Genomic DNA, 72,089 nt, shown 5'->3' on the forward strand with positions numbered 1-72,089 from the left:
CATGTTGGGCTATGTGCTGACAGCTCAGAGCACAGAGCCTGCTTCAGAATCTCTGTCTTCCTCATTCTCTCCTCTCTCTCACTCTGTCTCTCTGTCTCTCTCTCTCTCTGCCCCTCCCCTTCTTTCTCTCTCTCAAAAATAAAGAAACATTTAAAATAAATAAACCACACCAAGAACAAAATAAAACATAATTAAGTATGGGTCATAATATATCTTTTAGTCTTGGTAGACTTTCTATTCTGTAATAGATTTACTTGTTTGCTGTTGTACCAATACCAAACCACATACATTACTGTAGCTTTATAATTCTGGGTATATAGCAGTTTAAATCTACATAATTATACATCTTTTGCAGAAGGCAATGATATTTTATATTTTCTGCATTTCTTTGGTTTTGTTTTTAAGGGACTCCAACTATGTATACAACAACTTATTATGTTTGTTTCCTCTCATATATTTCTATAAAATCTCTCCTTAAATTTGGCTTAGTTTCTTCATTTTTCTCATTTCTATATATCTGTCTCTTCTTGTGCTTTCTCTGGTGTCTATTCTTTCTGTTTGACTTCCAGTCCACTCTTCATTTCTAAAATGGGTTTGTCCAAAAACAAAGAAACAAAAATAAAATAGACTTGTGTGTGTGTTATTTTTAATTACTCTCATCCGAAGGTCTGCTGTTTCCTGTGTGTGGCATTGTTTTTTTTTTTTTTTTTTACAAATAGTTTGTTGTCAAATTAGTTTCCACATAACACCCAGTGCTCTTCCCCACAAGTGCCCTCCTCCATGCCCATCCCCCCTCCCCCCCACATCCATCAGTTTTTGTCAGCATTCAAGAGTCTCTCATGGTTTGCCTCTCTCCCTTTCCCCCACCATTTCCCCCCTTCTTCTCCCCCTTGTTCCTCAGTTAAGTTCCTCCTAATCCTCCTATACGTGCAAACATATGATATTTGTCCTTCTCTGCCTGACTTATTTCGCTCAGCATAACACCCTCAAGGTCCATCCATGTTGCTACACATGGCCAGATTTCATTGTTTCTCATTGCCATGTAGTATTCCATGGTATAGATAAACCACATCTTCTTGATCCATTCATCTGTTGATGGACACTTAGGCTCTTTCCATGTTTTAGCTATTGTGGAGAGTGCTGCTATGAACATTGGGGTACATGTGCTCCTATGCCTCAGCATTTCTGTATCCCTTGGGTAAATTCCTAGCAGTGCTATTGCTGGGTCATAGGGGAGTTCTATTGTTAGTTTCCTGAGGAACCTCCACACTGTTTTCCAGAGGGGCTGTACCAGTTTACATTCCCACCAACAGTGTAGGAGGGTGCCCGTTTCTCCACATCCTCGCCAGCATCTAGAGTTCTCTGATTTGTTCATTTTAGCCACTCTGACTGGCGTGAGGTGGTATAGAGAGAGATAATTTTAAGCAAGCTCACGCTCAGTGAGCCATATGCAGCACTCTATCACACACTCCTGGGATCATGACTTGAGCCAAAATCAACAGTCAGACACTTAACCAACTAAGCTACCCAGGCCCCCAAACTACTGCCCTTCAACAGCAGTTATTTATGGTTTACAGTGGGTTATTACTTATCTATTTTATATTTTTATTCTTAAGTACATTAAAAATGGATTAGTAATTCCCATTCTTACACTTTATCTGATTGGATTCTAGGTGAGGTGGGGAGGATCTAATCCAAGTTAAACTGATCTTAATCTCACTGGAATTCTGAACTGGAAAGGGGCATTTCCCTCTTTTTGTAATTATTCATGTTTGCATACAAGATGATGAATATATTAACATAGCATGTATATACACACATATGATAAAAGTTACTAAAACAAGTTTTTAAAATCCGTCTATACTTTTAAAAGTCAATAGAATTAAGAACAGTTTTGAACAAATTATATAGTTTTCATTTTAAAAAAGAACCCTACCATATTTATAATGAGAATTACTCATACATGCAAAATAACATAAAGGGATTATATGCAGTTACAACTTCTTTGCTAATGTATGCAGAGTGTTGAAACAGGCAGTTTGTACATAACTGAAGAACTTATTTATTCAAATAAAAACAGATCAGTTTTTTATTTCATATGCTATTTATCTTTCTCCACTATCTTTTTTTCCCTACAACATGTATTATAGCTTGAGCATTTCCTCCTTTACCCTAATGTCTTTCTGTGAAATGTTCCCCTATTTTTTCCCTCTATTTACTGTGCATTGGTACTGTATCTTTGTCTTTCTTCCTGTCAGCCATATTGTGAATAGCTATTTATTTTCCCTCAGGAAAGTATGTTATTATGATGAGAAAGTTCTGGTTTCTGGAGAATGGTGCCATGACCCCAATGCTTCTAGAAAACCAAATGGAATAAATTGTAATTTTAAAAAAAGGTTTGTATTCTTTTTTAAATGTAACCAGATTCATCTAAGCAAAGGTTCAAAGCATCTTTTTATTAAAAGCATGTAGATGGGTGTGGAATTTTGCAATTAAAAAAAGAAGAGTGACAAAATAGATGAAGGGGTTGTCAATGTTATCATAGGTAGTAGAGAAATGAGTCAAAGGGGGGTGAGTAAGGAGATGGGAATAGATAGAGCAAAGTATCCATATCCCAGTGATTTTTATCTCCTTAACCCATTAAACTTTGTCATCTTTTGTGTTCCAGGAAACAGGTCAAGTTCCTACAGATTCACAAATTCTAAGGAAACCACATTTTCATTTATATGATTTGGAATTAAACTCAATAAATAATGGTGTGCCTAGGTGGCTCAGTTGGTTGAGCATCCATCTCTTGATTTTGGCTTAGGTCATGATCTCATGGTTTGTGAGTTTTGAGCCTTATGTCTGGCTCCTCACTGGCAGTGAAGGGCCTGCTTGGGGTTCTCTCTCTGCCTCTCTCTCTGCCCCTCCCCTGATAGTTTGCTCACTCTCTCTCTACATAAATAAACTTAAAAAAAATCAAGAAACGAGTATATATTGTAATTCAAAAATATGATGTAAAAGAGGAAAGAAGTTTGGAAGTTCAGGTTTGAGATTAGGAGTTATACTATTTTGGGGACACCTGGTTGGCTCAGTCATTTGAGTCAATCACTCTTGATTTTGGTCTAGGTCATGATCTCAGGGTCTTGAGATCTAGCTCCACACTGGGCTCCATGCTGGGCACCAGAACCTGCTTAAGATTCTCTCTCTCTTTCCCGCTCCTCCCTCCCTGACTCATGCTGTCAAAAAATAAGACAGAGAAAGAAAGAAAGAAAGAGAGAAAGAGAGAAAGAGAGAAAGAGAGAAAGAGAGAAAGAGAGAACGAGGAACTATTTTACTTTTCATGATATATAAGGCAGGGAGAAAATTATACTGCAATTTGGAATATGACCTTGATAAGTGTATTATAAGCTAGTTTTATAAACAGATGGCAATAATACCAAATTTAGCTAAACTACAACTAATTTTCCTTTGTACTCTTCAGCTTCTTATACTTATTCCACATAGCACTTTATCCAATTCATTAAATATTCTACACTTCTTACATTTTAACTTCCTACATTTTAATAAACTCCAAAGAAATAATTTTTTTCTATTTATAAACTAATACTTGAGAGTGATATGGATACTACTCCAGAGGCTATGAACAACCAAAAGCTGAGGCAAAATTTATTCAATTAATAAGTCAATCTTGTAGGAGAATGAAAATTCTCAATTATTTTAAGGCTTTATTCAACTCCAGTATATCTTTAGAAAATACATAAGGAAAATGATTTATTATTTATTACTTATAAGAAATTAAATCTTTGAAAGTCCATATATTTTGTCAAGAAAACTAAGTTCTTTCTAATTTTGTGTATATAAACTAACAAAAATTCATGTAAAAAGCTAGGAAACTTCAAGGCCATTTATTAATCAATGTTAATTCATTTACTTATTTAACAAATAAATATACATAGCTATCAAATACCAGGCATTATATTAATCACTGGACAAGAGGCAAAATTTTAAAGAGCAAAATGATCATGATTTCACTATTGTTAATATTTCAAAAGGTGTTATATACAGATATATAATTTACATGTTAACATAATGTACTCAGTCTATGTATATGGTATACTTCTAGTATACTGGTATACTTCTAATATATGATATACTCTGGTATGTATTCAGCAGGAGTGGCAATGCTGAATCGTATGATAATTCTATTTTTAATTATTTGAGGAATATTCATACTATTGTCTGTAGTGGCTGTGTCATTTTACATTCTCACCAACAGTGCATAAGAATTGCAACTTCTCCAAATTCTAACAAACACTTAACTATTTTGTTTTATTTATTTATTTACTTAATAATAGCCATCTGTTTGGATGTGAGATGGCATCACATTGTTGCTTTAATTTGCATTTCCCTAATGATTATTGATTTTGGGTATCTTTTAATGTACTTATTGGCCATTTGTATATACTCTTTGGAGAAATGTCTATTCAAGTCCTTTGCCCATTTTTCAATAAAGTTTTTTGTTTCTTATTCTCTAATTTTAAAGTGGTGGTGGCTACGTGCCTCTATATATAAGAATTCATTAACTTTCCACTTAAATGTGGTGAAATCTACAGTATGAAAACTATAGCTCACTAAACTATATTATATAAGAATTATATAAAATATATTTAAAAGCAATATAAAATTAATTAATTAGAAGATTGAGATACTCATTTTACTACCGAAGAGATATGGCTGGCAAATTAGCATGTGAATACATCCTCAAATTATTTATCATTAGTGAAAGGAAAATTCAAACCACAGTGAAATACAGATGCACACCCCAGTGGATAAAATTTAAATTGTTATAGAAGCTGTGAAACAACTACAACTGCTATACATGTGGATGCAAAATGATACAGCCACCTTGAAACATAGTTTGGATGTTTCCTACAAAGTTAAACCTATATTTCCTATTAGCTCCAGCCATCCCACTCATAGATATTTACCAAGAAATAATAAAAATACAGGGTCACACAAAGACCTATATAAGAACTTATAGCAGCTTTATAAGAAATGAATACTGGATTAACCCAAATATCCATCAACTGGTGAATAAATAAATATATTGTGATACATCTACATAATGAGAATTTATTCAGCAATAAAATCAAGTGAACTACAGATATGTGCAAAAGCATTCATGAAACTCAAAAAATATAATAAATGAAACAAGAACACTAAATGCTGCATAATTCCTTTTAAATTATATTCATTTAATCCAAAATTACACAGACACTTCTGATAAGTGACCATCAGATCCTTAGTGTAACAGATTCAAAGGGGAAATTGTGAAATAATTATCATATTCTATATATTGATAATGGTGGTGGTGATTATCCTATTGTGTCCTTTATAAAGAATTAGTGAATAGTATAGACACAGACTATTCAAAAGATATCTCCATAAACCTGACTCTAAAAATATATAACACACAACACATAAACAAATGATATGCCAGGCAGTTGTAAGTGTTTCACAGAAAAATGACTTAGACAGGTTCTGTGGGTATGTCTGTATTGTCATTTCTCATAGAAGGTATGTTTGCAAGTTAAGAATCTATGAGTCAGAAATTCATTGGAGAATATAATTTATAAACATTAGATACTGCAGATATTGGATATTATTCCTATTAGAGAAATAGGTAGAAGTCTCAGTAGAAGTCTACTGAGGCAGAAGGATCAGCAAATATGCCATGTGGTTGGTGCAGAGTAAGAAAGGTGAGAAAATGACAATCTATAGTGTGAATGGCTAGATAGGAAGATAGGTAGATAGAAAGATATAGTATATATATCTATATATAGATATATATACACATAAGGAGGTAGGTTACACAGGATTCCAAGGTTATTGTAAGATTTTGGCTTTTCTCTGAATGAAGCAGAGAAGCTATTGATAGATGGAATGAGTACATCTATGAAAAGATTACTGCTTTAAGAAGAATATTCTGGGGCCACTTCGGTGGCTCAGTCAAGCATCTGATTCTTGATTTCAGCTTAGGTAATGATCTCAATGTTCATGACATGGAGCCCCGCATCATGCTCTATACTGACAGTGCATAGCTTGGTTGGAATTCTTTCTCTCTGCTCCTCCCCTGCTTGTGTGTGATCCCTTTCACGCGCTCTCTCTCTCTCTAATAAACTTTTAAAAAAAGGAAAGAAAGAATATTCTGGCTACAGTTTAAGGAATAGGCAGGAGGTAGGAAAGGGCAGAAGAAGGAAAATCCTTTAGAAAAATATTGCCACTTAAAAGTAAGTGGAACTTAATTATTAGGGCATGGATCTGGATGATTTTATGTTAAAATTGTAGGATTCTTGATTTTTTTTTTTTAAGTAACACTGAGAATTTGCTGTGTAGTTGATTGTGAGGCATGTGAAAATAAAGACTGGTGGTAATTTCAATTTTCTTGATCTAAGGAACATGAAAAGGGGCAGGGAAAATTATTCAAGAAGTAGACTGGGATTTTATCAAAGGATAGAAGGTGGGGTGCGTGGGTGGCTCAGGTGGTTAAGCCTCTGACTCTTGATTTCAGTTCAAGTCATGATCTCATGGTTTGTGAGTTTGAGCCCCATATCAGGCTCTGTGTTGACAGCATGGAGCCTCCTTGGGATTCTCTTTCCTCCTCTCTTTCTGCCCCTCCAACTCTTTCTCTCTCTCTCAAAATAAATAAATAAACATTTAAAACAGCAACAACAATAAAAAGCAAACAAACAAACAGAAAATGATAGAAGGTGATTTTGACAGTTTAAATTCAAAACACTGTATCAGGCTTCCAAAAAGAGATTTTTAAGTAGGTGGTTGGATATTTTGATCTGGGTTCAATACAGAACTGGAGACTAGAGAAATAAATTTGTGAGTGTCCAATGTCAGTGATTAGTGAACAAGTTTGGTTATGTAAGAGATGAATATAATTGAAAAATTCAAGGATTGAACCCGGGAGTTACTAACAATTCAACTCAATGTGAAAATATGCCTGTTAAGATTCAACAAGATTATACAAAAAATTAATATAGTATAAAACAAACCACACGAAAACAAAGAGAAATACTGATTGTTGCTTATAGGAGGGGAATACGAGGTGATGGTTAAATTTCACAGCACTATCAATTTAAACACTCACATGAAGAAAATAATGTTACCCAAAATTAAAGAACGATGTAATTCTCTATTTATAAAAATAATAAAGTCAGAGGGCAAAACACTCAATAAATAAAGTGCAATATGTTAAATGTAGAAATTCTTACCCAAGGAAAAAATTAATCTGTCATATTATTGATGTTTGATTTTTCCCTTGTGGTAAAACATAAGCCAATTTTCGAAATATAATTCTTGGAAAGAATGAGAAAATATGAAAGCAATGACCTTATAAACTGGAACTTTTTAAATTTTAGAGATGATAAGAGGTAAATCCCTATGGAAAGGAATCTTAAGCCAAAGTTATGAAAAAGATTTGAGATAGGAATAAATCTAAGACTCAATTTAGCCTGCAGGAAAACACAGAAGGTACAATTACTTTTTCCATAATAGAACCTTGAGGAAATGTATTTTTGTAGTTTTAAATGTATCCTTTTAAGTTTTAAGAGTATTTGTACTTCATTTATATGTAAGTGGAAATATTTAATTTTCTTCTTTTTTATAATTTTTAAAAAATGTTTATTTATTTTTGAGAGGGACTGAGTGCAAACATGAGAAGGGCAGAGAGTGAGGGAGAGACAGTATCTGAAGCAGGATCCAAGCTCTGAGCCGTCAGCACAGAGCCCGATGCGGGGCTTGAAGTCATAAGCTGTGAGATCATGACCTGAGCTGAAGTCAGATGCTCTACCAACTGATCCACCCAGACTCCCCTATTTTCTTCTTAATAAAGAGAAAACATCAAAACTACAAGTATTTAAATGAATTTTACTTATTAAATAAGGATGACCAGAATTTTTTTTCTTAAATATGAATTGGATTTCTACTCTGGTATTGACTTAATAAGACCTTAATGGATGATTACCTTAGATAAAATTATTACCAACATTAAACACAATAAATAAAACCAACTTCTTGGAGTCACTGGGGAGTGAACAGAGTGGAAACGGACACTCTGTGGCTGGAATTAAATATCTGAGGAAGGGAGGGTAGGAACATAGAATGTAAATTCTTATTTTCATGTCTTTTAGCCTCAAAATAAGGACGATCTGGTATAGTATGTGCATGAGGCAACTGGGACAGCAATAAAAAAGACACAGTCTTTCAGGTCTAGGGAAAAAAAGAAAAAGAATCTGAGGAAGCAGAGGCTGCTGAAGCCAGGGGGAGGATCCTGGTATTCAGAAAGAGCGTATCCCTAACTGACCCATAAACACTGCATTCCTGGAATATATTCACATTTAGAATGTGCAAAAACAAATTACCTAACACAAAGAATAAAGAAAATGGAACACATTTTCTAGATTAAAGACAATCATGTAGGGCTTATTTGAAATAAACTCAATGTTAGAAGTAGTGCATAAATATTTTAAAGTTATCATTTTAATAATTCTAATTAAATAAATCAAAAGAGCTGCAATATGAATAAAGGAAATGGAAATTTCATTAAGGAGTAGAAAAGATTAAAAGGAAACAAATGGAAATTCTAGAGCTGAAAAATACAATATCTGAAAATAAAATATAAAGAAAATTTTCCTCATTTACAGCTAAATGAAGAAGACAGATTGAAGAGTAAGTGAACTTAAAGACTCATCATTAGAAATTGAACACAGTGAAGAATAGGGTGAAAGGACTGAGAAAGATGAGCAGAGGCTCAGAGAACTGTTAGATAATATGTGGCCAAAATATGTGTAATTGGAATCTCAGATATATAGAGGAAAATAATGAAATAGATTTTAAAATAAAGGCCCATATTTCCCAGATTTACTATGAAAACATTAATAATATAAAATACTAAACAAACACCAATCAAAATAAATCCAGAGGCCCCAGTGAAACAAATAATTACTTAAAAATTTAACTATATTTAAAAAAATGAGAGACTTGAAATGAACTTCTAAAATAATCTAAATAATCTAATAAGACATAAAAAGAATAATAAAAGAAAATAAAATCAGAGAAGCAAAAAAAAATTAGAAATGGTAGGCCCAAATTTATCCATGTAAAATTACATTAAACCTTAATGTATGTAGCCCTCAATTTAAAAGGTAAATTTGTCAAAACAGATTGAAATTAAAACAAAACAAAACAAACTATATGCTGCCTATGAAAGCAATACCTAAATAAGGCATATGCTGAAAACTAATGGATGAAATGATACCCCTTGCAAAGAATAAGCATAGATGCCAAGAGAGGATTTGATAATATTAGCTAATAGCTTTCAAGATAAAAAGTGTTATCAGAGATGTTATTATTTAAAAGTGAGGAAATGGTCAATTTATCTTAAAGATGTTACAGTTGGAAGTGTGTGTTTGCCTAAAAACAGAACTTCATAGTAAATAAAGCAAAAATTGGCAGAATGATAGGTAGAAATCAATGCAACCTAGTTACAGAGTTGAACATCACTCATTCATACACACAACTGGAGAAAAACTCAATGATGTTTTAGAAGATCTAAGTTATACTCGCAGCACTTTGCATTAAGCTATAATGACAGTTTATATCAAACAACTGTAGAATACACATTATTTTCAAATGTACAATGTATAATTTCTCATACTATGAAATAAGTCTCAAATTTAAATGACACATCAATAATGTTAGGCAGTTAGTTAGACACGAGTGAGGAGGGATAAAGCAGATGCTGGCCACACTGTCGAAGCTCAGAGGGCTAACAGCCACAGCTTCATAACCACCTCTATAGACTAATAGAACAGGAAAGGTCTAGACACAGAGCTGACTCAAAGGCCACAAGTGGACTTCCAAGAGCTGAGCATGCGCACAAAGGGTGCAAGTTGTCTTTATCTTCCTTTATGTTCACAACAAAAGCTCATTAGACACTCATAAATATACAATACATAAATAATACAATTATAACAATGCATCGAGGGTAGGCTCATGCACACAGGCCAAAATGTTATATAACCACAAGCTGTCAATCAAAAATATCAATCAAAGTCAAACTTAATGTACCTTGATGCATTAAACCATTTTAATGAAAATGGCAGCATTTTTAATAAAACACTGGAATCATGTAATCAAACAATGTTTCTTTTAATGTTTATTTTTGAGAAAGAGAGACAGAGTATAAGCGAGATTGAGGCAAAAAGAGAGAGAGAAAGAGAGAGAGAGAGAATCTGAAACAGGCTCCAGGCGCTTCGAGCTGTCAGCATAGAGTCTGACACATGGCTTGAACTCATGAACTGTGAGATCATGACTAGAGCTGAAGTCAGACGCTTAACAGACTGAACTACCCAGGTTCCCCTCAAACAATGGCTTAATGCATTATGGTATGTTAAATGAACAAAAATGTAAGAAATGAATTAACTATTTTATCTCTTAAGTCTAGTCACTATGATCTACTCTGACTGTATTGAAGAGATTATCCCAGATGGTAAAGAGTAATCAATCATTTATTATACAAAAACAGTATCAGCCACACAACAGAATTTCTGTAAATAAGAAAGAAAAGAATCCCTTGCTATTATCATTGATGTTCAGAAGATTCATGTCTATAATCGTGGTCAGAGTTAAAAAAAAATGTAAACCTCTTTTAAGGGTGGCTATGACCATAATTAAATTATAGCATATACCACATGGATATCTTTTGTTCAGTATTTATAATAACACTCTTCTTGACAACTTTGGAAGAGCATTATCATATCCTAATACCAAGGGCCATCTGCTACTACAGATGCTAGGTTATGGTCTATTGGCAGTTTTGATGGTAGCAGAACTGAGTTATTTCTTTGTTAGGGGCAATGAAAAATGCATACATTTGGTTCCTCCAAATATAATTCAAGTAACATGGCTTGTGTCATAAGAGTTTATAATACAGATGGGCCAGGGTGGCAAGGCCACATTCATCAGATGTGAGGCTATGTAAGAATAGAGAACTCCTACCTGTAGGGCTAGAGCTAAGAGTCATCTGAGGAGAACAAGGTGCAAAAGAACAAATGTGTCCCACGCTCCCTGGTCCAATCTTTTGTCAGTCTCATAAGCCCTGATCTCAGACTATCTTTCTCACTCCCACTCCTATCCCTTCTTTTAGTTTTATGTAATAATATCTCCTATTAATTTGGTTGTTGATTTGGCCTATGATCAGCTCTGCTCTTCACCTGTGGTAGCTTGGGGCCTTATTAATTCCCTGTCCATTGTGTAATTAAAAGTAAAAAAAAAAAAAAAAAAGGAGGTACCTAGGTGGCTCAGGCGGTAAAGTATCCAACTTCAGCTCACAACAAAATCTCACAGTTCATGAGTTGGAGCCCTGTCTAGGGCTCTGTGCTGACAGCTCAGAGCCTGGAACTTGTTTCGGATTCTATGTCTCTCTCTTATTCTGCCCCTCCTCTGCTCATGCTTTGTCTGTCTCTGTCTCTCAAAGATAAATAAATGTTTAAAAGAGTTTAAAAAAATATTGCAGGCTGTGGAGCCATACTGTATGTTTTAATTTATCAACTCCATCACAAGAAATACAAACAATCTTAAGGTGAATTCATTTTCCTCCATTTCTTAACCTGAAAAGTATGATTATGACAGTGCCTTCATACAGAGTTGTTATAATGTTGAAATTAAATAATCAATTTTAAAATGCTTAATACAGAAGCAATTGTCACATGAATATTAATATTCATTATTAATCACAAGTCCTTCCAAGGTAATTCAAATATGGTATATCATATGCTCTACACTTAGCATAGACATTGTTTCACTTACATACACTCAATCTTCATTATTAATGGACTCTGTATTTATGAATTTGTCATTTATTTGTAACTCCAAAATGAATACCCCTGACATTTCATCGTTACTTGCAAACATGCACAGAACCCCAAAAACTGAGTTGCTCAATGCCTAAGTTCCCAGCTAAAGTCTAACAAGACAATGTTTTGTTTCAGTTCTCAGGCTGTTAACTGGTGTCCTTTTTGCGATTCAGTCAATGTGCCACATTTTTTGCTTTTTGTTGGTAATTTGGCTGTTTATAATGGCCTCCAAGCATAGTGCTGAAGTGTTATCTAATGTTCCTAAACAGAAGTGTGCCTTATGGATAAATACATGTGTTAGACAAGTTCCGTTTGGGCATGAGTTATAGTGCTTTTGGCAGGGAGTTTAATGTTAATGAACCAATAATATATACATTCAGAAAAGGGAAGAGGAAATTCTCCAAACTGCATGTTAAGTCAACTCTACAACATGCTAAAGTAATGTCTATAGTACACGATAAAGCTATACAAAACATAGAAAACCTGCTACATTTATGGATTCAAGAGATGACAACCATGAAAAAAGTGTAGTGGACAGCATTGTTGTAAGGTTGAAAGCCAAAAATGTACAGTGACATTACCCAAGATTAGGAAACTCCTAAACTCTTTTTATTTAATGCTGTCTGGCTTAAATATTTCAAAAGGCAACCTGTTGCCTAAAATAAAACCACAGGCCAAACAGCTTTTGTAGATTAGGAGGCTACAAAATAATTTTTAAAGGCCTGCCAAATGTTATAGAAGAGAAAAGTTACATGGAAGAATACATTTTCCCCCAATACCGTGAGACCAGTTTTGTTTTATAAGGATGTTGGTAAACGGACCTGTATAGTGCGTGGGGATTTTTGGCTGAAGAAAATGTGACCCCAGGCGTATAAAAACTTCACTCTGCCTCTTCTCTAGGAGCAGTAGTTAAGTATTTGCTAATTTAGTGTTTATACCAACTTTACAGAACAAAGCTATCTTAATAAAAATCAACCAGACTACTGAGAAAAGGAAGCACAAATTCTTCTTCTGTCACTGTGATACACTGCAGGATGGTAGACTTTTTGTACTTTCTCACAAACTGGTATAACAAGATTTTTATTTATTATTTTTATATACAATGTTAACTTGATACTGTTTTAAAGAAAATTATTGCTAAATTAAAGGTTTATTTTTATGTTTAAAATAAACATTTACCATTCTTTACCAGTCTTGAAATACTAACAAATGCATTATGAAGGCCTGATGTCAAACATAAATACCAAGGGATTCAACCACTTCATTGAGCTTAAACTCACACAGCTCGCAATATTTTGCTGGGAAGAAACTGGGCACACCTTTTGCTGGGGGTAGTTTTATAAAGAACTATGATATTTACTACCTTTGCATTTCTCTATGTGTCAGTTTATCTTTAATCAAATAGTAATCAGATAAATCTATTTCAGAGAAGAAACAATAAGCAGCTATTTTACCTTAATAAGAAGCTTGTATTTGTTGGTATTATGCTTTTAGGGAGTAACTGTGTTTATGCCAAGTCAAGCACCTCCAGCTTCTGTACAGTAACTCCATTACAATTTGCTATAGTCTTACCAGTTGATAGTGATTATGTCTATGCGAGGGGAGTAGTTCAACCAAATCTGCCTTAAAATAAATAAATAAATGTTGGATTTATGATTTTATTTTATTTAAATTTATGATTTTAAATGACATTATTAGGTTTGGTTCCCACTGTATTTTTTTTCATGATTGATTTTATCTGGATTATGTTTCATTTCTTTTCAACAGGTCATCTGTAAAATCTCTTCTTTTATAATGATTATGTTTTGTTTAAAAAATATGTCAATCAACAAGCCATTATAATACTGCCCCTTTCCTACATTTATATTTCTTGCTTTTTAATTTATTTATTATTCATCATAAAAACTTAGCATCAAGGAAATCTTTATCATATATGTGCTCTGTAGATTATGGTGTATAATGTTACAGTTATTTTTAAAGTAAGTATCAGAATGTTTGTTTGACAGTGAAGGCCAAAAATAGAATGCTATAAACACCAGTAACAGAAACACTTACATAGACTTAACAACACTTACCAAGTCCCAGGTGCTACTAAACACTTTACACATACTGACTAACTTAATCAACAAATAACCCTATGAACACCCAACCAGAAAGCGGCAAAGTCAAGATTTAAACTCAGGGGAGACTGATTGTAAAATCTGTGCCCTAAACCATTAAACTATTTTGCCCAGTGTAAAACTGGAGAGAGCTCTTTTATCTTCATTATTTCAATGACTTCACAATAATCCTGCAAAATAAACTTCAGAAATTCTCTGGCATTCTTCCTTTTGCTTCACCTTAATTTGCTCTTCCTGAATCTTAGCCTCAGGTATGCCCATGCTCCTACCATTTAATGGTTTGAGCAACCTACCATTTAATTGAAATGGTAAATTTCAACCAGACTGAAATTTCTGGTTGATTCATTTTCTAGAACTATATAATACATTACCATCCCAGGAGCAATGATATGTGCTGGCATCCATGTGGGTAAGAGCCTGGGGTTTTTAATCAGGGCTTTTTGGGTTACAAAGTTTATAGAAACAAACAAACAAAAATACTGCCCAATTACTTAAGCAGGAAACACTGGAAAGGTGGAATTTATCAACATGAGACATGGAAACTCCATGGAATCCAAAGAAAGGAAATAAAATCAAAAGAGATTAAAATCTGGGAACAGAAACCTGTAAAAAATAACAAGCCCTGAACTTCCTCTATCTCTCCTTCCCTCTATATGCTCCAACCCATGTTTTGTTTACATGTCTCCCTTATTCTATTGTTTCTACAAACTGGTTTTCTCCTTTTTTCCTGGGTGTATGGCAGAAGATGGCCATCCTATACCTCCAAAGTTCTCATGCCTTTCGTATGACCAGTATCATCTAACACCTTTGAGTCCTAATTCTAAATCCTGAATTGTGAGAATATGATTGACCCATTTGGAGACATGAATGCACTTTTGATTCTATGGAAAGGCAGTTTCTAGTTTTACATTTCTATGCAGATTAATACTTTCCTCACATGGCTCCTTTAACATTTGGGGTGCCACTAAAATGTATAATCAAATTCCCAATCTGAATCTAATATAAAATTAAAACACTGCATTGTGTGTCTTTCTATTATGCTATAGTGAGACAGCCTTCTGTGGGGGCTGTTGCTCTGTATGCTTAATGTCTTTAGCATTAAGCATAATTATCCCAGTGTATAAGAAAAGCTATATTCAAATCTTTTCCTTTTTGTGTGTGATTTGAAAGAAACTGCTATATTCAGAATGTAAAAAATAAAATTCAGCAATTATAGAGTCAAGACATAAGTGGTCTTGACTTTTCAAAAATAAGTCTCCAGAGCCTGGGGGAGATTTTAAAGTAAAGAAATATGAGCTATAAGCAACTCTGAAATGTAATAGCAAGAAAATTAGGAAGATCCTAAACAAATAGAATGATTCATGAAAACTATGACTAGAGAAAATTATGGAGAAGCAGTATATTTTCACATGCAAATACTGAAAGTGAAGTTAAAATTAAGATGCTATCAATTTATTCCTGGATTTGTGTGATAAGAGCATATCTTGTCTCTTTATTCCCCTTGTCTCTTTTAACATCCATTTATCTTGCTCTGCAAATTGTTACAATATGAATCTTCCTGAAATATCAATTTTATTAGTTTTACTTGATCTTCCTGTAGCTCTAAGCTGCCCTGATGTGCCCTTATTATGATTAAATTGTGCATAAAGGAGAACAAAATTTAATGCAATGATTCAGAATTTATAGATACTGAGAGTTATAGTTACAGTTATAGCAAACTCTAAGTCAAACACCACAGTTGTTTCATTAAATATATATCTGTATAAATTTTATAAAACCATTGCCTTATATTGGCTCTACTCTACTGTCAGAAATTTTCAAAAAAATCTAATAATTTTAAATCATTTTATTTTACTAAAACTATGAAAAACAGTTTCAAAATGAAAAAAATATTCTGTTATGTTTTAGTTTATTCGTCAACAGTTAATTAAAATATCTGTGCATAAACACAGCTCAGAAAATGCTTTAAGGTAACATTTTGAATATGATATTAATAATGTCATATACATCTGAATAGAGACCTTCTGGAATGTAGGTTTATCATAATTATTTTTAATCCATTTCTTTAAAGAATAACATATACTCAACAGATCAGAATGCAAAAATCTATGTTATTATTGTTTCATGTACATAAACCTCTGTAAATCAACTGCAATTGATTTTTATTGTTTGTTTTACCTAACATTAGGAGAACTGACCTGAATTAAGTAGAATCCCAAATATAAATCAATTCAGTTCCATTTATCCTTGCCATAGCCTTCTTCTGACATTGCCATCTGTTGTCACAAGAGACTTATGAAAAAAGTTGACCCAGAAGAAACCTTACCAGTCCAGGAGAGAGCTGAACAAGCAGCTAAGCTGTCTTAACTAGTTATTATATAGTTAGGTACCATGTCCAAGAAAAATCAGTGAAGAGTGGGTGTTATGGACTATAACTCCAGAATTCGGGAGAATGTAAGTTAGGAAACATAGTGCTTAAGTAGACGCTGGATTTGAGACATGGATAGAGAAATGAGGATTATCATTGGGGTACACAGTCTGAGATAACCATCAGCACATATGGTTATATGGAGGTCCATTTGCTCCAGTGTTTTAGGGATGCAATTTTAAGGGGTAAATGCAACTGACAGTTGATCTTGCCTGTTAATTAAAACTCTGTTTTTCAATGCTTGTATTTGAAAAAGACTTTAGCTCTTGCTTAGACATGGATATAGCTACCTCATTCTTCAAATGGCAAAAATCTGTTATTGAGTACAGTACTGAAGTTAAATATATATATTTAAAACAAGTAAAAGAAAATATGTGTTTATAGTTTTGTTCTGTACTTTGTTAATATTTAAATATTTAAATTATAATATTAATTAATTAATATAATTATAAATATTAAATATTTAAATTATAATGAAAATAGATGTTGAGCATGTAAAACTTGCTAATTATGGTAAAACTGAAATAATGTCCTCCTCCCTACACTTTAAGGTTTAGGATTAGGCATAGTTTCATGTGCAGTCTAACCAGATTATTCTACATCCTAATTGGTCACATACCAAGAGATAAGACTAATAAGGGTCACATGAAACTTCACTCTGAATTATAACTTTCTGCTTAGAATTTTATCTTCAAATAGTCTCTTTTCTTAATTAGAAGAAATTGAAAACAGCTTTTATTGGAAGTGATTTCTCTTTTGATAAATATTCCAGGAATATGAGACTTAGAGCTTCATGGTATTCTATAGAATTTAAAAAGGATATTTAAAGCAGCTTTTACACTGTTAGTGATGTTTAGGACTATTCTGTTTACAATCTGCATTTCAATTGTCAGTATTGTGGAAGAAATGAAAGTGTCATACCCACCACTCTAGACTTTTGGGGGGAGGGGTCCTTCTGCAGAGCTATTTTGCTTACTAGAGTCCTCTGGATATTACAAGAAGCAGCTCCTTTACTGTTCGATTCTTGCCCCTCTCCTGACAGTGGCAAAGCTTGATCTTTGTCAAGCTGTAGAAAATAACCTCATCAATGGAAAAAAGAAAGATCCTGGCTCCTTAAATCACTTCTTACAGTTATTAAAAAACTGGTAAATAGTTCAAGGGGAAGGAAATTTTTTAAAAATCTGAAATCAAATTAAATATTTTTTGGAGTGCTCTAAACCCCTGAAATAGTTTTCCTTCCTATTAATAAAATTGGGTTTTTTAATCATCTAGTCTTTTATATCACTCTGAAAAGAGTGCAAAGCTTTTTCTGAAGAAATATGAAAGCCACTTTTACTCTGCCATATTCTACCTTCTTCCTTTTCCCAAAGTCAAAAATATATTACAGTTCATATTATTTTCTTCCATCATAAAATGTGAGCCAAAAGAAATCTAATAGAATTTGAAGTTTTATAACAGAGGTAATATTTCTGAACTGTCTTTCATCAGAGTGGAAGTCTTAGCTATATGATACTATTATCCCATTGCTTTCCTAGCTCAATGACTCAATATGATACTATTCATGGATAGCTATTTGTTGTCTGATAGTGTATAGTATAATTATGACTACATTTTTTAATATATTTTTTTTTTACTTTTTGTCCTATTTATTATCTTATAATTACTTTCTTATTCAAAATATCTAATAAAGAGGGAAATGCAAACTAAATGGGATTCACCTACATATATAATTATCAATATTAATAGAAGGTGATGTTTATACACACATATACATATTGATATTTTGTTTGTTATATGTAAAATTTTATGCATAAGGCTGAAAACTGCCTGTGAATAATTCTTGGCAATGATCTTCGAGAGTGACGGTCTGGGGATACTTTCATCAACATATGTGTCCTATTTCACTCTGTAGTTATTAATTACTTCATTAAAATTGCAGAAAGATAATTTTGTTCTTTTTATTCCATTTGGTTCACCATTTGACAAATATTCAACTGTCTCTGACTTTCTTTCAAAAAATATTTGAGTCAAAGAAATGGATGAATTTATTGTGACTTTTCAATTTTGAGCCTATTATCTTACGTAGCATGTGAGTAATCTATTGAAAAATTTCTCAGAATTTTCACATACCAAGACAATGCAAAGGGAGAATGAAACATGTACTCCCCTGTTTTCTCCCAAACTTCTATCATAATCATTAAAGCTTATGTTCACCCAATTACACATACATTGTGTAAAGCCTAAATCTTTACATTGTCAAGCCTAAATCTTTAACTGGCAAATGGGTGAAAATAGTTTTTCCCAAACAATGGAATATCATGGGTTAAACAGGTGATGGGGATTAAGGAGTGTACTTCTGATGAGCATCGGGTGATTCTTGGAAGTGTTGGGTCACTAAATTGTACACCTGAAACTAAAATACACTGTATGTTAACTAACTGGAACTTAAATAAAAACTAAAAAAAATCAAAACTATAGAGACAGGGTTTTAGGAGTTTCAACTGGATGGGGAAATATTGATTACAAAGGAACACAAGGAACTTCTGGAAATGATGCCGCTCTTCTATATTTTGATTGTGGTAATAATTATGCAAATATAAGAATTTGTTAAAACCCAGCATTACACAATAAAAGCGTGATTTGGAAGTATATATCTCAATAAAAATAATAATTTGTGTGAACATTAAATCAAAGTTACAGTGTGGCCTCCTATGGACTTTCACTCTGGGATAAATATCAATACATACAGAGTAAGAGGTTTGGATCTAATGGTAAATTAAGTATAAAAGACAGATCATAGATACTGAAGTCTGTGCTCTATGCCAAACTCTGTCCTCAATGCTTTATATCCAGTGTATCTTTTAAAACTTATAGCCATTTTTCAGATAAGGAGCATCTTATTAAATAGTTTAAATTAACTTCACATAATCAACAAGTAGAATGTGGGAAGGCAGGGACGGATGCCAATCTTGTTTTTCTCTCCTTACCATCTTTAGAACAATCTTGCATTTAGCTAATAAGTGAATGAGAGAATGGAATAATCTTTTACTTTGAGGAGATTTTCCTGAAATCATTTTCAGAAAGAAATTGTTAGAACTAGTTTTTAAATAAATTTTAAAAATTTTCTTAAATGATATGAAAAACAGTAGAGGGAACAAATAGAAACATGGGCTAAGATGCACTTAAATTTTGTAGAAAAAGCTAAAATTTTAACAATGAAAACATTTGTTTTTTTAATGCAAATCACCCAATACTTGAAAGTGTTCACTAAATACAAAAGCACTGTGCAAAGATTTTGCACTTATCAGATAGATTAGTAATAATTATATGTCAAGTTGACAAGCTCTTGAATAATGTGGTTGAAGAAGAGGATACTAGATCAAATCAAATTGCAAGAATAACAGAATGGCATACATTCAAATGGCATACACTCGAACAGGGACTGCAATAAGTAAATCAAGATTTCAATTTTCCAAATTTCATTTTAACATATCAATAGCTTTTCTCAATGTTCTGAAAGACTAGTTTTTTTTTTTTATCAATTGTTTATAAACACATGCTTAAAGTATAATTAAAAGCATGAAAATCTGGCCATGTAAAAAATATTATCATTATAACTCAATATCGATACATAGCTTATGATATAGAAATGAAAAATTTATGTATCTTTATTATCATCCATAATGTTTGTGTTTATTTTGTATTAAACAATTACTAAAAATAAACACATTTTATCCATATATCTGAAGATAAATAGAATATATCTGCTTTCATAATAAACATTTGATAGAACTTATATCTTCTTCTAATATACTTAAGTCAGGTTCTTCTACTTCAACCTTTGGTCTTACACAATTTTATTTGTTTATTTAGCTAATAATTGTAACCACAGAAAAAATTTGAGGACCTTTAGAAAATAAGCTACTTCCCTCCAAAAACTTTTACTATTTATAATAAAAGTCTCAAACTATTCTGCCAATTATCATATATTTCATTAGCTGAACATTTATTAACATATAATAACTCAAATGCTTCCTTCAGCCTCTTTACTAATCTCAAGCAATTCCCAGCTCCCTGCCTTTTCAGGTGTTTACAGAACAACGTATATGAAAGTCCACTCAAAGTAAACATACCAAAATTCTAAAGGTATTAATCCACTACTCTCCTAACAAAAATCTGGTACGTGGGGTTCCGAAGTTTAAGGCTAGAACAGGCTATTGCCTAAAGCATCATCTAGAAGGGTAACAGTGATAAGTTTTGCTGTTATACTGTCTGTTCAGCCAAAGGCAGGGAGTACCTCTAAAATAATTTATCCAACTGTATTTTTTGTTGATCTTATCAATGAGATCTCATTCTAATATTGAGCATTGTCATTAATGGTTAACCATGTACACCATTAGAGACTATTTCTCAAATTTACCATGTTAATTAAGAAAGTGCTAATCACAGTACATAAAATAAAATCACCTTTAACCACACTTTGCAAAATATGACCTCTTTAAAGAATGAAATCATGCCATTTGCAGCAACATGGATGGAACTGAAAGGTATTATTGCCAAGTGAAATAAGTCAGTCAGATAAAGACAGACATATGTTTTCACTCATCTGTGGATCTTGAGAAACTTAACAGAAGACCATGGGGGAAGGAAAGAGAAAAAAAATAGTTATAGACAGAGAGGGAGGGAGGCAAACCATAAGAGACTCTTAAATACAGAGGACAGGGGCGTCTGGGTGGCTCAGTCAGTTAAGCATCAGACTTCGTGGGTTCGAGCCCCACGTTGGGCTCTGTGCTGACAGTCAGCTCAGAGCCTGGAGCCTGTCAGATTCTGCATCTCCTTCTCTCTCTGACCCTCCCCTGCTCACTCTGTCTGTCTTTCTGTCTGTCTGTCTGTCTCTCTCTCTATCTCAGAAATAAATAAAACATTAAAAAAATAAACACAGAGAACAAACTGAGGGTTGATAGGGGGGTGGTGCTGAGGGAGAGGGGAAAACAGATTATGGGCATTAGGGAGGGCACTTGTTGGGATGAGCAATGGGAGTTGTATGTAAGTGATAAAGCACAGGAATTTACCCCTAAAATCTACTTTACACACTTCATGTTAGACAACTTGACAATAAATTATATTTAAAAATATGGGCTCTTTGATGAAAAAATGTATTTTTTTTGAATGCTGAATGCACTTAGGGTATAGGTTAACCTAAGAAACACAAATATCACAATCCATGATGAAGTACTTTCAAGAATCACAGCTGTCATGATATGATGGGGAAAATGAATACTAACAGAGTTAATTATATTTTGTTCTATTTCCATTATGGTTTTAGTAACTTTGTGTCTATTTTCTTTGTAGGAAATTGCTATTCTCACTCTGGATGAACTTAGACAATCCTTATTTTCTACAAAAACAAAAATTACCCACCAACAAACTACTTTTACCACAAAATGGCCAAAAATGATAATATTTCTACACAATATACTGCTTTACTTAGAGGCTGTCTCATTTCTTCAATCATTTTTTTCCAAATTTAAAAATCGTGAAAGTAAAAGAATTTTCCATGAATTTATACTAAAAGCATTTGAAACATATGCATGGCATATGTTTTAAACTATGTTGCATCTAATGAGCTATTAAATATTAATTTAAAAAACACCTAATATATTAGAGCACCTGGGTGGGTCAGTCGGTTAAGCGTCTGACTTCGACTCAGATCATGATCTCATGGTTAGTGGGTTTGAGCCTCGCGTTGGGCTCTGTGTTGACTTCCAGCTCAGAGGCTGGAGCCTGTTTCAGATTCTGTGTCTCCCTCTCTCTCTGATCCTCCCTTGCACATGCTGCCTCTCTCTCTCTCAGAAATAAATTAAAAACATTTTAAAAAAAATACCTACTATAACTACTGGCATTTTAAGCTTTTGCAAGTTAAGGAAACTATTTGAATGGAAGAAGCTATTTTCAGTCTTTTATAACAAACTGAGAAAAGAACCAGAGAAATGAATAGTTTCTTATAATAGTACTATATCAGTGTGGCTCCATGGAAGGAATCACACTGCAGGAGGAAAGTAGAAAGAAATGTACACCTAATAAATAACATTTTCCTTTATAAGTTAGTGTAATTAGATCAACTACCACAAGGGGAAAAATAACATTGCAAAAGTATTCAATTCTTGATAATAGAAGGTCAGTCAGAGATGTAGCGAATTGCCCTACATACATGTACTCCAGTATTATTCTTAATAATTTATACTTAGTTCTAAATAACTCTTTCATTCCCTTAAATGTAAGTCTTAAGTAAAGAGCACATATTGGAAGTACAAGATGTGACATAATATATCATAATTGGTATCTTCATTACAAACGCCATAATGTCTCAAAGCTTGAGTTTCATAGAGTTTCATTTGTTAAAATGATGGACTACTTGGGGGCATCTGGGTTGCTCTGTCAGTTAAGCATCAGGCTCATTATCTTGTCTCAAGTCTTGATCTCATGTGAGGTCATTCATTCAAGCCCATGTTGGGCTCTGTGCTGGGTGTGAAGCCTACTTAAAAAAAAACATGGACTTTCCATGTTTTGGCTATTGCGAGAGTGCTGCTATGAACATTGGGTGTTATATGGAAACCAACTTGACAATAAACTATTTGTAAAAAAAAGAACTGAGGAAAAAAAACACATGGACTATTGGTCAAGGAAATTAAATAGGTTCCCACTTTTCATGCACCCTTCTCTTCTAAACATGTGGAAATGGCTCACAAAGTATACAAGAATGGAAAATTAAATGACAGAGATGGGCTCCAAAACAAGATAAACACTTCCAGACAATATATGGAATCAGAATATACCACAGTGCTTCTTTGCTTTCATTCCAGAAGTAGGTAAAGGCATGCAGGAATTTAGTGAGGAGGAGAAATAAGATCTAGTCTCACATCTTGAAGGCAAGAGATAGGGTGTGGGATAAAAGAGGTAAGAGAAGTTTCTTCCCATTCTGAAAGAAAGGTAAAAAGCAAACAGACACTGCAAAGCACTGTCTCCCTTAGGCCTGTGGGTGGGATAACTGAATAGGACAATGCCTAGCTATATTAGAGTCTGAGGCAAAAGGAAAAATAAAAATGTGCACACTTTTATACACTTAGCAAGATGTCCTCCTGTATTTTGAACCAAGAGAAAGAATTAATGCTGACCAATCTGAAAACCTTTCTTTTTTATAAGCCCCATGTTGCCAAATCTATTCTCTAATTATTGTTAATCCTCATAAATCTGGAGGTATGGGGCTATCCTAAAAATTATTCCCAATGTGAGTAAAGAACACACTCATCACAATGAGGACTGAGTGATGTATAGAATTGCTGAATCACCATATTATACACATGAAACTAATATAACACCGTGTTAACTCTATGGGAATTCAAAATTAAAAAAAAATATTTCCAATGCACAATAATTTAAGGTAATAAAAGAAACACTTTGTCCTTTTTCAATATTTTATCATTTTCATTTTATAGTTTTTCATTATGAATTATTTGTATTAATATTGATTTTAAAAATTTTGTATTATTTTTAATTATGTTGATTACTGAATTTTGGCACCACCTTAAATCTCACATTCCAAGAAAGTACTTCAGCTTAACGATAACCCTCGGACCAACTAAAAAAGTACTTCAGTATCCTCTCCTAGTTGTAATCCTGGCCCTCTAGTAGGATATAAAAACATAATCCTATAGCCTTTAAATGAATAAAGCTCTCTCCTATTTGACTATGTATTATCTCTACTACTACTACCAGGTAGCTCAAAAATGACCTTAAATGACCTTGTAAATCTCCATACTGTAACCTCAGGCAGATCAAATTTAACATACCAGTTGTGTATAGTTGTTAATATTTGTTAGGTAGAACCCCTGGGTGTCAGATAAGGAGCCAAGTTTCAACAAAAGACCACAAGGGAAAGTGAAATAAAGAAGTTTATTACACACAGGTCCTAGACAGGTACATATACAACAAGAGTCTACAAGGCGAGGTCAAGTCAAGATGCTGCCAGAGAGTACAGTGAAGGGACCTGAGGCCCATGGGTTTAACAGAGTGTGAGAGTAGAGTGCATGGAAGTTCCCAGACCAAGGCCAGCTTGACCAAAGCAAAAAGAGTGAAGTTTTGGCTAGCCTGTTTAGGGTCTTATTTAAGGGGTGCATAAGAAGAAGGCCCTGGAAGGGCCTTTGGGGAATTCATATTAGGAACTTGTATTTACTTGTGACTCTGTAGGCTGTTATCTAAGGCTTAGGCTGCTAGGAGGGGTTGTTATTCTGAGGCCCTTGCTGGTCACTTGGCCACACAAAATGGATTTTTAGGCAGCAACGGTATGGAATAATTTAGCTAAACTCTCAACACAAGGGAACTAGGGTACCTCTAGTGTTTTCAGTCTCTTAGACTCGGATATGGTTTTCATTCTCATCAAAATACTTTTCCAAACATCACATTATTTTCCAAATCGGGATTCAGAAAAGGAGAAAGGGACATTTCCCCCTTTCTCTTCCCTTTAAGGACACATTCTTCTTGTTCCATTAGCTAGAACATACTTGTAAGATCACAACTTGTAAGGCTAGGTAACTACAATGCAGTCTATACTCCATCTGACTATTTGTTTCATTTTGTTGCTGTTAGATTTGCTTTATTTCCCAACTTCTCTAAATGGAACCCTCCAAACTCTGAAAGCACTGTCCTCTTTGCTGTGATTTCACTGGATAATCAACAGGAACTACTGCATTGGCAAGCAGAGACTCTCTTACATTCTCCACATCTTAGGCATCAAAGATAGCATGAGGATAACTCCTGACCTACTGGCCTCACAGTGAAATCGGGAGAAGTCATAATTTTGCATACATGGAGAATTTTACATGGATTAACTCATTTAATCTCCACAACAACCCCATGAGGGTAGGCTTTCTGTTAACTTCTTTTACAAATAAGAAAATGGAGACACAGAGGCTAAGAAATTTGTTCAATGTCTCTAATAACAGATAAGAGTCAAGAATCAAAATCAAGCAGCTTGGCTCCAAAATTCTGCTCTTCAGCACTGTGGTCTGCTCAGGGACAGCATCTAAACAGGGAACATTAAAGGAATCCAGAGCCTCTGAAACCTTATAACACAGAACTCTCTGACAGTCTGATGAGATCTATGGCTCCCCTGCCCAGGGGAAGCACTCAAACTTCTCAGATTGCACCTAAAGATCCTCATTCAAGACCTGTGGAAGACTCTTGGAAGAGATGGGAAGGACATATGTCCAGAGGCATTAGCACATTCTCCTGTCATTAAACTCTAGCAGCAGGCCTGGGACCAGAGCAGCAGGGATCGACCCATCAGTGAGAAGATCTCTGGTCCTTCAGTCTAGAGTGAAGTATGTGAGATTGGTGTGGGAATATTGTGTTTCCAGAATTAGAGTTTTCAGAATAAGAGCCCTGGGCATGTGGCTCAGGGCTCCTCAGATCTGCAAACCTTCTAAAACAATGGAATGAAGAGGAGAGAAGGCAGAGTTTGGAACCTCAGAATCCAGGTCTGAATTGCAATTCAGCCTCTTACTGACTTAACTCCTCTGTCTCGACTTCCCCTTCTGTGCAGTGGGGATGACTTTCCAACTGGCAGGGTTATTGTTTATGGACACAGCCTAGCTATAGCAGATGCTCAATAGTCAGCACCTCCCTTATGGTGATGCACACCACTTCCTAGTCCTGCCACAGGGAGCTGGGCCTGATCAGAGGCTCATAGGCCAGCACCTTGCAGAATAGCAGGTTAGAATAGTTTCTGATGTCAATGAGAAAAGTAATTTCTGACACAGCAGCCCAGTGTGGAAGCAGAAAAGCACCTTTTTCAAGGAGTGCTCTTTCAAGGTTAAAGTTACTAAACCTCACCTGCAGAAAATAAAGCAGAAGTCCCATCCCATGGGCAAGAAATAAGAAATACCTTTCCAGCTGCTTCCATGAAAAGGTGGGTAGGTGAAGCAGATAGGTAAGGAGAGGAGAGGAGAGGAGAGGAGAGGAGAGGAGAGGAGAGGAGAGGAGAAGGGAAGGGAAGAGAAGAGAAGAGAAGAGAAGAGAAGAGAAGAGAAGAGAAGAGAAGAGAAGAGAAGAGAAGCGAAGCCTCAGCTGTACCTTAAAGATAGACCCAGTGACCACAGCTGGAGTAGTTCTAGAACTCTGCCCTTAAAAGACACTTGAATGATACTCTCTCACTCCCATTCACTGAACCCATCTGCATCCTAGAGCTGGTGTAGGGGAAAGACCATTCCCAGCCCAACCTCATCTCCTCTCTTCTTGCTTCCTTCCTCCCACAGTCCTTTCCCTTCCCGCCTTTATCTTCTCCTCTTGCCCTCCTTTTTAAAATCACTGGGTGAGCAGCACAATCATGTTACATTCCTGGGAAAACCTAACCAAGCAGACATTGTTGATCCCAGCTGTAGACAGCACTTGGAGATATAGCTTTGAGTGGTAGACAAAGACAGGGGTGAGGGGAAAGGAAGCCAGCATCAGAGGACAGCCCCAGAATCTAGTGAGGGAGAAAAACAAGGGACATGGGTTAACACTGACAGTTTAAAGTCAGGTAAACTGGAAAAGTATGAAGATACTACCTTCCAGAAACAGGTGATTAGCACTGATTACACTAGGCTCAATTCTAAATGTTTTATATGCATTATTGGTATACCATTTAATGTGCACAACAACCAGATATGAGGCTAGTACCACAATCACCTCTATGGTCAGATGAGAAAACATGTCAGGATGAACTTGCCCTTTGCCATGGCCGTAGGAAGTGGTGAGGTCTTAAATCTAAGCAGCCTGGCATCACAACACAGACTCTCAGAAACATTTTGAGACACAACCAGTGTCTAAAGGGCACCTGTACCTGGCCACCTGTTCATAATGGGGGCACAATGTCTGTTTTTCTAGCTGAGGCTTAGAACAAAGTGAAATAGCTAGCCCAGAGGTCAAAGTGAGGAGAAGAGCTTGATCTGGGATGTCAGATTTCAGCTTTCTGCTCCATGCATCCTGCCCCCACCTGTTGGTGGGGCCACGGATTCCTTCTGGAATCCAGCCAAGGTTAGAACTGGACTGGGGACTGGGCCATCGTCAGCCAGTGAATTGAGGGCAGCAGTGACTCAAGTGTTGGGAAAAAGTGGCACCGTCAATGCTGCCACCAGGAAAGTGAACATGGTGAAATAGTTACTAGATACTTTCACTCAGAAAGCTCACAAAGTCAAGATAAGTATGGGATTTAAATTTAACTTCTACTGGCTTAAAATCTTTCAGCTGATTTTTGGACCTCCCTTTTCTACTTAGAGCTCCTATAAAATCATTAATTGGGTCTCAGAAACTCTGGTCGTAGAGTGACCTCCCACATCATGTCCAAGCTGATTAGGAGACCCCAGATCTGTAGGAAGCACTGGACTGAAGACAGTAGAATGAAGAGTCTCTGCTAATAATATTCACCTCTGGTTCAAGTTCCCTTACATTAGGAACAAGAATTTTCTTACAAGTACCTGTCACCTACTAGTTGAAGAGTCCACTAATTTGGCTGCCTCTGGCTTTCTTTGTTGAATAAAAGGCGAAAAATGAAAATGTATATGATCTGCAAATATACAAGGGCATGCACTAAAAACTGCCACTTGGGATTAAATCAGAGAATTATACAAAAGCAACTTCTTGGGGACCTGCCACCACACATACACGGGCACACACACAGCTCATGTATTGAAAAAATTTTCTATTTAGCAAGTTTTTCTCACTCCTTACTTCTGGCATGTGAGTTACTTCCACAAGCCAGTTGGGGTCACATGAGAGTTGAGACCCAGACCAGCCAAATCCCATAAGGTAGTACAGTGACTAGGGAACAAGAATGCCTGAATGCCATTGTCTGCTCCTCTGCCTAGAGATGCTTTCATATCTTCCTTCCTCCCTCCCTAGGAAGGAATTGTCTTTAGTTAAATGCCCACTTGGGTAAGCAACAAAGAAGAGTGGGCAAAAGCCTAAATAACTTTCCCTTCCCACTGCACCCAGAAGCCAACCAGCTGGCCCCTTCTAAGAACAGTCTTTCCTCCCCTAGGAAGCTGGCACTGATCAGATCAGTTTGTCATCATCTCCTTAGCCTCCCATCCCAATACCCCTTCATCCTCATGGCTGGCCACACTCTTCCCCCTTCACTTCATGCTATTTCGAATCATTTCCATAACAGATACACCTCTTCTACTTCTTCTGAAAGGTTTCCCCATCAACTAAGAACATAAAGCCCCCACTCTTCTTTCTTTGTTTGCTCCAGACTGCTGTTTTATTTTAAAACAAATATGCTCCCCATTTATAAAATACCCCAGGCTGAGATGACTCACCAGCCAGACTGATGGCTCTAATCAACGCTCACCAGCATTAACGTAGGTGAAAAAACCAAGGGAGAGATTTCAGTCTCCTGCAAGGAGATGGGGAAGGAGAGAATTTAAAGTTGTTTGTTTGTTTAGAAGTATCGAGTTTCAGCAAACCTTTCAAAGGTGTCCTCTCCAATTCTCTGATCACAAAGGAGTATGTACTAGCCTGGGATTGTGGGGAACGTTAGCTGTTGCCACTGGGTGGATTACTGGCTGCTTCCTATTTAATCGCCAGCTGACACTTTAGGTGTGCTATTATTGAAGAGAAGAGAAACAGGGTCTCTGAGACAACAAGGAATCTCTGCTCCAAATTTTGAACAAGAAAATGATAAATGGGTATTTCATTAAAAATACAATGAATTTAATATTAAGTATAAAATATATTGTAAACAACATTAAAATAAAACTACATTAAATTAACAGGATAGGAGAGGGGATCACCAATAGAATTTAAAGTAATTGTGATTTAAGTAACCTACATATTTAATACAAAATAGAAATTTAAAGCAGAAAAATAAATAGTTTGATTTTATGGATATAGGGAAAATGATGTACCCTTTATGTAGAGAATGTATGTTACTTTCAAGCTGTCAAGGAATTGCCTACCATAAATATTAACCACTTTATTTTTCTGTTTTAAGTTTGTTTTGAGAGAGAGAAAGAGCGAGAGCAAGTTCAGGGAGGGACAGAGAGAGAGAATCTGAAGTAGGCTCTGTAGTGTCAGCACAGAGCCCAATGCAGGGCTCGAACTCACAAACTGCTAGATCATGAACTGAGCTGAAATACAGTCAGATGCTTAACTGGCTGAGCTACCACCTCTGTATTAACCACTTTCTAATTTAAAATGGATATGTCAACAATTTTAGTTGAATACCTAACTAAAAATAGAAATAATTAAAAATAAACACTATAGGGGCACCTGGGAGGCTTAGTCAGTTAAGCGTCCAACTTTCCCTTAGGTCATGATCTCAAGGTTAGTGGGTTCGAGCCCCGCATCGGGCTCTGTGCTGACTGCCAGCTCAGAGCCTGGAGCCTGTTTCAGTCTGTGACTCCCTCTCTCTCTGACCCTCCCCTGCTCACGCTGTCTCTCTCTCTCTCTCCTAGAAATAAAAAAAATAAAAATAAATAAACACTATATGCTTATAGACCAGAAAGTATATGTCTAAAGACATGCATGATAGGTATATTCCAATTAAAACAAGATACTTGTAGGAAGAATAACAGTTCTTCTCTTCCCCACATGCCTAAGTCCTTCAGTACTAAGTCCTAAGGCTCAGAATTTGTGACACCTTTAGGTTACAAGGCAAAGGGAAATTAAGGTTGCAGATGGAATTAATTTTGCTAAACAGTTGACCTTAAAATACAAAGATTATCCTAGATTACTGAGACAGCTCCAATGTAATCAAATCATCCTTAAAAATGAAAGAGGATGGCAGAAAAGTATTCAGAGTCATTGAAAGAGATCTATCAACAAAAACAAGGTCAGAGAAATGCTGTTTTGATGGTTCTGAAATGGAGGAAAGGAGCCAAAGCTAAGGAATGTATATAGCTTCTAGAAGCTGGAAAAAGAAAAAACAAAACAAAACAAAACACAAATTCTCCCCTGCAGTCTCCCAAAAGGACCAAAGTTTTGTAGATACCTTGACCTTAGCCTAGTGAGGAAGGTATGGGATTCCTGCTGTTCAGAACTATAAGATAATAAATGTGTGTTGTTGAAAGCCACCAAGTTTGCAGTAACTTAGTACTGTTGCCAATAGGTAATATTAGAATATTAGAACTATTTAGAAGTGATTTAAAATCAGCCTGATTATATATATATATATATAATGGGATGCTACTAAAGCAGTACTTAAATAAAAACAATTAAATTTGGTTTTTTAGAAATAGAAGAAAGATATAGGTTAGATGAGGTATATATTTGAACTTCAGAAGCTAGACAGCCTACAATTTGAAGATAGGAAATTCCATAAAAGTAATAAGAAAGTTGAGAAATAAACTTGTAATTTTCATTTTTAGAAAACTTAGGACACAGATAAATACTCATGAAAGCACATTAAAAAGCGGGTAGAACTGCAGCCAAATGCAATGAGGCTCAAACAGTAGAGATTGTTTTAGGAATAAGAAAAGATTATGGCAATCAATCTCAGAAGTCACCAGAAAAATAGGCTTCTTGAAGGTGATGGCAGTGAATCCTTTTGTTTATCAAGGAAAGATTTATCATATTACTATATGATAGAACTTCTCTGGAACTAGTTTGCTTCTTAGAAACAAGAGACAAAGGAATCACACAGGCGGGCCATGTATTCTGGATAAAGTCCATCTCCCTGTCAGAAGGATAGAAGAGTTGCTATCCTTTTTGACTGGTAAAAAGCAAGGATAAACAAATTCACCCTCAAAATCCTGCGGCAAAAGGAAAATTATAAATAACATGGCACATGGTACTAATAATTTTCCTTCTTGAAATTCCTACAAATATATAACCTAAGAAATGTTCACCTCCGTCAAGAGTGTTCAGACATATAGTTCAAAGATATTACAAGAAAAGACAATTTAAAAATGAAGTCATTACCAGAAAGTATGTGTTACACTCTAGTGTAAATTGAAAATTAAAATAATATTCTTAATACAGTGATAACATCTCTGAATCAGTAACAAATAGCTGACGCATAAGAACTTGGGGCATCTGAGTGGCTCAGTTGGTTAAGCATCTGATTTTGGCTCAGGCCATGATTTCAGTGTTCCTGAGTTTGAGCCCCACATCAGACTGTGTGCTGACAGTGAGGAGCCTGCTTGGATCCTCTGTCTCCCTCTCTCTTCCTCTCCCCCTGCTCAAGTGTGCTCTCTCTCACCCTCAAAAATAAATAAAAATTTAAAAACTTTTAAAAAGAAACATAAAATCTCAAAAAATAGTAAATGATAGAACTTTTTAAAGTATGACTGAATAATCTTAGGAAAAAGTAACTTTCACTCAACAAATATTTTATTTATCATACAATAACTGACAACCTAACATTATAGGGACTGTTCCAGAAACAAATATATCAGGAAATAAAACTGACAGATATCCCTACTGTGATGGAGTTTATACAATGGAGAGAACATGGTACTGATAACAAGTACACATAATAAATATATAAATGATGTACAATGTAAGAAAGCAAGAAATGAGATGGAAAACAGAGTAAATACATCAGGATAAGTTTGGGGTTGAAATATTGATAAGGTGAGGAGGTATGAGCACAGATATCAAGAAAATGAGTAAATTTGCCAAGCAGTTAACTCCAAGAGTAGCAAAGTGAAACAAAAACCTAAAGTAGGTATATCCCTAAACTCTTTGAGAAGCCACCAAAGTCCTGATGTGCCTGTAACACAGTGAACAAGGTATGGATTGGTGGGAAATGATGTCAGAGAACTATCCATGTTGAATTCCTCACCTTCAATTTTAGTTCCAAAGGTATTACTTAATGCCATCAATCAGTCAAGAACATGTACATGTATACATATACATACATATGAATACATCTATGTATATATGACTAAAATGTGATACATATGGGTCTATATGCATGTAGATACATAATACATATATGTATGTACTCTATATACACACATATGTATGGTTTCTTGAAAACCATGACCTAATTAATTCATTTAAAAGTGAACTTGAATGTTTGCATGTATAGGAGGATTAGGAGGAACTTAACTGAGGAACAAGGGGGAGAAGAAGGGGGGAAATGGTGGGGGAAAGGGAGAGAGCAAACCANAAGAAGGGGGGAAATGGTGGGGGAAAGGGAGAGAGGCAAACCATGAGAGACTCTTGAATGCTGACAAAAACTGAGGACTCATGGATGTGGGGGGGGAGAGGAGGATGGGCATGGAGGAGGACACTTGTGGGGATGAGCACTGGGTGTTATGTGGAAACTAATTTGACAATAAACTATTTGTAAAATAAATAAATTAATTAATTAATTAATTAATTAAAAAAATAAAACACACACAAAAAAATAAAAGTGAACTTGATAAAACAGTCCATAGTCAGAAACATTGGAGCTGGGGTCACACACTTTGACATCAGAAGGCACACTGAAAACAAGAGTTGTGCTTTAAATATTCCTAACAGAGAGGCACTTGGGTGCTTCAGTCAGTTAAGCATTTGACATGAGCTCAGGTCAAGATCTCGTGGTCCATGAGTTTGAGCCCTGCATTGGGCTCTGTGCTGACAGCTTAGAGCCTGGAGCCAGCTTCAGATTCTGTCTCCCTCTCTGCCCCACTCATTCTCTGTCTCAAAAATAAATAAACGTTAAAAGAATTTTTAAAAAAATATTCCTAACAGAATTCTTGATATTTATAGACTTAAAGATCAGGACTTTATTTTTATATGTATTTCAATTAAAAACCACACTACAGTAATTATTAGCCATTTCTGCTTTCCAAGCAGTTGTTAACATATTGAAAACAGTACAGATAATCTCTGTGTAGAATCCGGATTTGATGAAAGCTGGGTGTTATCCTGATTATTGCCTATACAGGTTGGTAGAATGACATTGCATGTACCTTGTTATCATGCTGACATCCTAAAAGAAAAAGAAAACTATTTTACATGAAGCATAGCTATTCTTTTCAATATTTAGCAAATTTGATTCAGAAAATGTTTGAGGTTAGAAGTTAGCATATTTGTAAATTATAATAATGAGACAGACCTTTATCCCAAATTAAAGAAGGAAATGTTACTGTTTCCAGTTTTCCTTCCTATTCTTACTACTGATGGAAGCATGGTTATAGGCTCTTGGTTGGATGAAGGGTAGTCATAAGATACTAGAAGCTTTTGACCTCCAGACAACCTTCTAAATTATGGAGCAGCATGCAATGACCAGTTCATTGCCATTCAGTCTGTTTTAATTTTTTTCTGCTTAATATTTTCCCATTAGTGTTTATGCATATGTTTATATATAAATATATATGTAAGCAAAAGAAAACCAGCCCTCTGGTGTATCTTCTTATAAGGGCACTAATTCTAGGGCACCAGGGCCTCATCATTAATACTTTATCTAACTCTAATTACCTCACAAAAGCCCCCCACCCAAACACCATTACACTGGGAGTGGGGGCTTAGGTATATGAATGTGGAGGTGGACACAAACATTCAGTCTATACCAGTTAATTCCCCTCAAGTTAACTATAGATGGTCTTATGTAAGTGAACCATTGGACTTTGAGCAGTAGATGGTGTGGGGACTTTCAGGATCCTCTTCACATTTAAGATAGTCTTCCTTTGCTGTTCACTGGATATTTGCCAGTAGCCATAGACTTCAATTTGGATAAAGGAAGTTCTCAATTTTAATTATATCAACAAGGGCAGTGTTCTAAGACTGTGGTTTTCAAACTTTACATTATAGACAAAAGAGAGCATTACGATACAGACTGTGGAGTATACTCTCAGAATTTCTGAGTCAAAAAACACTCCTGGCTTTATGATGCTTAGAATTATAATTTATGTTAAAATATGATTAATTAATATTTTTGCAGTTTAATAACAATATAAATATTATGAAACAAAAAATGGGAGGAAGAGAAGTTAATAGCAACACTTTAGTAGAGGACTCCAATTTCCTCTATGATAAAGTAAAAACAGTGAGGATAAAGTAAGACTATAAGAGGTTAAATCACAAAATAGTTATGTAGATATCAAGACCACATATGTAAAAAGAGGATAAAACTTTTTAGTAGCAATGGAACATTCATAAATTTGATCATAATTAGACTACAAAGTAAATTGAAATGAATAAAGAAATGTGTTGACTATATTACTCCTTACCAATGTGGGATAAAATTAAGAAAAACTGGAAACCAGAAAAGGCTATTTAACCAGGCATGAAAACAACATTATCTCATTATGCATCTTCACCAGAGCTCTTGGGTCAACAAGTGCATTGTCAATGAGCAGTAATATTTTTAAAAGAATCCTTTTCTTTTTCTTAACAGTAGGTCTCAACAGTTGGTATAAAATATTCAGTTGTATATAAAATATAACAGTTAGTTAAAATATTCAGTAAACCATGTTGTAAACAGATGTGCTGTCATCTAGGCTTTGTTTTTCCATTTATAGACTACAGACAGAGTAGATTCAGCAGAATTTTTAAGGACCCTAGAATTTTCAGAATAGTAAATGAGCATTGGCTTCAACTTAAAGTCACTAGCCCCTAATAAGGATGTCAGTCTATCTTTTGAAGCTTTGAAATCAGGCATTAACTCCTCCTCTCTAATTATAAAAGTCCTACATGACATCTTCTTCTAATATAAGACTGTTTCAGTTACACTAAGTGTCTGCTGTTAAATGCAGCCACCTTCATTATCTTAGCTACATCTTCTGGATAACATGCTCCAGCTTCTATATCAGCAACTGCTACTTCACCTTGCACTCATATGTTATAGAGATGGCTTCCTTTCCTTAAACCTTCAGAAAACTAACCTCTGCTAGCTTGAAACTTTGCTTCTGAGGCTTCTTCACCTCTCTCAGCCTAGAACTGAAGAGAGTTAGGGCCTTGCTCTGGATTAGGTTTTGGCTTAAGGGAATGTTGTGGCTGGTTTGATCTTCTATAGAGACCCCTAAAACTTTGTCTATATCAGAAATAAGTCTGCTTTATTTTCTTATTCCTGTGTTCACTGGAATAACGCTTTTCATTTCCTTTAAAGATTTTTCCTTTGCATTTGCTACTTGGCTGTTTGATGCAAGAGGCTTAGCTTCTGGCCTTTGCTTTGGACATGCCTTCTTCACTATGCTTAATCATTTATAGCTTTTGATTTAAAGTCAGAGATGTGAGAGGCGTTTGGGTGGCTCAGTGAGTTAAGCACCTACTCTTTTTTTTAATGTTTTATTTATTTCTGAGAGAGGGAGAGACAGCGTGAGCAGGAGAGGGTCAGAGACAGAGGGAGACACAGAATCTGAAACAGACTCCAGGCTCTGAGCTGGCTGTCAGCACAGAGCACAATGTGGGGCTCAAACACACAAACTGTAAGATCATGACCTGGGCCGAAGTTGGACACTTACCCGACTGAGCCACCCAGGCGACCCTAAGTACTTACTCTTGATTTCAGCTCAGGTCATGATCTCGTGGTTCATCCATGATATTGAGCATCATACCAGGCTCTATTCTGACAGAGTAGATCCTGCTTGGGATTCTCTCTCCCTTTTCTCCACCCTCTGAAAATAAATAAACATACATACATACATATACATGTATATATGTATATATGTTTATATATAATATAATCATAGATCTATACAATATATATGTTTATATATATATGATCATATATATAAGATGTGAGACTGCTCCTTTCACTTGAACATTTAGAGGTGAATATAGGCTTATTAATTTGCCTAATTTCAATGTTGTTGTGTCTCAGGGAATAGGGAGGCACAAAAAATTCTGTTAGCATAGCAGTCAGAATACACAATAAATTTTGCCATTTCTTACATACCTAGTTCCTAATGTCCCCAAATATTACAATAGTAACATCACAGATCATTGATCACATATCACTATAATAAATATAATAATAATAATAATGAAAAGTTTAGAATATTGTTAACACCAAATATTACACAGAAACACAAAGTGAACAAATACTGTAATTTTTTTGAGAAATAGTGCCAATACATTCCTCACACAGGATTGACATAAACCTTCAATATGTAAAAAACACAGTATCTGAGAAGCACTTAAAGTGAAGTGCATTAAAACAAGGTGTGCCTGCAATGAAATTGCATTCCACATTAAACGTAAGACATTAGAAAAACACAATAGAATAAGTGTAAGAGAAATGAAAGAGATTTATTACAATATTAATAGATACATTAGTGGAATGTATAATTCACAGTTTATAATTGGTAGCTCAAGTAACATTATCACCTTATGATCTATGATTATGTAGTCACCTAATCCAAGAGCAAACACAGATATTTTTTAAAATTAGGAAAGTTACTTACCAAAGAAGTCATTGCTCCAATATCCTAGAGGTGTCTTCTATAATTCTATTTTTAGAATTTGGTACATTCTCATTAGCTAATTCAATTTTCTATGCATTTATCAACACCTGATCAGCTGGAGCAAAAGGACCAAGTTAGAGACATACTACAGTTTCTACTCGGTGGAGAGCCTTCTGTCCTCAGAGACATATTCAAACTTGGCAGTCTGAAGATTGTTTAATAAATTGTTCTGAATAATATGCTCAGATGTGATTATAAGGAATCAAATATGAAATGTCATCAATAACCAGTCTTAATTTTAGGTTCAGCTGAATATATCACCCTCATAAGACTAAAATAGGCCACATCTAGCATTGGTTTTCTCAGATTTATGGAAAGATACAAAACAGGAAACCCAGCATGCCAGCACCAAGAGTGACACTTCCATAGCTGTCCATGCAGATGCACAGTAGCTGATCATTAGCCTCAACAAATGATAGCTCAATGTTAGGAAATGAGACCATGGAGCAGTGCAAGGGTTCACATTGACTTAGAAGTCATATAGGAATTGATATCTCTTCTCACAGTTTCATGGACTTAGCTTCCAATTTATAAAAAGAAAAAACATTCTCAATTAGGAGAACACAGAGCTCAGGAAAACCCAAAGCTATGGATTCAATGCAAGTTTTTATGCTGTATTTATTTTTTTAACAGTTCCCTAGTCCAGATGCAATTTAAGAGCCTCAGATGCAATTTAAGAGCCTTTCTTTCTTTCTTCCTTTCTTTTCTCTTCCTTCCTTCCTTCCTTCCTTCCTTCCTTCCTTCCTTCCTTCCTTCCTTCCTTCCTTCCCTTCTTTCCTTCCTTCCTTTCTCTCTCTCTCTCTTTCGCCATAAACAATATTGCTTAGTAACATAACTAAAATTCTACCTTTAACAGGTTTCTAGTAACTAGAAGAAGGAAAATTAAAGGACATTTTGCACTCAGAAAGAAGAAGAGAGGAGAAAGGTTTGTTGTTGTTATCTTCACTCATGCCCACCATGCATAGTGATTCTATAACTATCATCCAAATATCCTTTTGTGGGGTTATCTAATATGTCTCAAGCCACAGAAACTCCAGAGTTTGATTGAGATGACAAGCCCAAATAGAATTATTTTCTTGGGGACTATCTTCTACCCCTAGTATACATGTCTCTTAACAAAATATCAACTTGATTATCTCCAAGATCTATCTATCAACAAAATGTCTTCAGATCATCATTTACCTGATTGCTATTATTTTTTATAGAATATCTAGGTTAGAAAGACTCTTCAGACTAACTCGTGTAAGAAAGCAAGATAGAAATTATGGAGTCCTAAAGCAAAACAGTGATGATGTACTCAGAGACAGATTTCTCATGAAGCTAACAGTTTACATTTCAGGACCCCTCATTTGCAAATTCTCTTACCTAGCCCTAAGAAATACTTTATTAACTTTATACTAATACTTAAATTTTTCTAAGAAAAAATGTACCCTAATGTATTGAAGCTTTCGGGCCTAAAATATGAGTCCATCAATGGTAATTTAATTTAATTTTAATGTAATTTATTATCAAATTGGTTAACATACAGTGTGTACAGTGTGCTCTTAGTTTTAGGGGTAGATTCCCATGGTTCATTGCTTATATACAGCACCCAGTGCTCATCCAAACAAGTGCCCTCCAATGGAGTACTATTTGGAAATGAGAAAGAATGAAATCATGTCATTTTAATTTGTTTTAGATAAGAAAACCAAGGCAACCTCTAAAGCAATAAATAAAATAACACTGGCTGCGTTAACTTACTATAATAAATAACACATCCAGAATAGAAGTTTCAACTGGGATCACCACTTGATTAAAGGTTTTATGATCCACGGTCATTTCCGAAATCCTACTCCATGCTTTGTACACTATAAAATTAAACTAAATGGGGATCTTCTAGGGCTCAATTAACCTATATAGCACATACTCCTCTCTACCATAATAACCCTTTCTCCATATATCAGTAAGGTAATTTGGACAATACACCAATTACCAAGTGAATCTTAAAATTCTACATTCAGGTTCTAGACAGGTAATCAAAGAATCAAAGAATGGAGGTCCTATGGACAAGCTATGTAGCAATCATGAGTGAAAACTCTTATCATTAGATCATGCCTCTACCTTAATCTGTGGAATACAGTGTTGTTCTGGGTCCCAAGAATCTGCATTCACTTAGACCTATTGAATAGCCCCTGAAATCCCTAAAAATTACAATGGTGCACACCTGGTAGTCTCTTTGAGAAAGGCAAAAAGGAAGATTTATAGTATATACTTATGTTATTGTATGACCATTTCTCTTTGTTACTTGGATTCAACTTCATTAAAGGGATTCTAGGATTGTGAACTGACTCATTTCTGAAAACTGGGCAAGATGTTTTAAGTTTCTGGTATACGAATTCAAGAATAAACCTCTGTTTGCTGTCTAGATTTTTCTGTTTGTTTGTTAGCTTTCTGTAACTCTTTATGCTTTTATAATCCAATTGGAATTTAATGATTTGCCTACTTCTCTCGATCTGAAGAAGTTCATAATTAGCTAATAGTTTTTGCACTTCAGTAAAATTATTTGGCCTCTAATACCTCATGGTTACATCATCCCAAATAAGATCAAGGAATCCATTTATACAGTAGAATCTACAAGTAACACCTGACTTTCACAGAAATGCCATCATAATACACTTCAATGTTATTATCATTCTCATAAAAATGTAGATTTTAATGCTTTCATGAAATCAATACCTCATAAGCCATATCTAGGGACATTAGATAGGAAGTAGGTAGGGGTAGATTGCATATCTTCCATCTATCTGGACAGTCATAAATATCAATTCTCCTATTTTCTCCCATTATCTTAAGCCAAAGAATTTCTGACATCTCATCATTATTCAGTGAGAGATAACTATGAGTCCAAAGCTCAGTCAACCAACAAACAACTAGAACCATTTCTTTTTTACTAGTTGGAATATGAAATCTTCAATCAATGTACTATTTAAAAAATAAGCTTTACTGAACTAAAGCTTTTTCTTTCTCTTTGGACAAATGCTCTTAGAATCCATACTTACAAATTTTATTCATAGATTTTTTTCCAATATAAATTAACAAAGCTTTGCAATGCTTTTACTTTTTTTCTCCAAGGTTAACTTTATAATTGGCCCTCTGGGGAATGCTACATTCTCAGACTCATTATAGATATGGATAAAATGATAAAATTAGAGTTAGTGGAGGTGTGTATAAAAAGATTTGACTGCTCCAGGGGTTTTTATAAAGTCTTCAAGCAAAACAAGAACAGCCTCATGAGACCCTGAAAAATAAAAGTTGTTTCTGTCGACAAGGGAAGTGTGGTTAGTGGGTTTTTGGAGTACGCCAACAATCTAATTACCTGCCTATATAGACATTTCTGTTTTTATGTCCATGCTTTCTCATACACTTTATTATCTAAATTTAACATGAGATAATAAGTTCTATAATGAATTATGGCTAAATTTCATCGAGTAAGTACTATTTCAGATGCTATTTTGAGCATGTCATATGTATTAGCTCATTTACCCTTCATAACACTTTATAAAGAAGTATTATTATTCAAACAAGAAAGCTGAAGTAAACAAGTGTTAAGGTGGTCAAATTACAATGATAGAAAATAGCACAGTCAGAACTTAAACCAAAGTAGTACAGACTTTATATTTAACTACTATACGGCTGATTTCAGCAGGCACTACAATTCATAAACTCAGAGGATCAAACTTTAAGTTAAGTTTTTAGGCATCTCCTGGAAAATGTAATTGATGAGAAATTCTTTAAAAGTAGCCATAAAAATTCTATGACTTAGTGTCTTTTACTTGAGCAGAGAAAGTGAGGGTTTATGCTTTCCATTCTCTTTCTTTAAGATGCCCAATTTGGAATTTAAGAAAACAAATAAACAAAGGAAAGAAGAGAGAGAGAGAGAGAGAGAGAGAAACCAAAAAACAGACTCAACTATAGAGGACAAACAGGTGGTTACCAGAGGGAAAGTAGGTGGGAAGATGGGTCAAATACTGAAAAAGATTAAGAGTACAATTATCTTGATAAGAACTGCATAAGAATAATAATATATGGAATTAGTGAATCACTATATTGTACACCTGAAAGTAATAGCACTATATGCTAACTATACTGGAATTAAAACAAAAGATGAAAAATTTTAAAAAGGAAAACAAAGGTGTTCAGTGTAGATGAAGAAACCAGCTCATCACACATAATCCTTGATTTCCTCATGTCTATTATATTTTTTTCTATGGAAAAGCTTAATTTGGACTTTATTCTAGATGAAGGTAGTAATTTAGCTAATCTGCCAATAATGCATGTCATAGGCTGACATGAATCGCATATCTCAATTATGCTTTTAAGTGACAGAATTCCAAGCAAATGACCACTTCTAGGCTTCCAAATGAATCTTAAGGGTGAGTTGCTTCTATTCATATCAACTTATGTAGATTCAGAGTAACTAATTTTAATAGACATGTATTGTTTGTGACTAATTAAACAGAAAAGTATAACGAGTGGCTTGGTAAGTCATTGAAAAGTTGAAGAAGGCTTAAATTTTATCATTTATGATACTCAAAACAACCTAGGTACTTTGAGGACAAAATGAATTCTACAGAGATTCTGAATACACAAGTTACTGACTTCTGAAAAGTCACTGAGAGCAGGTTTATTGATGAAGCATTGGTCTTAAACTTAAACCCTGACCTAAACCTATAATGAGTCCTCTCTGAATAACTAAGTCTTCTGGATTCTAATATGGTGGGGGATGACTATCATAAGGCTGGGAATTCCCCTCAAACAAGGGCATTAAGAGATACTGAGTAGTCAGAAAATGGTACATGGCAAACACTCTAGGAAGAAAAAAGGATCATATGCTGATCTATTTCTAAACATTCTAAAGAGCCATTTTATATAATAATGATCTTCAGTTAATCGATTTAAAAAAAACCTGAACAAAATAGTAGTATAACAAACAAACAATAAAAGCTAGCACCATGCTTAATTAGGACTACTAGAAGCAGTTCCATTGAATTCAGATGGATTTTTCAGCCATCATTATTATTATTCAACAATGCCCTGAAGTCCCAACCCATATCGTCTGGCAAGACAATGCATTGAAAGACCTAAAAATTGGAAAGGAAGAGTTTTATTGATTTTTGCTTGCCAACCATTTTTTGATAATTAGAAAATCCAAAGGAATTAATTCAAACAAACAAATAATCAAACAAACAAACAATAAATAAATAGGCAGGTATACTAGAGAGAACTGAACGGTTAAAAAATAATACTTTCCAAAGGAAGGATGATGAGTAGGAGGATCCAAGTCTTCCCTTGCACCATGAATATAAGTAGATAACAATCAAATCATCTTAAATACCCCAGAAATTGACCTGAAGACTGGCTGAAGAAATTCCACAACTAAAAAGAGAGAAGAAACCGAGAAGGTAGGGAGTGCAGAGACATGGTTTGGAAGAGAAACAAATGGTGGCCATGGAAGTGAGGAGGAAGCTGCAGTCTCAGAGAAGGGGGAGACAGAGTAGCATAAAGGAGAGCACATGAGGAAAATAATTCCCCATACCTAGTGGCTTGGAAAGCAAGAAGGGCTGAATTTCATGTGTTCTCGTATCCAGTGGGGCTTAAAGTCTGGAATTCTAAAGATCAATGGGCTTGGCGTAGAGACAGCCTGGAGACTCGAGGGCTGCTTTCAGAGAGAAGGCAGGGCAAACAGCCTGCAGACATACAGCATGGAAACAGCAGTCTGATGAGTGCCTGGTGCACAATGGAAGTTATGTGTTCATCTTTAAGCATGTCCCAGAGAGGCAGTATTCATGGAAAGACTCCTCAGAACAAAGGAACTGGCAGACACCATTTTCCTCCCCTGTCTTTCAGCATAAACACAGAGCCACCTGCAGGAACCAGCATAGCACCTACACCTGCTACTTAACTTGAATATGCCAAGCCCTGCTGTCCCACACTCCAGTAAAACCATCCTTCCCAGTCAAGCTTATCTGAGTCCCATACGGCAGACCCTCTTCCTCAGAAGACCAGTCCAAACCTCTGCCTGCACTGAATATCCCCTCCTTGGAGATTTGCAAAGCCTCAGTTCTGGTGACAGTGAAGACAGGTCTCACTGCACAAGACCAGCAAATACTTAGTTAAAGAAAAGATCAAAGAAAAGAAAAGATGACACTGCAGCTGGTTCTTTGAAAAACTGAATAAAATTGATAAACCTCTAGCCAGACATATCATGAAAAAAATAGAAAGGATTCATATAAATAAAATCACAAATGAAAGAGGACAAATAATAACCAACACCACAAAATACAATTTTAAGAAAATACTATGAAAAACTATATGTCAACAAATTGGACAAACTAGAAGAAATGAATAAATTCCTAGAAACATACACTACCAAAACTAAAACATGACGAAATAGAAAATTTGAACAGACCAATAGCCAGCAAAGAAACTGACTCAATACGAAAACTTCCAAGAAACAAAAATCCAAGACTCGATGGTTTAACAGGCAAATTTTACCAAACATGTAAAGAAGAGTTAATACCTATTCTCAAACTATTCCAGAAAATAGAAAAGAAAGGAAAACTTCCAAATCCACTCTATGTGGCCAGGATTACCCTGATACCAATACCAGAGAAAGACACCACACACACACACACACACACACACACACACACACACCTGATACCAATACCAGAGAAAGACACCACACACACACACACACACACACACACACACACGAACTACAGGCCACTGGTGAACACAGATACAAAGATCCTCATCATAATATTAGCAAACCAAATCCAACAAGACATTAAAAAATCATTCCCCACAGTTAAGTGTGATTTATTCTTGGGTTGCCAGGGTGGTTCAATATTTGCAAATCAGTCAACATAATATATAACATCAATAAGGGAAAGGATAAGAACCATATCATCATCTCAGTGAATGCAGAACAAGCATTTGACAAAGTACAAGATCTCTTCATGAGAAAAGCCTTCAACAAAGTAGGTTTAGAAGGAGCATACCTCAACATAATAGAGGTCATATATGAAAAATCCACAGTTCACCTCAACTTTAATAGCAAAACCTGAGACCTTTTCCCCTAAGGTCAGGAACAAGACAAGAATGTCCACTCTCACCGCTTTTATTCAACAAAGTACTGGAAGCCCTAGACACATCAATCAGACAACCCAAAATGAAATAAAGTTATCCAACTTGGTCAGAGAGAAGTAATAATTTTACTCTTTGCAGGTGACATGATACTGTATATGGAAAACCTGAAAGACTCCACCAAAAAAATACTAGAACTGATAAACAAATTCAGCAGAGTCTTAGGAAACACACTCAATTTACAGAAATCTGTTACATTTCTATACAACAAGAATACAGGAGCAAAAATAGAAATTAAGAAAACAATCGCATTTATAGGTGCACCAAAAAATAACACATAGGAATAAGGCTAACTAAAGAGGTGAAAGACCTAACCCTGAAAACTATAAAACATTTATGAAAGAAATTGAAAACAAAGAAATGAAAAGATATTCCATGTCATGGATTATAAGAAGAAATATTGCTAAAATGTCTATACTACCCAAAGCAATCTCCCTATTCAATGCAATCCCTATCGAAACACCAAAAGTATTTTTTATAGAACAAAATATCTTAAAATTTATAGGGAACCATAAAATATTCTGAATAATCAAAGCAAACTTGAAAAAGAAAAGGAAAACTAGGAAACTTGAAATACAAATTATATTACAAAGCTGTAGTAATCAAACAGTACAGTACTGGCACAAAATAAGACATGTAGATCAACTGAACAGAATAGAGAACTTAGAAATAAACTCATAATTATATAGTCAATTAATATTTAACAAATCAAGAAAGACTATCCAATGAGAAAAAGACAGTCTTTTCAACAAATGATGCTGGGAAAACTGGAAAGCCACATGCAAAAAAATGAAACTGGATCATTATCTTTTATCATATACACAAAAAAAGAAACTCAAAATAGATGAAAGAGCCAAATGTGAGAACTGAAACCATAAGTATCCTAAAAGAGAACATAGGTAGTACCTTCTTTCACATCAGCCATAGCAACTTTTTTTCTAGATAGTTTCCCTGAGGCAAGGGAATTAAAAGCAAAAATAAACTTGGGATTATATCAAACTATAGTCTTTCTATATTTTGGAAACAATCAACAAAACTAAAAGGCAACCTATGGAATGGGAGAAGATATTCGAAAATGACATATCTGACAAAGGGCTAGTATCCAAAATATATAAAGAACTTATATAACTCAAACCACCCCCCAAAAAACTAATAATCCAATTTTAAAAAAATAGGCAGAAGATGTGCACAAGCCTTTCTCCAAAGAGGACATACAGATAGTCAACAGACACATGAAAAGATGCTCATCATCACTCATTATCAGGGAAAAAGAAATCAAAATTACAATGTGGTATCACTTAATGATTTTTCAGAATGACTAAAGTCAAAAACACAAGAAACAACATATATTGGCAAGGGTGGGGACAAAAATGAACCCTCCTGCGCTTTTAGTGGGAATGAAAACTGGTGCAGTCACTTTGGAAAACAGTATGGAGAGTCCTCAAAAAATTAAGAATAAAAACTTCCTATGACCCAGTTATTGCACGACTGGGCATTTACCCAAAGAATAGAGAAACACTAATTTAAAGGGATACATGCATCCCTATGTTTATACCAACATCATTTACAATAGCTAAGATAAAAGCCACCCAAGTGTCCATCAATTGATGAATGGCTAATGTATACAATGAAATAAGATTAGTTCATAAAAATAATGAAATCTGGCTATTTGCAATGACACAGTTGGAGCTAGAGAGTATAATGCTAACCAAAATAAGTCAGTCAGAGGAAGACAAATAACGTACGATTTCACCCATATGTGGAATTTAAGAAACAAAACATTGAACAAAGAAAAGAGAGAGAGAGAGAGAGGCAAGGAGGGAGGCAGGGAGGGAGAGAGAGAGAAACCAAGAAACAGACTTTTAACTATAGATAACAAGCTCTTGTTTACCAGAGGGGAGAAGTGTGTGGATGGGTGAAACAGATGAGGGAGACAAGAGAGGGTATTTCTCATGATGAGCACTGGGTGATGTTTGGAATTGGTGAATCACTATATCATATACCTGAAACTAGTATTACACTCTATGATACTGGAATTAAAATAGAAACTTAAATAATAATAATACCATCCAAGAATCAGTAACCTCATATAGGAACAACCATCAACTAGAAGATAAAAAAGCCTTCATTTATAATAATAAAACAAAAAATGTTAAGATACATAAAAGAAATGTAACTAGAACTATATAGCATGTCTACATAAAATATTTTTTATAAAATATTTAAAAATTCCTTAAAGTATAACAAAGACATAAAGAAGTCAGGTTAATATATAAGAAGTTTCAAAATAACAAAATGCAAAACCCCCCTTTGTTAATCAATACAATCTAATGTACTCTCAGCCAAAGTGACAAAGAAGTTTTTGACCAGAAAACTGTTTCTAAATTTTACAGGAAAAATAGAACCAGTATAGTGTTACTGTTTTGTGGGAGAGAATCCATGAAAGTACTATGGAAAAATTTATAAAAAGATCAAGCACATATATCATTTGATCCAAAATTATTCCTTGGTATTAAATGGATATATACATATCCACACACAAACACACACATATGAGATATATATACTGTAGATATGTATCTATAGCTATAATTAGAGATCTACCAATATCTATCTAGCTATCATCTAGCTAGCTAGATGAAAAAAGGACTGATAAACAAAATTCCTCCTAGATAGCAACACACACAGTCATAAAGTAGTTACTCTGATCAAGAAATACCAAAAATATTTTTTTGAGGACTTGAGGAAATGAAATAACTCAATAGTTCATTGATAGGAAGATTTAAAGATAAAGATAACAAAGAAGAGACATAAATATCTCATCTTTTAGTTTAAAGTGATTTAAGGGATGCTGGGGTGACTCAATTGGTTAAGCATCCAGCTCTTGGTTTCAGTTCAGGTCATGATCTCCCGGTTCCATGATCAAGTCCCATATTGGACTCTGGCACTGACAGCTGGGAAGCCTGCTTGGGATTCTCTGTCTCCTCCGCTCTCTCTGCCCCTCCCCTATTCACTCACTATCTCTCTCAAAATACATAAACATTTAAAAACAGTAAAAAATAAAGTGATTTAAGTAATATTTAGTATAACTTGTCAGAAAATGATATAAAATTATAGATGATTTCATAAGAACAATTCTTAAACCTACTGTCCAGTTTTAATAAATCTGTGTTATTTCACAGAGGGATAAGTTTATTGTTCTTTTCAGTGCTGTGTCATTCTATCATTTTAATACATCATATATATGCATAATTTTTATAAGTTCTAGAATTAAAATATTTTGTTTGTATACACCTGGGAATGAAATAGCTTTAAGAAAGAATGACTTGAGTTGACAAAATTTTAGTAGATACTGGCACCAACATTAACCAAATATGTGATTTTGCACATATTCTCTGTGTCTGTTTCATCTTCTGTATGGGGGTAATAGTACTTACCTTATGAAGCACATATGAGGATTCAATTAGATAATATACGCAGAGTATTAAAAGCAATGTCTGGAACATTGCAAATGCATTATGTCATTGAATACCATAATTGCCTTCTATAAGATTGTTCTATTACTCTTTATATAAGGTACTACATATTTGCAAAGTCAGCGACAGAAGAAAATATTGCCATATTATCTCCTATTATAAAATCGTTTTCAAATAGGCATTTCTTTGCAACATCTTGGTTTCTAATTTCTCTGCCTCACAATGCAACACTTTATTTTTCAAATAACAATAGTTCCTGGATGTATCTTGACTGGCTCTAGGAAGTCAAGTATTGTACTATGTCCTCTTTGATAATTTTCTCAGGCAATCTCCAGGCAATGCTAATTATTCAGAGATCTTATGTGTTGCCACTTGGTACCTCAGCCAATTCTTGTGCTTAAGACCACAGCTTTACTCTTAGGCAAATCAAGTACAGTAAAACCTTGGATTGTGAGTAACTTCTACTGTGAGTGTTCCTCAAAATGAGCAAACATTTCTAATAAACTATAACTTGATAGACGAGCAACGTATTGTAATACAAGTAGTACGTGATGCCACACATCACATGATCACAACTGAGCCAATGGTTCTTGAAATTTGCTTTGATGTAAAAGTGCTTTGGATGACAAGAATGTTTTCAGGATAAATTATGCTCACAAACCAATATTTTATTTGTATTTCCATTCTGATATGACCCTTTCAGGCTGAACTAGATTCCTCTATCTTATCAATAGATTTAATTCTATTCTGTGAATTTTATGGGCCTCCAAAACAATATTTTGGAATGTGGCTATATATTAAAAATAGAAAAATTAGGTAATGATACAGTGAGATTATGAATTTTTAAAGTTTCATTTCATTTCTTAAGCACCTACTAGTGTAATTTTGCTTTGCCATCTCCTAGTAAAGATTCTGAGATAAATACATACATACATACATACATACATACATAAGTAAATGTCTCACAGTTTTAGAGAGTCTCACAGTTCCCTCAAAAATAACACAAGAGCAAGGGCCTAATTTCTGAGTATTCGATCTTTTTGAAATAATGTATTCCTCCTCTAACATCTTAAAAAATTTGGTCTATTAAAACCCATACTGCATAACTATATGAACAGGAAATACATTTTCCAATCGATTAATCTCTTTCAGAATATTGTTAAAGTGGGCAATTACGGGGGCGCCTGGGTGGCTCAGTTGGTTAAACGTCCGACTTCAGCTCAGGTTACAATCTCACAGTTCGTGGGTTTGAGCCCAGCCTCGGGCTCTGTGCTGACAGCTAGCTCAGAGACTGGAGCCTGCTTCAGATTCTGTAACCCTCTCTCTCTGGCCCTCTCCTGCTCATGCTGCCTCTCTCTCTCTCTGAAATACATAAAAACATTAAAAAATTAAAAAAGTAAAGTGGATAATCATTAATTTCTAGTTTTTCTTAATTACATTCAGACTAGTAACAAGAAGATTAAGAGAAAGTACGGATGAATCTGTATGGATTGTAAAAGAAAAGTAAATGAAAGATATGGGTGTTCCAGGAAAGACACATGGCAACGAAGAGTGATGGAACTTGTGACAGAAAAACTTATGTCCATATTCAAATAAAAATAGACAAAGATCTACCAGAGAAAACTCTAGAGGACACATTTAATATTCCATGACACCTCATGCTAAGTTTTGATCCAAGTCCATTTGATGTTGAGGTCTGTCTATGTTAAACTGTATCAAGGTCTTTAATTACAGTTCACTGCCAAATGTGAACTTCAGTGGTCTTGAATGTTTCCCAAATCCTCACCAGCCATATTCTGTAGTCTTTTCTTAGAATGGGCTTCTTAGACACTAATGACATCCACAATGACATCTTTGATTCCTGTTCATTTCACTAATAAATGCTGATTTTTAATTCTATATTATTTAGGTTCCTTCTTGTAAGTGCTATATTAAGATTGTAGTAACAGATCTTTTAAAAAGGTCTGCTGTGCAGTTTTCCATCTTGTCAGACTACATGACAAGCAAAAGGCTGGACCTAATTATTTATTTGCTTCATGCTTCTTTTAGTACTTCCTTAGGCACAGTACTATGTCACTTATGTTTCATGCCCTGAAGGAATCAGAAAATTTGGAAATGTATTGATTATATTCTCGGAGAGTCTATTTTAACAGAAAAAGAAATGGAGCCTTGATCACTTCCCAAGGTTACTTTAAACATTAGACAATAATAAGTGAATAAGTGAATGAATAAATGAATTCAAAGTCAGTTCCTGCTTCACTATGTAGGATAGGTATATTACTGTGTCATTTTATCATACTATATAATTTCTCCTTCTATTATAGAGGGCTAAAATAGAGTTACCTAAACTATTAAAATCAATTTTAATAAAAGTTATTTCATGTAGAAAATATGTGAGTGTGTGTGTGTGTGTGTGTGTGTGTGTAAATCTGATTTGGAAGATAAACTCTGATACTTTTGTTTTGTTTTTATCTCCTTTATCTGTGTTAGTATCAAAATGTAATCCAACACGACCAATCTTATTAGGAGATTGGAGTTACAAGGCATCATATGATATTATCTGGGTAAATAAAGTCTGTCTTTTTAGAGTGTAAAATTTCAAAGTGCTTTGAAGATTTTCAGGTTTTAATGCAACTCTTTGCTTAAGAGAAAAAAAATGATTTTCTAATATATATCAACTATCCTGTTAAGAGTTCAAAACCAGTTGAAAAGGACAGTTGCTGTGAAAAGTCAAAAAGAAAGTGGATGTGAGAGAATAGAATTTATTTTACCTTGAAAACTGATTTATATAGAGTAAATGGTATAAAAAAACCAGACCTCTGTTGGAATGTTCTAAATAGTGATAAAAGAGATGAAAGTATAAAAAGCCAAAGTTTGTCAAATACTAGGAACTAGTTATCTATTATATTTGGTCCAAGTTGGTCAAATAGAAATGAAAAATAAAATAACCTTGCTTTTTAGTGAATTATAATTTTGTATTTCATTTTCATTAGCAGTAGAAGAATAAAAGTCCTTACAAGACTTCCACTTAACAATCAGGTTAATGTTTCTACTTAATGCTTTCTGAATAAACTGACTAGTCTCTTCTCTAGGCAGTGAATTGGGTATGAGCCCTGACATTGGTTCAGGTAGAACTCAGTTTGAATCCTTGCTCTGTTATTTCTAGATGTATGACAAGTTAAGTTATCTGAGGTCTCTATGCCTCAATAATATAGTCATAATAATAGTCCCTATCTCAAACAACTGCTTTCAGAATACAAAGAGATATTAATGCAAAACACTTAGCAGAGTACCTGGAAAATGGTGAGTGTAGTGGCATTCAATATTTGTTATCAGGGATAAATATGATGGTGGTGGTTACACGTGTGTGTGTGTGTGTGTAAGATAAAGATCACGAAACCTTAGAATGTAAGAGTGTGTGTGCATGTTGTGTGTGTGTGTGCATTCATGTTTGTCTGTATGAGTGATATCAAGTATTTGGTACCTGGCATCAACAGAGACATCTTCAGTTACATGGTGCTGTACAGTGCCTTAATCAAGGAGGAGCAGCACAGCTGAAATGTACCAAATATTAGAAAACAATAACTTTAATTACTTAGCTCTTACTTTGTGTTAAGTTAATGTTTAAGATGCTTAAAATCCTAAGTTATTTCATTCTCTCAATAAAGGAATAAAATAAGTTACTTTTGTTATATCTGTTCACTAGTACAAAATCTGAGACAATGGACAGCTTTAAAATGTGCACAAAGTCACACAATCAACAGGTGGAGTGCAGAGATTACAATATATGTTTAATGGCTTCAAGCCTCTATGTGTTTTTTTTTTTACCCCCAATTTTAATTTACATTCTAGTTAGTTAACATATAGTGTAATATTCATTTTAGGAGTAGAATTCAGTGATTCATCACCAACATATAACACCCAGTGCTCATCAAAATAAGTGCCCTCTTTAATACCCAACATCCATTTATCCCATTCCCCATCATCTCCCCTCCAACAACCCCCAGTTAGTTCTCTACCATTGAGTCTCTTATGGTTTGCTTCCCCCCATGTCTCTTTTCCCCCCTTCCCTTAAGTTCACCTATTTTGTTTCTTAAATCACGTATGAGTGAAATCCTATGTTATTTGTCTTTCTCTGACTTACTTCAATTAGCATAATCCTCTCTAGCTCAATCTACATCATTGAAAATGGCAAGATTTCATTCTTCTTCCAGCCTCTATGTTTTTAAGCATTATTATTTATTGCTTTGGATGGTGTGATTAGAAATTTTAACCATTGAGAATTATAATACCAGTAAGAATAAGAAACACTGTCTCTATCTAATATTCATCAAATGAGATTTATCTGCACACTTTTTACAAAGAAGCATATAAAAATTGAAAATTGTGCATCTCCAGGATGGTGCATTTGAAAAAAAAATAGCAAATATTGTTAAAGAAATGTGGCCACTCTTCATTTCCCCTTTCATAAAGCATTCAGGAATCTACAATTGAGTAATAATATCAGGACATAATGAGGAACAATCAAGTTTTCTGGATTTTATGTCATATGGCTGCCCAAGAGACCTGTTTTGACCACACAGGCTCAACGGCAAGCAATGGAAACTAAATTCATATTAAGAATAAAATAACAGTTTCTAAATAACTTTTGATCATCTTTACGACTTATAGTAATAGTTAGAGAATTCCTAAAGGGATTTTCAAGGCTTGATTTCTGATGATAAAGCTGAGCTGAGGATCATGATCTGGACACTTCAGGACTGTTTGTGCTTCTCTGAAAAGTTAAATTATTCATCTAAATATTTCCTGACTCTTAACTGGTGACATTTTAAGAAAACAGTATTAAGTCAAAATGATTTTCATTATTATACATATTACACAAGAATTTAAGATTTTTAAAGAGTATTTTTATTTAAAAAAGTCTTCCTATAGTTAGTAATGTTTTAATTGACAAGACGACAAATAACTCATCTAATTTTCAGTTTGTATTGTTCACTTAGGAAAAGAGAAAAAATATTTAAGACATCTGTTATATGACAAACTATCCAGTGAATAGTGATTATTGTTTTGAACTTGTGAAATGTTTAGGGAATATTTGGAAAGAGCTGTTCGGTTTTCTGAACACTTTATATAAAACCAAGACTGAATTATTTAGGTCAGAGTGGTCCAATACAAACAGGTGCAATCTAAACATCAAGACGATAGGGAACTAGTTTTATCACCTAAACTCCACAGTATCAGGCAGGCTACTGTTGGACTTTAGTTGGTTTCTTTCATTGTTTTTAATCTACACATTTAAAATATTGTGTTATATAATTTTTAGGTTGAAAAATGAAATAATAAAGGCAGCCTCCAACTTCCAAGAGGGATTTTTAGCTAGCAAATGGATCAGCACTCCTACAAAAAGCACTAGAAAAATGTAGTTAAAACACAGGAATCAACTGGCTTAAGGAAGTAGAGAGCTACAAAGGCAATAGGACCCCAAAGAGGTTAGACTCCAGAGAAGGGAGAACCTCAGTGGGGTGCTCTTTGATAGACTTTAACCTGCATGCATGTGGCAATTCTGGGTATGTATTAGTAAATATTGTTAAAGAAATGTTGTGGCAAGCTGCTCTTCATTTTTCCTTTCAAAACAAGCATTCAGAAATCTACAACTGAGCAATAATTTCAGAACTATAAAGAGGGGCAAATGTGTCTTCTGGCTTTTTCTCAAGTGGCTGCCTAAATGACCTATTTCTACCACAAAGATCCAAACTCAAGCAAGGCAGAATAATAGCCCTGAAAACCTGTAAAAGGACATTGAGTTTGCAGATACATTTAGGGTTGATAATCAGCTAACTGTGAGAGAGACAGATTATCCTGGATTAAACAGGTGGGCCCAATTTTATTGCTTGAGTCTTTCAAAGCAGAAAACATTTCTGTATATGGTCAAAAGGGAATTTAAAATAGAAGTGTCACAGAGATGTTATGATGCTGACTCTAAAGATGGAGGAAGGCGGCAATAAATTAAGAGATTCAAGCAACCTCCAGGAAACTAAATCTCTCCTAAGGCTCCCAGAAGGGAAGATATCCCTATCAGTTCTTTGACATTAGCCCAGGGAGACTTGTGTCAGATTTCTCTCTTCCAGAATTCTAAGATAAATCATTGGTATTGTTTTAAGCCATGAAACTTGTGGTAATTTGTTATAGCCACAATAGAAAACTAGGTAAGAAATGAACTGGCAGAAATTTTGGCAGAGCCTGGGGCTGTCCCAAGCTTATGTTTGCTTTTGGGTCAGAAGCTGGAGGAAGCGGGATACCAAATATTCAATAGAGAAAATTCTGTACAGCAGAGTTTATCAGCACTCAGGTGAGGTACAAATAATAAATGAGTGCTTTAGCTGGTCCCGAGTGAAGCCATGCTAGGTTCAAGCGCCGGTACCAAGGCTCAGAACTGTGCAGTCCCTATTTGCACTGGGAGCAACTGATGGCCCTCAATCTCTCTTCTCTTTTTGACTCCAAATATGTGAGTGGTAGATATTTTGACCTTATCCCACAGATTCTATTGTCCTTTTCTGTATTTTGAGTCATGACTGCTTCTTGTACGTCAGCATAGTATTGGCCATTCCCTGTCTTCCATCCCTACAATCCTGCCTTCGGTCCTTTCAGTTCTGCTGTGTCTACCTAAAGAGATGCCAATTTCAGATATTGCACTGTACATTCTAAAGTTTCATGTGACTATTTTATGTATTTCAGTTATCTGGTGAGATGCTCCACATTCTTTTCTATTTTGTTCATTTTATGTTTTTTTTTTTTTTTAAAAAAACAGCATTAATCATTATTTTAAACGACTTGTTAGTTAACCTCCATTATCTGGGTTACAATATTTCTGCTTGTACGAGCTGTGTTTTTAATCTCTAGATTCCTGAACATGTGGTTTTTGCCTTCTGGCATGTTTATTAAAGAAATAAGATGGTAGATGATGTTTTCTTCCTTCAGAAAGGGAAGGAGGCTTTACTGTTCCTTGTGCTAGAACAAGAGAGAAAATGACACACAGAGAGGAATAAAAAGCATCAAAAGGAAAATATAACGAATGCTGAGCAAACAATAACTTTATTAAAACAATAGTAATGGATAATAGTAATAAATAGGGTTTTAAAGATAACTAAAGTGCATAAAATAATAATGCAAAAGAGGAGAATAAAGAAAGTTAAAGTACTACGTTTCCTGTGTTATCAAGGAAGTAATAACAGTAATATTTTGCAATAAAATGAAACATCCCAAGGTTACATGTAGCAATCTCTAGAATACCTACTAAAAGATTAAAAATAACTTTAACAAAATTATAGGAAGAAATCAATACTTGGATAATACAGGCAAGAAGAGAGAAAAAAAATCAATGTAAAAAACCTCACAAGGTGATTCATATAGAAAATAAGTAGTGAGGTAGTAGATGCAAAACCAGTTGTTTAAAAAATTTCATTAAATATAAGTAAACTAAATATTCTAATTGAGAGACTAAATTTTTCAGACTTGATAAAACATGGAAATGGAGATATGTGAACCTTCTTATACTCCAAATTGATGGGTATATCAATTTCTTTAATTATCTATAGGTATTCGTGACATCAAATCTATTACTATAGTTTACAGAGAAAATTTACTAAATATACACATGCATATACTCACTTTTAAATTATGTATTTTCTGTGATTACTATTTAATTAGCTACTTACACTGTTACATTTATTTATAAATGGAAGCTTCTATACTAAAAAATGAGACATGCTTGACCAACTAAAACTGGACATAAGGTAATTAATACTTGTAGAGGTATAGTAATTACATATTTCATAGAGAATAGTGGTGTGCTGCCACTTAACAATTCTATTTTATTTCAATTTATCATGAATGTATTGACATTCACTTAACATCACTATTCTACCGGCAATAATGGAAATGGAATGGAATTTGCTCTGTCAAATACAATAACTACTAACCACATATGGCTACTGAAAACTTGAAATTGGATAATATAACTAAAGAATCTATTTTTGATTAATTGCAATTGCAATTGAATTAGCCATGTGTGGCTACTAGCTACTATATTGTATGACTCTAACATGTGTCATGAAATCTTACAAAGCCAGGAAGATACAGAATTTTTTTAAAAAAATCCCTTCTCTTCAAGATGATTTCATCCTTGCAGGAAAAAAAAAAAGTCATTTAATAATTCACAAAATGGTATTAAGAAACATTAACAGAGGGGCGCCTGGGTGGCTTAGTCGGTTAAGCGTCCGACTTTCGCTTAGGTCATGATCTCGCGGTTCGTAGGTTCGAGCCCCGCGTCGGGCTCTGTGCTGACTGCCAGCTCGGAGCCTGGAGCCTATTTCAGAGTCTGTGTCTCCCTCTCTCTCTGACCCTCCCCTGCTCACGCTGTCTCTCTCTCTCTATGCTAGAAATAAACAAAAATAAATAAATTAAAAAAAGAAACATTAATAGATATATAAAGTATATGAGTTAGGTAGCACTAAGAAGATAATCTTCAGTTTAAATGGGGGATGGATATTGTCTAGTTTGATGAGTAACTGTGAATTTATCAGAAGTACAGTTAGAAAGCATCATATGAAAGGACATCTTAATCAGGAGAACTTTCATCCATAGATTTGTTCAAGCTATGAAATCAGGCACTTTAGTTTTAATTTTTTAACTGAAGTGTAGTTGATTCATAATGTTACATTAGTTTCAGGTGTACAACATAGTGATTCAACAAGTCTATACACGTTATGCTACATTTACCACAGGTACAGCTACCATCAGTCACCATACAGTGCTATTACATTCTCATTGACTATATTCCCCATGCTGTGACTTTTATCCCCATGGCTTCTTAATTCTGGAAGCCTGTATCTTCCAATATTAGGCATTTTTAAAACCTCTGTACCTCCATCACCTCCATATCTAATTTGCCAGTATGCCCTATCAAACTCTACTTCTAAAATAAACCTGGAAAATGTACATTTGTCATATCCATTACTTTTACCTTAGACCACAAAAGCATCACCTAATGTTTATTATCCTTCAATAACCTCCTATCTAGTTTCTGCACTTCCCTTCTGTCCACCTGGAAATAATTTTTCAACACAATTGCTAAGGGAAGCATTTAAACATATTAATTAGACCATGGTCCCGCCCTACTTCATATAATTCAGTGGACTCCCAAGTACACTTGGAATTATTAAAAACAAACAGATAAAAACATGAGTTAAACAGAAAGTCTTTTCCCCTATCTTACAAAATGATTTAAAACAAATTTACCTAAAGCACTGTGTTTGTATATAATTATTTTTTGTCTTTATCCTTTAATATCCTGTAAGAACACTGCTCTCCAATTTACTGTGGTCAGCTCCTTTCTTTCTATGATTCTACAAGGCACTATCTGATTTATTTGAAATATACTTATATTCATTTGTCCCAGTCTCCACTCAACCTTGGGCACTCTCACATTTTGCTTGATTTAAAGTATCAATGAAACCATACTCTTTAGGGGCACCTGGGTGGCTTAGTCAGTTGAGTGTCTAGATTCAGCTCAGGTCATGATCTCACAGTTCATGGGTTCAAACCCTGAGTTGGGCTCTGTGCTGACAGCTCAGAGCCTGGAGCCTGCTTTGGATTCTGTGTCTCCAGCTCGCTCTGCCCTTCCCCTGCTCAATCTCTATCTCTCAAAAACAAATTTTAAAAATGTTACAAAGATTTTTAAAAAAAATCTATACTCTTTACACTGGTGTAAAGATATATGCTATTGGACAAATGCATAATGTAATGTATCCATGACAACTGGCATCCACCACTACAGTAACAGAACTCTAAGAACATGTGGTTCACAACAAGACTTTTCTCTTTGCAGTCAATCCTTGCCCCTACTTCTCAACCCTGATCATCAACCTTTTTATTCATCCCCTTAGTTTTACTTTTTCAAAAATGTCATATAAATAAAATCATACCATACATAGTGTTTGAGGTCTGGGTTCTTTCAAGCAAACTGTATTTAATGTTCTTCAAGGTTGTTGTGTGAATCAACAGTTTGTTCTTTTGGTACTACAGATTAGTAGTCGACTATAAAGCTGTACAACTGTTTGTCCATTAACTGGTTGAAGGACATCTGTTTTTCCCAGTTTCTAGTGATTAAGAACAAAGATGATACAAACACAATGGTGTCATTGTCTTTGAATAAACATACATTTCCATTTTCCATGAGTAGAAGATCCCTATTAGACATGGAATTTCTCTGTCAAATTGCACTTGTGTCTTTAGATTTCTAAGAAATTGCCAAACTGATTTCTAAAGTAGCTGTTCCATTACGCTTTCCTACCAGATACAAGAGTATTGGGTTATACAAGAATAAGCTGACATAATTAATTTGAATTTTATTTTAACTGAAATAGAAAGGCACCAAAGCTATAAAGTACAAGAGTAATATCACAGGCCTTACATCTTGAAAAAGTCACTTTGATTTATATATTGTCAGGAAAAATGAGAGTAGTTAGTAAACTTTCACAACAGTACAGTTGAGAGGTAAAGTCATACATGTAAACCCAGAGAAACATACCATTTCACATACACGAACATGCACATACCCCATCTTGTTTCAAAAATGATTTATGGGGCTTCAAATAATTAAAAATGATACATGTAATTCAATATTATTCATATTTTTACAAATATATTTAATTACTTACTATATATTTGGTATTATACTCCATTTGGGAATTATTATGTTAATGAGACTGCAGAGAATAAAGTTATATATTTATCCTATAATATTAATGCTATATAAATTTATGAAATTAAATATATATTTTCAGTCCTATTCCTTCAATAAAATCATAATAATATTTTCCTAGATATGTGTACAATATACTTATCTATATTGTAATAATTACTATTGTTTTGTATACTTGGAAAAACTTTCAATATTGATGAAACATTTGGTTCTAGAAGTTATTTACCACAGAGTTAAAACTAAACAGATTTTTAAAACATTCTCTTTCCAAGGAATACTGGTAAGCTTGTTAAATAAAAGTCACCAGCATGCTTTCCATTTGATATTCTATTTAAGTTTCTTATTTTCTACATTTCATAAAATAAATGGTGACTATTAGACGCATGCATAATATATTTGAAGAGGAAGAACAATTAATTTACTTAATTAATTTCAGTACCTGATCCATTTGTAGGAATTTAATTTCACTTTTTTCCCCCCAGAATGATAGGTCATTCATTGCTTTGTAGTTTATGGCTGTTTACAAACATCCTGGCCTTCTGATTTTGAGTCTTTCAATTGTGTATAGTTATTTTGAAGGAAAACTATATATGTTATGTTTAAACAGGTATATTAGAGAAGCTTCAAATCCAAAAATAATGGCAAATTCACAAACATTTATGCACCTAGTTCTCTATTCTAATTGGTTTCAACAATCTCCTTCTTATTTTATATCCTTGTATTAATATTTCTTCTTGTTTTAAGTAATTTCTATTTTCCTATTACCTAGCATATAATGTATACATATAAAATGGATGTATTATATATGTATATAGTCCACACTGGAATGTGGAGTCAAGAAATGAAGAAAATTAGTTTAAGTATTTCTGAGGAAATAGAATTTTTATTTGGCTGAGTTAGGACAATAGCCCAACTTGGTTTACTCATTCTGTCTTCAATTACTATGCCTTAAATTTGTCTATAGGTTTGAGGTACTTGGAAAAAGAGAAATAATAAATTAAATATTTTAAATAGATTTAGCTAATAATTTCTGATCATATAAAGATGATTTGAATATTTCTAATTAAAATTGATATTTTATTTCTATTACAAAAAACAAAAATAGACAAAACAAGCAAATAACATTTAATAATGATAGTAACAAAACAATCCTTGTAACCATTCAGCTTCTCCTGTGTACTGAGACACAAATACAATCTTGAGAATGTATGACTGACAAGTTGTTTTTTCTATGTCCTCCAACCATGAATCTGTCATGTTTATTCTTGTTCAAAAAGGGTGACAGCAGATGAGAAGAAATTGAATGGCCTTTTAAAAAAATAAAACACACATGACAGATGCCATATGGCTTTTCCCCCCATAACTCTGTTGAATACATTCAGAAAAGAATTTCATAAAAGGGACTAAAGTGAAAAATTATTTTAAAAATGACTTTGTATTTCAAAACAAATATACAACAAATGTCATTTAGCATTTAGTAATGTGATATAATCCTAAGTAGTAATTATAAACTAGCTATAAGGTAATGATATGAGGAGTTGAATAACGCAACTTTTTATTAAGAATTTTAATGTGTTAAAAAGTAAAGAGACAGGAATAATGAACCACAATATGCCCATTACCCAAATTAAACATTTTTCAACTGTGGAAAATCATAAGCTTGTACATCTTTCCCAATCTCTTAATTATTTTGAGGTAGGTCCAACAAATTATACTGTATATCACCACTCTAAAAATATTAATATTATTATTAAAGTGTAATAAAGTATAAATTGTCATAAAGATAATAACATGTATTTAATATGCCATCAAATAGAAGAAAAGGAAAGAGTTTCAATCCATTTTATAAAGTTTGTATTAGTCTGAAACTAGAACCAGAATAAAATAGTAAATAAAAATTATAGCCTAATATTCCTCATAAATATTGGAAGAATAATCCTTAACAAAATATACAGGAATTTACTGAAAAAAATGGTGAGAGCAGAATAAATTAGTGGTAGTTCTTATCAGGAAAATGAAGCAAGCAAAGGGAATAAAAGGCATATATACCCAAAAGGAGAAAATATATATAAATGTTCCTATTATCATATGACATGTTTGTCTATGCAAGAAATCCTAAAGAATCTACTGCAAAAAGAGTAAAATTCTATAACTAATAAATTATTTTAGGAAGGTTACAGGACAAGATTAACACACACAAATTAGTTACATTCTAGTTGTTAGAAATGAGCGTATAGACACTGAAACATAAAATAATATAAATAGCTCCTCTCAATTTAAATACTTGTACAAAACTAAACAATTATATGTAAACTCCATATGCTGAATATTACAAAACTCTAAAGAAACAAATAAAAAATCTAAATGGGGCGCATGGGTGGCTCAGTCGGTTGAACGTCTGACTTCGGCTCAGGTCATGATCTCACGGTCGTTCGTTCGAACCCCGTTTCGGCCTCTGTGCTGACAGCTTGCTCAGAGCCTGGAGCCTGCTTCAGATTTTGTGTCTCTTTTTCTCTCTGTCCCTCCCCTGTTCATGCTCTGTCTCACTCTGTCAGTAATAAATCAATGTAAAAGAAATCTAAATAAAAGAGATAGTTCATGTTCATGAATGCAAAGATACAAAATTAAGACGTCAATTTTCCCACAGGTTCCCTAAAATCTGTGAGATCCTACTCAACACTCCCCCCTCCAAAAAAACCCACTATTAATAGACACAACATGACTCTAATATTACTATGGAAAAGTAAAAGTAAAAAAAAAATTAGAATAACCAACACAACAGTGAAGAAGAACAAAGTTGCAGGACTAACATTTCAAAAGGTATGGTTATAGCTACAGAAATCAAGAGAACCTGATAGTGAAAAAAGAGCCATTCAGATCAGTGGAACATAATAGAGAGCCTTCAAAGAGCCACACAAATATGCTCAACTGATCTTTGGCAGAGGAGCAAAGGCAATTCAATAGAGAGGATAATCTTTTTGACAAGATCCAAAAACTTACTGCAACTCAGTTTTAAGATATTATCACAGGTGTGTTCTGGTCTGTCATGATGCATATAATGCCTGAGTATTGTATGTTTTGAGATATCAGCAATCACTGATAACCATTGCTTATATCCACCATTTCCTTGATAGTGAAACAATAGCAATGGTCTAAATCTATTATTCCTTCTTTACTAGTCAAGTACTGCCTTAATAGTGCCTTTCCATTATTAATAGGTTGATGAAATTCCTATATGAATTTAAAATAGATACTTGACTCTTTTTCTTTGTAACCAATTTTAAAAATATTTATTTGGGTGCTTAGGATTATTTAGAGGTGAAAATGAGCTGTTTTTTTTTTCTTTTTTTTAAAATACATTATGCTCTCATGGATGTTACATACTAAGTCAATTTGATAAGTGTGTAATAGTCTTTAATAGTACCCTTGTATTAAGTAATTAGAATAGTCCAGGCTTATCTTGGATTATTTCCTGTTCCAGACTTAAAATCATCTAATTCACAAATAAGACCTTGATATTCTATGGGAATGATAGAAGCATTCAAGACAGATGTGCCACCCAAGACAAGACTGGTTTTGTGGTAATTTGGAAAAAAAAAGACTTATTTTTAAAGATCAATTTTCATGAATTTACAATGACTCTTCTAATTCAAATTTAATCCTACAGGATTTTTCTTCTTAAACATATACCTTTCTCCTTTCTCCCATTGCAAAATCTAAGATTCCAACTACAATAACATATTTATTCATTTGTTTTATCTCACAATACATTATATATACATACATCTATTTACATTAATTACAGTATTAAATTACAAATGATGACACAAAAAATAGACTTATAATTTGTATTTTTGTAGCCTTGAAATAAATTTCCATGTGTGACATTTCTGGATACAAATTAAAATCAAAATTAAGTATATCTTCTATACTGGCCAATTCATAATGTGTGTGTGTGTGTGTATGTGTGTGTGTGCGTGTGTGTGTGTGTGTGTGTGGTTGTACACCTTAAATACATACAAAATTTGTCAATAATACCTCAATAAAGCTGGAGGACAAAAGAATTATGTAGTTGGGAAAGAACAGATATGTTAGTAGCCATTTCATATAATGTGGATATATTTAGACAATATACAAAATTTGGCAAATGGTCATTTATTAAATGTTTTTGAGGTATATTATATGGAACCATATTGATTAATTTTTATAGTCTATTAAATTATAACCTATTAGTCTAGTTTGTGTTTTGAATAGATCCTTAACCTATGTATTATTATCGAGCATCATGCATTGTTCACTTGGAAAATAACAGTTCACTGAGTTGTACAAGCTGTCATACATTGACATATTTGTTATTCAAAATAGATAACCACATCTGTTAAAATCACTGATGATCTCAATTTATGGCAATTTAAGGATTAGTAAGTTTATGAGCACACAGTGCCATTTATGTTTTCCAAAATTTTCACTATAACGCTCAAATTTTATTAATGGCAACAGAGTGCCAATTATTTTGCTGAATGTGATGCACTTCAGTCATTTTCTAGAAAATACATGCCAAAATCCAAATCTGAATATGCATACATTATCATTCACTTTAGTAAAAACGGCATTCTCTGTAAAATTAAACAAACAAAAAGCTAATTCAGCTCACAGCTCAATTACACAAGAGTTTCCCCACAAATAGAAGTGATTTGTGTTCTTACCATTTTCTTTCAGAAATTATTAATAATTACTCTGATTTGTTATTCAGGAAGATTGTATTTTTATCATAATAGAAAAAAGTAAAGTAGAAAACTCTGATTTAGATCCTCTTTAGCAGGAACCTCCTATTTCTCTAAAAACAAAGTTTGGCCTCATAAGTAAATTTTATTTTATTATGGATATACTTAGAAATGTATATACTTAATCTTTCAAGATGAAATTCCTTATCTTTGTTCTAATTTCACTTATATGACACAATGTTTGGTAAGAAAAACTATCTAAATTAGGAAAAGTGGGTTTTCAAAAACTACGGGAAATGTGTCTTGTACTGTTGACCACAACTGATGAGTTACCATTATCTGCAAGTCATCTATTTTGACTGAAGACTGATTTTTTTTGTTTATTATCAGTATGAACAGTAAGACAATATTCTATAATAGGAAAAGTAAAACGAAAGCACAGCACACACACTTTAAAGTTAAAACAGGATTAACTCATTTAAAATCTTAATTTTCTAAGTAAAATCAGCATGTATTCTTGCATGTGATTACCATCTGTCTCCTTAACTAAGTCAATAATAGAGAATTCACCATAGATTTCTACAAACCAGTAATTACAGAGTATGTGACCAGACCTCTTGGCTCATATTTTGTTACAGAAGAAGTAATCTATGAACTTAAAAGATGACTTGGCCAAGGTCACAGAATATTTTCTTCTATTTACCCTTGTCAGCACAGTAGGTCTGAATATTTTGCAGAATTTCTTGCTGAATATTTTACTACAAATTTATTCTAGGTAGATTAAATTATTCGTAAATTTTTAGATAATGAAGCAATTTAAAAAATTCCCATGAGACAGAAGGGTAAGAATTTTTTCCCAGCATTTCAGCACAATGTTGTTTTCATTATTTTATATTTAAGTAAAAGTTTTATTCACTTCTATCGTTATCATTAGGTTTAATATGACAAACTCTGAAAAATGGTAAGTTTCCATTTTTAGGAAATGTGTTTTTTCATATAAACATTCAAAATCATTTTTCTCTGTTTCATGAATATTTTTTCAAAAACTAATCTGGGTCTATGATGAAATCAGCTCAGATATAGTTTTAGGGTTATAAATGGCAATTTTTAAAAATATATGTTGACATTATAGTAAGATCAGAGACTGTAGTTAATCTTTGCTAATATCCAAGTTTGAAGATTAATTTCAGTTAATTTTATCTGCTTCCAAATTACTATCTCAACATTAATCAAATATGTTTTCTCACATATTACCAAATACATAGAATGCAACACAAAATTAATGTATCACATTACACATATCTTGTCATGAGCTGAATAATTTTATTCTTTTTAAATTATGAGTATTAAGTCATTTTTTGCCCATATTTCTTTATCTCACATTACATGGATTTTCATAATCACTATTATAACAAACTACTGGTAAGTATAAAGTGTGATGCTGAAGAAAATAATTCTAAAATATAAATTCTAATCCATTAAGTACATTGATGATGCAGGATTTTATATCTATCTTGATTTGTAGAATGCTTTTCAGAGCACTGAATAATATCTGAATTTGCCATCTCTTTATCTTATCAGAATTTTGAAATAATTTTTTCAAAAATTTCTAAATTACGATATGAAGATCAAGCTAGCCATTTTCATTCAAAGTTGCTGTAGTAGTCACGTACATACTTCTGGAATCCATTTGGGAATTTACCTCTTCCATAGTGATCTAGTCTCATAAATATCTCTATTTGTCATAAGATTCAGATTAAAGATGGCATAAATTAAAAGACAAAAGGAGCTTGGGGGAGCATTTTTGTGAGTGATAGCTTCAAACTGGATCTTTGCCATACTAGTCTCCTTAAAATGTCATGCCACAGTGAGGAATATTTCCAGTTCAAGAATATTGTAGTTTTTGTATAATTACTAACATTATTATGTTAATATGTTTATTTTATTAGGTGCTTAATTTAGTCATGTGGATAGCCAGAGCTGTGTTGTGTGTGTGTGTGTGTGTGTGTACATATCGATAAATGTATTTATATTCACTTTACAAATTACATATTATGTAAATTTATATTATTATATATTGTATCACATTAAATGTATAACAATATAGAATATGTCTTATATATTCATATACACACAAATGTTGGCCATTTTTATGAGATAATTATAAAATACTTCAACCCATTTTACATTTTTCATACACTGAAAAGTATTTGTGTGAAAAGGTTGTTACTTGTTTGTAAAAATTTTCTTGTGGTGAGATTTAACTGTCATATTAGCAAGCATTCAATAACAATGTTTTTTTTTTTAATGATATAATATCCAAGTCCATATAAAATCATACAGGTAACATTCTGACCAGGATTATTAAAAATTTCAATTAAATCTTATTACTTTCATAAAAATGTATCTTTTCTTTGACTTAGGTTAATCCATGAGGTGGTGTTTGTTTTTCTAGGCAGAAACTAAACATGTAAACAACAAAATATTTGAATGTAATAAGTAAATTCTGATTTGATTAACCTGCAGCAATACAGGAATATATATTTTGCAGAGTTCAAAGACACGACTACTGGGAAAATTATATTATCATTATAAATATCTCATTATTACACATGAAAGTTTAGAAAATTTCAACATAATTAATACTCTTTAAATTGGTTTAAAAATTTACCTGGACACTAACAATGGCTAAAATTTGATGAGAATAAAAATTATACAAACATCCAATGAAACATAAGAATTGTAGCATAGAAGTTTTTACCTAAAAACACTAACACTTCTGATTTCGCTATAGATCCTAACCTCTCAGGAACTTAGGCTTACAGTGATATTTAGAGTCAAGTCACTGTATTCTATAAATCATCATTTGTATTACGTGATCTCTAGATGGGCTAATGTGCATTTTTGTGTGGATTTTCATTATGATATAAGCAAATGATTCAATTAGAGGTCTTGAAAATATTTTTCATCCTTTATGCTGTTATATCAATTAGTTCAATTTCCTGTCCAATTTTAGAAGCACTCCAGAACATAATTTAAAATGAAAATGCTTGTTCAATAAATGCCATATATAGCTATAAATAATATTGCTCATATATAGTATCTAGTGTATAAAATATATTATTTGGTTAATGAAGGTTATATATATATATATAGTTTTTGTAAATTCTCTGCTCTGGATTTTAGCCATTTAATAGAAATATATAGTTCTTGAAGAATAATGATTTGGACAACAAAAAATATGCAATTTTCAGTTATTTATAGAACACATGTAGAAGATATTAAAATTTTCATTGAAGTTTTAAAAATACTTAATTGTAAACAATTACCATATGATCTAGCTATATCTACATATTTATAGATATATATAGAAATATATCTAACCATATATATCACATACACAGTATATATAGCTACATAATTATATACATATTTCATTTATAATACATATAGCTATATATACAATATGACATTTTACATATAATACTCTAATAATATTACAACATAACACAAAGTAATCATTCAAATAGTAAATAAAGCGTTGATAATATCATCAATATAGTCACTAAATGAAAGTTGACTAATAAGAAGATGCAGACACATAGAATTATTTCAGGAAAAATGCAACAAACAATAACTACTATGGATTGAGCACTCAAAAAGTGCTTTTAGTAGGTTCACCAATCCCTTAGAAATACTTTGACTACAGAAGGATTTGAAAACAGAATCAAAAGCTGCATTTTCTCTGGGAATATAGCTTTTCTCCTGTCTATAGCACTGTTGGATTAAGAACAAGCCTTAATGACAAAAATAAGCCTAATGGAAAACTTATCAACAACTTTTTAAAAATATATTCAGTTAATTATTAAATAGCAACAAATTCCTTCAAATATTTCAGCATTAGGAAGGTCTGTAAATATAATAAGCTAAATACTATATTATATGTGGTGGAAATCTTTGTTTTCTTGTGTAAATCTTAGTGTGTAGAGTTTCCTTCCGATCTGGTCCCTTAGGCACTTGCTATATGGAATAGATGTAATGGATATTTTATATTCTTATTATGAGGAAAGTTGATTTTACACATTATTGAATTGGAAATCACTCATCTAAATAGAGATCATCTGTGCATTAGCCAGCATAACTTTATTTTATTACACTTGATATACGTTAGGGAGTGATCATGGCCGGTATCATTAAACAGATGGCAGTGAATTTTTCTTCTATCCTCTGTAACTCAGAAGGAATGCCCTTTCTTATTTTACTTCAAAATTAAGTTTAACCCAAATGATAATTAAAAGAAGATATCATGGTTTTCCACCTTTAATTAAAATGTAGCATTACTAATGATCGCCATTTCATTTACTAAGAAAAACAAGTCAAATACATGATAAAATCTCAGTATCTCAAAATAATCATGGTGATAAGGACTCAAAAACAAACAAAAATTCCAGAACAGTAATTAAAAATCAATGACGTTTTGAACAGTACCATACCTTGCCATTATATAAGCAGACCATGGCTGTTTTCAAGTCTGGAAAATGAGTAGTATACAACATAAATAATGTTAAGTAGAAATCAATCCAAATTTTATCCACTGTGAGAGGGCTGAAAGAATGCCCCAAGGAGTGATAGCTACAAAGTGAGCCAAGACTCACTTTTCAGAACATAGTGGACATTTCAGAATACCTGATGTGAACTGTGTAGGTTGGAAACTTCAGGAGAAACAGCTAAAAGATATTTCCCCTTAAGGTGGACTTTACTGAATATAAGCGTGGCTATTTGAAGGATTGAGTTTGGGCAAGAAAACTGAGCAAGACTGTCTCTGAAGTACATGGAGCCTCATCTAATCTGAAAGATGAAGACAAGAGAGGAGAAATGAGAGCTAGACCTCCAAGGTACACTGGGATTTCATAAAGTGCACTGTGTAGGACAAATAAATGAGAATGGAGATAGGAAAGAATGTGGCAAGACAAAGAGAAACACCCAAGTATGAGGAAGTTCAAGGTGTGTCTGTATGTAATGAGAGTTCTCTAAGAACCTGAAAAGTCTAGTTGTCATGCTATAAACTAGAGAAATATATTCTAGACTTTAGAATAGTTTGAATGTAGTATACAGAAAACTGGATGTAAAGAACAGAGTTCTGTGGAATCTCACCACTACAAAGACTTAGATCCTTCCTTAAGGGGAAATAATGACCCTTTTCTGATAATTTTTAATGCCACTGTTGAACTGAATGTAAAGCTGCAATAAAACCCAGATTCACTACAGATATGACTGGCTCACCTTGCTCCTTTCCCACATAAACATTTTGACATGTGCATGTATGTACCCCCTTCTGAGGACAAATAAATTTCATGAATTCTCCACTGTTCTTTAACATGTGATATCTCGCATATAATCCAAAGTAGTAAGAAATGTGAAAAAGCAGGAAAATTTTAACTATACCCAACAAGGAAAAAAAGTCAACAGACCACACACAGGTGGCCAAATTATTGGAACTACTAGGAAAAAAGTTTAACATGAGGATAAATATATTAAATAATCTAAGGGAAAAGATTAAAAGTACGTGTGAATATATGGCTGATTTCCACAGGTAAATGAAAACTATAAACAAATACTAATGATAGAAACCAGATCCAAACTTTATATGAGATACAAAACTAATTCATGGTGTTAGAAGTCAGGAAACGTTTACCTAAATTGGGTACAGAATTAATTGAAAAAAGACAGGACATGGGGCGCCTGGGTGGCTCAATTGGTTGAGCATCCGACTTCGCCTCAGGTCATGATCTCATGGTTTGTGGGTTCGAGCCCCGTGTCGGGCTCTGTGCTGACTGTCAGCTCAGAGCCTGGAGCCTGTTTCAGATTCTGTATCTCTCTCTCTCTCTACCCTCCTGCTCATGCCGTCTCTCTCTCTCTCAGAAATAAATAAAACATTTAAAAAAAAAAAAAAAAGGACAGAATTTTCTGGAGTAAAAAAATATTGTTTTATCTTATGTGTCTGTTCCTTGCAGTATATAATTGCTGAAACTTATGTAACTGAACACTAGGATTCCTAAATCTAATCATCTATAAATTAAACTTTTAGAGCTATGTCAATAAATAAAAAAGCAATTAAAGTGAATCCATTAGAAGACTTCAGTACCTTAAAATTACCACTATCCATACTGATTATTTTGTGTCTATACACTGATTCATGTGGATTTTGCTAGTCTTTTCATTTTGTCTTTATTTAGATGAAAAATTTTAGTATTTTTCTTATATTTGTTGCATTTTTATGAGTATAACTGACACACAATGTTACATTAGTTTCAAGTATACAACATAGTGATTCAACAACATGGTGTCATGTTATTTTCACCACAAACACAGCTACCATCTGGATTCTGGAGAGAAGTTTTTAATTGTAAAGAAGTCTAGTCTACCCTTCATTTCTTTCATGGATTGTGCCTTTGGTGTTGTGCCTAAAAATCATTACCATACCCACTTCATCTAGATCTTCTCCTATATTCTAATTATAGTTTTGCATTTTTCACTTAGATCTAAGTTTTATTTTCAGTTAATTTCAGTGACTTGTGTAAGGCCTATGATTAAATGAAATTTTTGCCCTTGGATATCCAGTTATCCCAGCACCTTTTGTTGAAAAGACTATCTTTTTTCCATTGTATTTCTTTTGCTCTCTTGTCAAAAATCAGTTTACACAGATCAGTGTAAGTATATTTCTGGGCACACTATTCTTTTCTATTGATTTATTTGTCTATTCTTTCAGTGATCCTACCCTGTCCTGAGTTTTGGAGCTTAACAGTAAGTCTTAAAGTTGGAGAACATCAGTCCTCCAACTTTGTTCTCCTCCTTTAATACTGTGTTGGCTATTCTGAATCATTTGCCTTTCCATATAAAGTTTATAATCAGTTTCTTATAGCCATAAGACAATTTTCTGGTATTTTAATTGTGTTTCTGTTTTATCAACAGATCAATTTGGGAAGAACTCGTATCCTGACAATATTGAGTCTGAACACCCTAAACATGGACTATCTCTCCTTTTCTTTGTTTTTTTCCTTTATATTGTTCCTTGGTTTGACAATTTTCCTCATAGAGATTCTATACATATTTTTTAGACTTATACGTATTTTATTATTGAACCTGTCCTAAAACACACATTTATTATTTAAATTCTAGTATTATTTACATATTAACATTTATTTCTAGAGTTAATCTGAATCTTGATATTCCATTTGAATAACACATGAAATTCATACTACCTTCAATTTCCTCTTACTCCGCATACCTGGTATCACCTATACTGAACAGATGTTGAGTGAGAAAAAAATTATTATTGAAATTTGGGTTAATATTATTTATTTGCCCTATTTAGACAAACAACTGAGTTCTAGCATTTCTTTTCATTATCACTCAAATGGCCACATCTTTCTCTAACTTGGAAGATATTTTCCTTCTGCTGATATATAATCAGTGATCATATTTTAAGTGAGTATCTATGACTATTTAATTTTGCCTACTCTTTTAAGTGTACTGTGGCAAAGTACAGAATTCAAACTTAAAAATCATTTCCTCTTCAGACACATGGGTGGTTCAGTCAGTTACGTGTCTGATTCTTGATTTTGGCTCAGGTTGTGATCCCAGGGTTGTGAGATCAAGCCCTACACAGTCAGCATGGGGCCTGCTTGGGATTCTCTCTCTCCCTCTCTTTCTGCCCCTTCTACACACATCTAAGCATGTGCTTTCTCATTCTCTCTCAAAATAAACATTAAAAATAATAAAATAAAATAAATAAAATAAAATAAAAATCATTTCCTCTTAAAACATTGCAAATAAAGCGTCTGTATTTTCTGATACAAACATAGCTTTCTCTCCCAATTGGACAATTATTGCTTAAAAATGGGGGGACTTTAAAAATGCAAACAAACTGCAAAATGATTATTCCTGAAAGCTACTGAATTTGTAGTATGAAAAGAAGGTATCTATGATGTCTCTGCCTAGTAAAATTCTTATGCTCCAACCCAGCTTGGTCAGTACGGAGTCAGTATACTAAGGCAAATCCTGCCATAAAAACAGAAGGAAAGCTGCCAGAGGGAACAGACTTGATTTGGACAAGAAAGCACAAAACACTCTCCAGCAAACAAGGAAAGCCTGCAGTTCACTTAACCTGAGAGAGTGATCTCAGTAGGGCAGTGGCAAAACAGAGAACTAGCCAGAAATATAAGAGGATCCTGAAAATGGAGAAGTGGCACCAAGGTAGCTCATTTGGTTAAGCATTAGAATTTGGATTTTGGCTTTGGTCATGATACTGCAGGCAATCAGTATGAGCCCCATGTAGGGCCCTGTGCTGACAGCGGAGAACCAGCTGGGATTCTCTCTCTCTCTCTCTCTCTCTCTCTCTCTCTCACTCCTTCCCCTGCTTGTGTTCTCTCCCCCCCTTCTCCCTCCCTCTCAAAATAAATAAATACACGTTTTAAAAAAAGGAAATGTAAGAGCCATTGAGAGAGGTTGATAACTATTACCTATTTTTGATTCAGAGGCTATATACACATACAGAGAAAACTACTGGATAGGACCCATGCTCTCCTCACAACCGCAGCTGACTGGGAGGTTCCACATAGGAAAAGGGAAGACAAGAAATGGGCAGGTTCTTCACATACTTCTTGCAGCCTTGAAAACTATACAAATGCACAGGGAAGGCTTGAAAGGATTCAGGGAAATACAAAATGGAAAACTGCCTGAAGCTGGAATGCAAAATCTGATCTACACACTGAACCATTGGTATAGGTAGAAATTTTACTCCCTGGCGTGTTTAATCACAGCCTTTGACCAATCAGTGACTGATGCCTCAGCTTTGAAGACACACCATGATTTGTAGAAATAAAATAAAATAATAAAATAAAATAAAATAAAAAATGAAATAAAATATTTAAATAATTCATTCCATAACTAGAAGCCTGTATCTCCCTCTCCTCTTCACCCATTTTTCTCCATTCCCCCACCCCTAACCACTCTGGCAACAATAACAAGTGGCAGTA

This window comes from Hyaena hyaena, unplaced genomic scaffold, assembly GCF_003009895.1.
Source record: "Hyaena hyaena isolate Hyena2069 unplaced genomic scaffold, ASM300989v1 scaffold_717, whole genome shotgun sequence".
NCBI classification, from domain to species: Eukaryota; Metazoa; Chordata; class Mammalia; order Carnivora; family Hyaenidae; genus Hyaena; species Hyaena hyaena.